This window comes from Crinia signifera, chromosome 3 (genome assembly GCF_055691185.1).
Source record: "Crinia signifera chromosome 3, ASM5569118v1, whole genome shotgun sequence".
In the NCBI taxonomy this organism is placed as follows: domain Eukaryota; kingdom Metazoa; phylum Chordata; class Amphibia; order Anura; family Myobatrachidae; genus Crinia; species Crinia signifera.
Window position 1 is genome coordinate 316,605,536 of NC_139219.1, and position 68,376 is coordinate 316,673,911.

General features: G+C 44.8%; 1 protein-coding gene across 1 annotated transcript; it reads right to left on the reverse strand.

Moving 5' to 3' along the window:
• Positions 1 to 454: 454 nt before the first annotated feature.
• Positions 455 to 22,407, reverse strand: LOC146064812 (cytochrome P450 2K4-like). Its single transcript, XM_083178704.1, has 9 exons — positions 22,225 to 22,407; positions 20,310 to 20,472; positions 14,948 to 15,097; positions 13,238 to 13,398; positions 10,864 to 11,040; positions 7,871 to 8,012; positions 6,780 to 6,964; positions 3,625 to 3,766; positions 455 to 664 (listed from the first exon to the last, which is right to left on the reverse strand). The coding sequence occupies exons 1-9, from the start codon at positions 22,405 to 22,407 to the stop codon at positions 486 to 488; spliced, it is 1,482 nt and encodes a 493-aa protein (XP_083034830.1). The 3' UTR covers positions 455 to 485.
• Between the last annotated feature and the right edge of the window lie 45,969 nt (positions 22,408 to 68,376).

The following is a 68,376-nucleotide window of genomic DNA, read 5'->3' on the forward strand; positions in this document are numbered from 1 at the left end:
CTACTTATCATTGTGGCCTCACCCGATTCTTCCAAATGCAAATTGATTCAATCCAAGATGCATCATCCTGTCTCCCAAGAAGTGGGCAGCATCAATAGATTGGCCAGTAATATAATTTAGGTTAATTACTGTGTATTTTATTTATGATACCAGTGGCATAACTGTCTTGTACATCCATCTCATGTACCACCCGGCCTGGGCAGAAAAGGATGGACACCTGAAATCTTCAACTTCTCAGTCTTAAATATAGGACTTGATTTACATTAAATTCATTATTCATTCTTTACAGTATAACTATATTAATACCATTCACAGTACTTGGGGACACTGGGACTAATCAACGCCTTACTCCCTTGATTAGGTAGAGCTTGGAAAGGGCTCCCAATCCCCACTTACTGGTCAGTAACATATTACTTTCTGCTCTCCCCATAGACCTAGCTAGGAAGTAATTAAATGGTTCTCTTATTACATGTTGCATCTCCACTTTATGTACGAGGCACAGCACACGTCATATAGGTCATAGGACTAGCTGTGAAACCAGGTAAAGGGGTCAAGTCCAGGGTGGCCCCAGGAGGAGCCTGAAAAGTGAAGTTCTGCAGCAGCTTTGTGAAGAACATGAAGAGTTCCATTTTGGCCAAGTTCTCACCGGCACAACTTCTCTTACCTAGAACAGAGAAACAGGTTATTTTATATAACTATAGATCCACACTCTGAAATGCTATCCATTGTTGAGCATATCTTAGAAGATGCATCTTATCTCGGTGAGGATTCTTTGGACATCATATTTTTTCCGCCACAGTCTTAACAGCCAGTCCAGCCATCTGGAGGGCATATGGAACCAAGAACCTTTGTCATCTCTGCCATTTAGGGATAAGCTACTCTTCAGCGCCGAATGAAACAAATGTATTGCTTTGGACATTTATAGTGGATGCTTTAACAGGTTGTGTAAAGTCACTTCTGGGAGCCATTTCCCTTTGCATCAAGGGAGTTCTGGTTACTATTCAAACCTCTTCCTCACAGGAAAACCAGATGGTTCCTTCTGATCCATCCACAACCTGAAGTCTCTGAATATTTAGCTCCAGATCCCAAAATTCGTAATAGAGTCTCTGAAGCCCATAATTCATATTCTCTAAATGGGGGATTTCCTATTACCCCTGGTTGTCACCACCCTTACCTGAGAGGGAAAGTAGCAGTTCCTACATTCTGTAAACCATTTAGACCATCAACAGAATAAGGCCTTGCCTTTTGGTTTGTCAACAGAGCATTCACCAAAGTGATATCAGTGATGGCGGACTACCTATGGCTCCAACGAGTCCAGATAATAATTTATCTGCTGTACCTTCTGCTTGCAACACAAACAGAAGACACGCTACAAAGACATCTATTTATCAACTGGTGTAAATCCAGCCTCAGACCTTTTTGGCAGGTAGTAATCCTGGTGGCCTTCTTGGACACTTTGGTTTCTTCCCTGGAACAAGATTGTCTCCCTGCAGGCATTGGTGTGTCCCCCTGGCTTCAGAGTGTGTTAGTGCAACTTTGCATGATGTTATTAGGAAAGATGGTGTCAAACCTTCCACATGGTGGAGTTTGCCCAGTTTCATTCCTGGATTTCCCAGGTAGATATTCTGTTTAAGTGCAATGATCTTCTACTCAGATCATGTCTTAGCTAATGTTGCTGTCCCTGGAGGCTAACCAATTCCTTCTTTGGTGGCTTTACACATCTCACCTGGACAAGAAATAGATAAAGAAAAATGTCTAGAGTGCTAGGGCAAGTGGTTGTGTAATATATCAGCAGCCTCAATGAAAGAGGTATGCCAACCTCTAAAGCTACAACCAAAAAATACACAAATCGTGTGGTGTTCAGTAGGAAACAATTTTATATAAAATTTACAATTTATTGTACACTAAAAATCATATGCACAAAATACAAATCTATACAAAAAAACACCTCCCGGGGTACGCAATCAATTTTATATTTATATTGATAATAACATGCTCAGTATTGCGTTACCTATTTTTTTTTTTTATTGACTATTTCTCCTTTAGTATTTGGGTACTTGTGGAGTATCACGGCTCCCACGACCTTCATCGTATCCTAATTGTATGCTAAAAATCGCATCGCATGCGATCAAATCGCATGTGATGCGATGCGATCGCACCCGATTTTGCACTGAAATGCATCAGAATGCATTGAAATGTGTATTAAACTTGTGAAATGCCCCCAAATGCCATTTTTCATAGTGCACCACCCCCACTATCAACGTCAACCCGAAGTGTGGCGAGCGCAGCGAGCCCGCGAGGGGCGGCGGTACGCGTCCTACGACCTTTTCATACCCCCACTATCCACGTCGGCGTGGAGTTGAGAATAGAATAGTGTGGCGAGCGCAGCGAGCCACCGAGCCCAAGGCGTGGCGAGGGGACGCGGATACCTTCACAGCTATACGCGTCCCCTCGTGGGCTTCACAGGTATCCGCGTCCCCTCGTGGGGCTCGCTGCACTCGTCACGCTTCGGGCTCGGTTACTCGCTGCGCTCGCCACACTATTCTATTCTCATCTCCACGCCGACGTGGATAGTGGGGGTATGAAAAGGTCGTAGGACGCATACCGCCGCCCCTCGCGGGCTCGCTGCGCTCGCCACGCTTCGGGTTGACGTTGATAGTGGGGGTGGTGCACTATGAAAAATGACATTTGGGGGCATTTCACTATTTTAATACACATTTCAACGCATTCTGATGCATTTCAGTGCAAAATCGGGTGCCATCGCATCGGATGCCATCGTATGGCATCCGATCCGATCGCATACGATTTTTGAGTAAAAATGCTCAAAAATCGGTAAAAATCGTATCGCATCGTATGCCATCGTATGCCACTACATATGGCATACGATGCCATACGATGGGAGCCGTGATACTCCACAAGTACCAGTATTTGCACCACCGCAGTCAGCATTACCCTGCCAGCCATACAAGCCACCTTAACACATCTATGCATAATCGTTGATTATGAATCTCTTAGTATTGACTTTGTCATACCAACGTGTACCTGAAAGGTATAAAGGTTTTTGTCTGCTAAATGCACCCTCGTACTTTTGGACTTATGATCCAAATACTAAAGGAGAATTAGTCAATAAAAGTAAAAAAAAAAAAAAAGGTAACGCAATACTGAGCATGCTATTAGCAATATAAAAAAGTTTTTTATATATGTTTTTAACTCTTGATTGGATGCCACCTGGGAGGTTTTGTTGGTATAGATTTGTATTTTGTGCATACTGTATGATATGGTGTACAATAAATTGTGAATTTTATATCAAATTGTTTCTTATTGAGCGCCACACGAGTCATGTATCCTCACCTGGAAAATCTTATTTGGTTCTCCAATGGGTTCTACAGATGCCAGCATCATGATCTGAGGGACAGTCATGAAGATGTTTACATTTCAGGGCCCCTGGACAGAAAGCAAATATTGTCATCACATACATTTGGAACTTTAAACAGTTTACAGGGCTCCACAGGTGGAGCTAAATACTTCACTTGTGATTCTGTGAGGAGACCTGGAAAACAAGCACAGTTGGTGGGCCGAGGTTGAGAACCACTCGTATATGCTATGATATCAGATGGAACTCACCGGCTGAGAATGGCATGAACGCTTCATTCTTCATAAAATTGCCGCTGGCGTCCAGAAAATGTTCTGGGTAAAACTCTTCTGGTTTCTCAAAATAATTCTTGTCATACAGCACCGATGACAGCAGGGGGATGACCTGTGTCTCCTGCAGAGAATGAAAGATTTACTACTGGAAAGTGACATTATGTACTGTATGTAGATTTTGTACTGTGGGCCTGATTCAGATCTGTTCGCTAGACTGCGTATACTTGCCGCCTAGCAAACAGGTCAGCGCCGCCCGGCCGAACGCCTTGCTAGCATGCGAGGGGATGGGTACAAGAACCGCCAAGGAGCGCCCAGCACTTTTCCAAGACATGTCGGATACTGTGCATCTCAATCACAACAGCGCAGTAGCAAAACATAGCTCTACTCCATGAAATGAAGTGAAACCCTCTACACCCACCCTCTGCAGAGCCCCAAACTCCGCCTTCTACCCCTCCCACAGGGAACCTACACACTGTCTTGATTCTCCGTAGCAGAGGCATGAGGGTATTGTCCTGCTACGGAAAGCAACAATTTTATACACCCCTGATGAAGCAGGAAGATACACCCATGAAACGCTTCACTTGACTCACAGACACTCAAACATCAACACCAAAAAGATCAGCTTTGAGAATTAGGGATCATGGGATCATTTGTGACATTATCATCAACTGTCCACCACACATACCATTATCATTATCATCAACTGTCCACCCGTGTTTGTGGGCGCCGATTGACATATTCATTCTTTGGGTTTTACTTTGAAATATTGGTGTTAAATTGAATGTTGAATTTATTCTGTAATTTTTTCAATAACATATTCCATCAAATATTTTTCGCAATTCCAGGGATTTGTACAAATAAACATGTCAGCATTTCCAATGTCACCATACACATTAGAGTGGTGGTGACAATCTATCTAACTTTGTTAAGTAAAAGCGAATATCGCATACTACTGAAATATGTGCTGAGTGTATGATATAATCAAAACATCACTCAAAAATCTTTTTGTGTATTTGTTTGGTGATATATATATATATATATATATGTTATATATGTTGGTCCAACGCGAGAAAAGTTTCCTTTTGGACATTGGGTCCTTCCTTCTAAAACTTAAAGGACTTCATCCCATCCATGAAAACAGCTGGCTGATTGGACTTCATGTAGTAAGTCTATATACATCAATCCCCCATGCTTTTGGCCTTCAAGCGACTAGACGTTTTCTCATACATAAAAGTACTTTTTCTCTCAACCAGATCAATGTCATCATAGACCTGCTAGAATTGGTACTTACCAACAATTTCTGGCTATTTAGAGACAGATTTAATCACTGCTAAAAGCAAAGTGCTACAAGCTGACCAAGCCTCTCTTTTAAAGAAAAGAGAACCATTGCAACAAAAACACTCTAAATTACCATGGGTTAACAGATAAAATGCTGCATCTCCCATTATTAACACCATTACCAAAAAGCATTGGCCGGTTATCACCTCAGACCCGCAACTACCATTCTCCTTCACGTCATTAATGCCGTGCTATTCATGTGGCAGAAATTTAGAAGATTGGCTGGTCAAGACAGGCCTCTCCAAAATCAGACACAAACAACCTGCTGCATCTTTTTTGAACTCGGCCCCACTGGGAGGCACCCGTTGTGGATGCGTTACCTGCCAATTCATGTTGGCAGGCAAATCTTTCCCACATTCCCACACAGGGAAAAACATCTTGATCAAACACCATGTTAACTGTGACACCACTTTCGGGGTGTACCAAATCTTATGCCCATGCGGGTAATCCTACATCGGGAAAACCGAATGCAAATTTAAGGAGCGGATGGCAGCCCACCGTTCTGCCACCAAACTGGTTTTGCAGTGTAAGTGATTGCCGCTTTAAAAAAACTGGAGATTTCTTCCCAAATCTCTCACTTTCTGATTCGTTCATCCTATTAAATTTCACCCATTCTCTCTCTACTGTAGCCCTTATATAGATTTATTTGAAATACAAAATATATATATATATATATATATATATATATATATATATATATATATATATATATATATAAAACATATAACATTATTGAGCTATGGCCACTCCGACCACATCTTAATTAGCCCCTAAATTTTTTCACATTCACCAAAGCAAATCATCCACTAGTTGCATCTTCTAAAGGGCTACTGTATACCATTTTACCTGGCTTACATGGCTATTAGTATTTAAACCCTAATCCTAACCCTAACCCATCCCTCCTCAGAGCTTAAGGTGGTCTTGGATAGGTGATGCAAGTCATTTCTCCTACAAACAACCCCCCCCCCCCAATTAGGTCGAGCCTGTGCGATTACTAAGATTTCAAATTTGTGCCATACCTCCCATACTTTTTAAACAGACAATGCTATCGCAAGGAATGGGTGTAGTCGCACTGTAGTACCCCAAATTCAAATTATGCCACACAATAGCACAATCAAATTCACATTACACTGCATTTATTCCCCCTGATTCATATTACACCACATAGTACTGCCCCTTATTCACGTTATGACACACAATATAAATGTATGCCGCAAAGTAGTGTTGCTTACACATAATGTCCACCCACAGTAGCATTGCTTATACATACTATATAATGCTTACAGCAGTAGGACCCCTTCCACATAATCTTTACATAAGTGTACCCATATCTATCTATGTCCCTCCAGCAGCTTCATGTCTTCTCTCTTGGTGGCATGACATCACATATACCGTTCCAGAAAAGGAAGCTGCTGGGACAAGATTTTTTTGTTGGAAATGAGTTCCACCCCATTCCCCCCAACTATAACCCCAGTGCTTGCCATGATGATCCATTCGTATTCCGACAGTTGGAATGCCGCTATTGTCATTCAGACTGTCGGAATCCTGAGCAATGGGCTATTAACTACTGTACATCCCCCTTTTAACCATTGGGGGTCACTGGTCATGTTCCTTTACATTAGATAACACAATTTGCATTTGCTTGTGTCACCTGTGAATCAGACTCCAAGTTCTCTTGAAGATGGGATGTTGCAAAGGGCAACCCCTCAGATTCTATTATCTTCTAGAATGTGCTTTATAAATAAGAAGTACATTCTGATTGGTTGCTATGGGACACAATAAGATTTGCTTCTTACCTTTGGGATAAAATACCCTCTGAATGTGACGTCCTGAGTAGTAGCATGGGGGATGTTATTCGGAACTATATTGCCAAACCTCTGAATCTCGTGCACTACGGCGTCAGTATAGGGCATGTCCTTACGGTGTATCGCGTGAGGCTCCGCCGACCCGATAACTTTCTCAATCTCATTTTGGACTTTTTCTGTTTACAAAATAAAAGTTAAAAACACTCAGAACAAAAACAAAGGTCATATTGCAGTTTGCTGATTATTATTGGATATTCAAAATGTCAATCGCAGTGGTAGGCCCATGTGTGGGGGTGTGGTCAGTCTCCGGAGTGGGTGTGGTCAGCCACCACAAGGGTTTCCTAACCATTAGAGAGGGCATAGGCTGGGCCTCTTGATGTATATACTCTAATTTGGGGTGCCAGTATATGGTACACAGTATATGCGTGTGTTCAGAACCCAATGAAAAGGTTACCACCGCCCCGATGAACACACGTCCCCCGCCGGCCGATCCAATGCACAGGGCTGCAAATGGATGTGTACGTGTACACATCAGTTCGCACTGGGGCCGCACAGAGGAGAAATCATTGGCTGGTTACTTACCATAAAAGGATTTCTCCTCCTCTGTCTAGCACTTGCAGGCGCTTCGTGACCCAGGAATCACCATGCGGCTACTCGTACAGATGTGAGTTTGGGGCAGTGTTTCTATGGGCATGCCCACCATTTTTGTGGGCACGCCCATGAAATGCCGGGGTCCAACCCGGAATGCCCTCTGTCTGTCAGTCCTCTGTGGGCTGCGAATTTGGAGCCCTCCGAACGGGTCTGAATCGAGCCTACAGTCTGGAACCTGGTAACTAGAGCAGGAGGTGGGCCCCACTGGGAATTTCCCAAGTTGCCCTGTGACAAGAGGTAATTTTGCCCATAGAAGAGGATAGACAGCATCTGATTGGTTGTTACAGGCAACATTAGCTCTTTTTCTGTTTTGGAACCTTAAGCAAACTTTGAAAATTTACCCCCATATGTCAAGAAAAAGTCTCTAGGCTACACCGTATGATGCGCCTCAGTCACCCAGAAGGTCTTGTTTAAGGAATTTGATCTCTTACTTTGTATTTCGGGGTATTTCATCATCAGCAGAAGACCCCATTTCAGAGTGGTGGAGGTGGTTTCCATACCAGCAACAAAGAGGTCGGCCACAAGCGTTGTTAGATTCTCATTGGTGAAATATAATTCCGGACTTGGTTTCTCCTATGATATATAAGGTGCCTTTGTAAAAAAATGTAACATGCAAAATAATGGTACAGTGTGAAAAATGACATTTGGGGTGCATTTAACATGTTTGCTACTCATTTTAATGCATTTGGATGCATTTGTGATCAAAATCGCATGCCATCGCATCCCATCGCATCGCATGGCATGCGATGCGATGGCATGCGATTTTTATCAAAAATTCATAAAAAACCCAGAAAAATCGCATCGCATCGCATGCCATCGCATCGCATCGCATGCCATCGCATACATATTCCACAGCGCTGTACAGAAAATATTTGAACATTCACATCAGTCCCTGCCCCAGTGGAGCTTACAATCTATATTCCCTTCCACATGTACACACGCACACACAGACATTCTAGGGTTAATTTTGTTGGGAGCCAATTAGCCTACCAGTATATTTTTGGATTGTGGGAGGAAACCGGAGTACCCTGAGGAAACCCACGCAAATATGGGGAGAATACACAAACTCCGCACAGTTAGGGCCATGGTGGGAATGGAACCCATGACCTCAGTGCTGTGAGGCAGTAATGCTAACCACTACACCGTCCGTGGTTCCCCTAGTAATCATATAATATACTATTACTATTGTCATAATTTGAGACATTTGACAAGAGGAGGGAGTTTCCACTCAACCAGAAACTATCTAACACTCCTATGAGGTAGCCCCCTTCCATTTCGCTTGTCCTTGTGCTATATCTCTCCTCTTTCTCATCTCCCCATCAGTGGGGAATACACACAGACAGCATGGCATGAAAGTGGTTGCACAGGAAATTGGGACACACAGCAGTAGTATCTGTGCCTGACTCTATGCGACTATTGCGTTCACATCCACCCTCCAAGACCATTTGCACAATTCCTGATGAAGGCGTGTGAACACGCCAAAACGCGTTCCGCCACTGCATTCCTGCTCCAGCACATCATTGGAGAATATTTCCATCTCACACCTCTTCAATTCAAAACCGTTGGAATTCCATATCAGACGACATCCGGACCAGTTTTCATACCACCATCTTGGATCCCAAAACAACTGCAGCCACCAAGTCGGGTATTTGCCATACCATAATGACTGCATCATTTCACCATCTCACCATTGTGCGATATCTGGGAATCCACCACTGGGTAATCTCCGGGACTTTGAAAATCCTTTTCTAAACAAGGACTTCCACATCATATGATAATTATATACCGTAACCTACCAGTGCTGATTCGGATACAAAAAATCAATTCTCCATAACACTGAATGTTAGCTGGAAAACCTTACTCATCAATATATTTGTTATTGATTTTTTATATTATTTTTATTATGATTCCATGAGAATTCTCATATAAAATGTATTTATGATAATTTTATTTTTCATAAAGTATATTAAGATATTGTAATAAATTCTTTTCAGTAAAAACCCCAGCGCTGTATCATATATATTTCTTCTTGTTAATTGTGTTTGAAGCCATTTAACGTACCAGTATATTTTTGGATTGTGGGAGGAAACCGGAGTTCCCGGAGGAAACCCACGTAAGTACTGGGAGAATATACAAACTCCGCACAGTTAGAGCAGTGGTGGGAATCGAATCCATGACCTTAGTGCTGTGAGGCAGTAATGATGACCATTACTCTGTCCATGCTGCCAATGGTTACAAATAAACGCTTCCGTGCTGGACATTCAAATCCTGACACCTGTCTCGTATTCGTTGATAACCAGGGCAGCATGAAATGGATCTAAACCAAATTCTTTAAGCCTAACATTAATCATTCCTTCATTAAGATTCGTAGTGATTTTCAAACTTGTTATGTACAGTAAATACAGAGAAATCGGGGAGCAAGACAAAATACAAAAAATAACCTTTTCAATATGAATTTTAGAAAACATGGCATGCAGAGCGAAATACAGCACATAGGCCCTTATTCTGATCGGTGCGGCCGGATCCGAATATGCGGCCAGGACCGTGCGTGCGAAACCCCGCCTTCCATACGGATCGCCAACTCCGTCCGTACGCGGTAAGAAGCTGTCCGAACGGACCGCACGTGTATTTTTCATGGAATACGCCTCCTCCATCTCAGGGAACCTCCCCCATCATTCGATGGTCGCAGACCATCGAATGCAGGACCGAGTGGTCCACCAGCTCCCGCAACCTCAGACCACACGGGCATTTCTCCGTGCAAAAGCAGGGATCTGGGCGGGCAGCTGACATCCGGCGATGTCATATGTCCGCCCCCTACACGTGCGTCACGGCCGCATTAAAATACGTACGCCCAGCGTTTGCATGGGAACGCCCATGAAACGCGGGGCGTACGCATATGGTAATGAGCCCAAATAGCCCTTCACGCCCCTCTCCACCCCCTGGTCGGAGTGTTCACATTTCATGCGGGATTTGGCCGTACACCCCGCTCGCACATGCGCAGAGACGCCTCTGCACATGCGCAGACACAAAACATCGGCGGCACAAACGCACGCGGATATTACCGCACCAACCAGAATAAGGGCCATAGTGAATTCCCATTATTGTTACATAAGGTGATACACCACAAAGAAAAATATTTGAAGCTAACTGAATTAAAAGTAATATTTTGCACAAAACAAAGAGTTCTTTTTGTTGTTAATTTACCTCCATGTAGTTAATTTGAAACGGTAAGAAGCAGTGGTACAATAACTCCAGAGGAGGGGGTGCAGCACACTCCAAAACTCAAATAGGGAATCCACACCTACTACAAGTGACTCCCAGCTGGCAGTGTTTGGCAGTATTTGGGGTGGTGGCTCCCCTTCTTACATTTTGGACTCCGATGCAGCCCCACCCCTGGATCCGCCACTGGTAAGAAGTAAGTTACCTCCTGCTGTTTCACCAGGAACTTGTCAATGAGATTTCTCTGGTCATTAACATCCAATTGTTTCTTCTGGTTGGCGAAGGTCTCCCTGATGAAAACGTGCAACTCATTCAAGTTGCTAGTAACTGTTTTGATAAACCCGGGAAACCAGCGCATCACGGATGGAAAGGCGTTGTACAGCTATACAGAGAGAGAGAGGACATAGTTACTGTACATAAACATAGTTATAATTATATATTTATTTATTGTGTAAACAGATGGCTGACCAACCTACACAATCCCCCGTTGGAAAGGGGATAACGAAGACACGCAAAGCAATTGTAGGATGGCACCTTGCGTGTGAAAGACAACATTGTTTGGATCATCTCAACAACTATTTCACCTGAAAAAAGATTCTTTAGTAAACATTTATATTTTTACGCACTTCCGATTTATGTTCCTTTGAAGAAATATTTAAGGCTCTAAGGGTCTAATTACAAAACCTTAACACAAGGCCCCACCCTACAATTATTTAAAATTTATGTATATATATATATACATATGTTGCTGATTGTGTTCCTAGCTAGAGCTATTCCAGGCGCTGATACTATCCAGGGCATTTTACCCTATTTGTATTTGGGAGACGTGATATCACGTCCATTTTTTAAGACAGGTGTGACTTGTTTCATCTATTCTTGGCTATCATTATTTTCAACTGCTATTTGGAAATTTAAACTCCATCTTGAGGCATTGGCCACTCAACGTGTCCTACAGGACACTTTAACCTTCAATCTTTGGATCTCAGAAAAGGGTGTTATTTGCACCTCACTTCTGAATCATTGCTTTATTTGTGTAAAAAAAAAACCCTGATGAAGTCTTTCTAAAGACGAAATGCCTAGGGTTCTTTATATCATCATGAAACAAAGGAATGGATGCAAACCATGGAGTTTTAAGTGAAGTCGTTTAATAAAATATATACTGTTTTACAAACAATTGTACATATTGTGTTTATCTGTTTTTAAACATTGGTAAAAAATCCGATCAGGTGGTGGAGTACATCAGCGCTCTCTATAATCCCTTTTTTCTACATGAATTTTGTCCCCCACTAACAGGGGAATCTATAGACCAGCTGCTTTAAACTTGTGGGGCACACTTGGGGTCACTGTTTGTTTATGTATATATGTATATATAAGTATATACAGTATGCATACACTCATATAAGCCATGGATTGTCATTTGTGCCCTCTACTCGCCCTGATTTATTCCGCTCTAAAATAGAGAACTTCTAGCTGTCAACTGAAGCTAAAATAATACTTTACAGAAGGTGGATATTCAGATGTCGGACTCTGTAATTATACCTAATCATCTACGTAACATTCTTGTTGTATCCTGTTTAAAGAACCAGACCATTTCTTCCCAAATCTACCTAAGGATGAATTGAATGCATTGAATTGTTGGAAAAAGCGCACTGATATTGTTATTAGTATGGCGGACAAGGGAGGCACGGTTGTTATATAGGATGTTATAGTATATGAATCTGAGATAGAGAAACAGTTTTCTGATATTAATGTATATACGTGTTTAACTAGTGATCCTACTACCACTTATAGACGTGAACTCGACCACTACCTTGCTGACTGTTTAAGTTCTGCCGCTAATTCTATGCCATGCCATTTTTTTTACATTTATTTTAACTTTTACAATTTTTATAAGACAGAACTATGAACAGATCTCAATGGTCTGTGCATGGTTCTGTCAAATTCGCGGGTTTTTTTTGCAACGTTTCCCAAAATCGCATATCATTAAATTTGCGAGTAGTATACTTTATAATGGGAAAACATCTGGATGCGAATTGAAGTGTTACTAAAAATCGCCAGTTCAGAATGTGTGAATTTGCGGCAAAAAGTGTGATCCCCCCCCCCCGGAAATCGCATCCTATAAAATGTGCGGTTTTCAGAAAACGTGTAAAAAAAAAAATCGATTCCTGTTAAATGTCACCCAATGTGTCTATTCCATATTTACAGCAGGCTGTGCTTCCACTTGTGCACATAATTTGGTTTGCATAAAATAAAAACGTCGTCAGTTTCTCCCGTACACAAGCACTGCTCCTGCACCCAGACTTTACATTCTGATTGGCCACTCTCGGCAGCGGACAAATGACTGTGGTCATGAAGCCTCATTTCAGCAGGAGAGACGTTACTGTATAGCAAAGCCGTTCACACAGTCAGCTTAGTCCAGCACATCCCCTCAGCCCCACACCCTGTATGCACACTGCACATCCCCCATTTTTTACACTCAACAGACAACCCCCCCCCCTCCCCCAGGTGGTTAATTTATCCATTTGCGTAAAATTAACGTGGTTGACAGAAATATATTAAATAAAACCTAAACTGCTTACCATGGCCAGCGGGCTCCCACCTAATTTGAAATTATGATTGACAACCTTCATAAGCCTCAGAAGTTTTGGATCTTCATAATCAAATCGATGGCTGAGTAACATGGACACGATTATATTCACAACAGCAGCATTTAAAATCTTGGTATTGTCAAATGGTTTCCCTGGAATTGCAAAGAAATTCAAAGGAATTGAAAGAGAAAAATACATATACAAAGCATCCGGAAAGAATTCGCAGCGCTTCAGTTGGTCCACATTTTGTTATGTTACAGCCTTATTTCAAAATGGAATAAATTCATTTTTTTCCACCTTTAAAATTCTACACACAGTGGCCCTGATTCTGGTTGACAAGGTAAGCTGCAAAGATCGCAGCTTACCGAGTCCCAGAGTGCCCGCCCTGACGAAAAAAATGCCCTGCGCCACCTTATCCTCTCGCATGGTTTATGAAAACACATCCCCCTCGCATGTACCCGCAGCAGGAGAAACATTCACTCGCAAATATAAATCAGTGGAGACTGGCCTACAGATGGAGCACCACTCAGCCAGCACCGGGGCTCAACAGAATGCCCCCATTGGTGATCGCTGGCGAAGAGGCGCTCCATCTGACTGGGATGCGCGAGCGTCTCACAGGCACGCCCATCCCAGTTTTCGGGCGGCGGGGGACGGGAACCATGCCTGTCTACACTTCAGGGAGACGGGAAGAGTTAGGGGGGTGCAGGGAGGCGGTGGGGAGTGGCAGACAGCGATGGGGAGGTGGCAGGGACCGACGGTGTCCCCTTCTGGTCCGACCACCAGACAGACCCCCGCTGAATGAGAAGGGCTCCATCTGTATATTTTGTGGGCACCGGGATGAAGGCAGGGAGGGTGGCTGACATCATGTGATGTCCCACCTGCATTTGCATAGGAATGCCCAGCATTTGTATGGGGACACCCATGAAATGCTAGGCTTTCCCATTTCCCATCACTGCCATCGCCCCTTTCCCTGTGCAAGCACCATGCCAACTGTGCAGGTTGGCGAAGGCGCCTGCACAGAAGCCCTGCACATGCGCATTTGAAAATATGCGCATGCGCAGTAATTCACCATCGGTCCCTGGATACCAAAAGAATTAGAATAAGGGCCAATACCCCATAATTACAACGTGAAAAAAGTGTTTTCGAGATTTTTGCATCTTTATTAAAAAATAAAAACAGTGGGCGCACCCATAGAAACACTTGGCGGGCCCCAGCGAACCCACACGTAACCCTGCCTGTTGGAGGCAGGCGCATTACGTCAGTGCCCGACCCAGAATTCACGTAGATTCAAGCAGCCGCGGAGTGACTCCTGGGTCACACGGCAACTGCGAGAACTGGGCAAAGTAGGAGAAATCATTTCTCCTCTGTGCAGCCACAGGCGTTTGCATTTCTGCACAGGGATGTCTTCGGCAGAGTGTGTGTGTGTGTGTGTGTGTGTGTGTGTGGGGGGGGGGTGCTAACCTGCTCGCAAGAAAGTCTGAATTGAGTTCTAGATTCAATGGTTTGGTGCCTCAATTTGCTGATGATTTGCAGGGGTTTCAAAATTCTAACAAAACTGCCGCCGTTGTAAATTCTAATCATTTTAAAACCAATATAAACCAATCAGTACGTATCAATAACAATTTTCTCTACTACAGCAATGCTTACGGTGCATTCAAGAATAAAACAAGATCAAACGGTGTAATGAAGGCCGTCACTGACCTTTGTAGGAGTTGATCAGTTTCACTAAATATTCACTTTCTTCGGTAATTCTGTTTTCAATGGTATTCTTGCCCATCCCAAAATCCCGTAGCGTTGACAGAGCGAATCGTCTCATCACTCTCCAGTTTTCATCATTTGAAAAAATAACTCCTGGGTTAAGGGGACAAACACTTTTAAACATTTTTGATTCCAAAGGTTGGAATTCTGTTGAACAAATGGTAATTTTGCTCATGATATTGTGCTTAACTAATACTGTATAGGTAAATAGCAGATCCCCTATGTAATACAATGATGGCAGGGTGGATTGGAAAAGTGGAAAAATTCCTGGTGGGACAATGTATTTCCGAAGCATTGTTTCCACCCACTGTAATTCATTACACTACACTGTCCCCGTAGATTCTGTTATTCCATCTCTGCAGTACAGTAGGTCTGCCATCCAGTGATGCTGGACCTGTCCTTTGGTGCTGCCCACGTCAAGCCACTGCTACAGAATTTTCCAAGGCCACTTTCAGTTCCGAATCCACCCCTGCATAATGGTATAACCTCTATCCTTTGTATAAGGGAAACTCCGTAGCACACAAACACACAGAAGAACATTCCTGTGAAGTACTGATTGGGCCCGGATTTTAGTGTAAAGCCCTGTACTCTCTAGATCAGTGTTCTCCAACCACTGTGGCGTGGCACACTAGTGTGCCTTGAGCTGTTCTCAAGTGTGCCCCCAGATCTATAGATGCCCAAACCAGCTTACAGCCACAACCAACTCAACTGGTCTCTTCTTTTCATGTAAATGGCCAATGTATTTTATTTTTGTTACCCGTGGGGACCAGTGTGATTGTTTTTTTTTTTTTCAACCTTAGATTTTTATTGATTTTCAATGGTTATGAGTGAAAAAGGGTAAGGGTTCAGAAAAAAGAAAAGGGGGGGGGGAGGGATACAATGGTGGGGTTACAGGGAGGGTACATATCCGATTCAGAGAAAATTTAAGACATCTAGTACAGTCATAAGCAAAATCGAGTCTCTACCATATACCATTGGGGAAGCCATCTATCCTGGGAGAGCGCAGAAATACTGTAGTCCTTGACAATTCCCATTGGGCCTAAGTCTCGCCTAGAGAAAGTTTATAACTTGCCCAAGGGGCCCACTTCTTCATGGTGGGTGAAGTGGATAGTAGGTTAAAGGGACAGTCTAATGTTTCAAATTGGTAATTGGAGTGGACTGTATTCGTGGATTCAGACCAGTGGGGAACTGCGGTGGTACGCCAGTTGCGTGCTAGAAGTCGTTTGGTAGTTGAGAGAATTTGACTGAGTACGTATACATCCGAAGGAGAAGTGGACTGTGGGAATAGATGAAGTAGAGCTACTTTTGGGTGTGGGTGGATTGCACATTGCCAAATAGTAGTTAAGAGATGAAATATATGTTTCCATAAATCGTTTAATTGGGGGCATGACCAAAAGATATGATAAATCGTCCCCACTCCCCGGCACTCCCTCCAACATGCTCTCATTGAATTTCGCCATATTCTATGGAGTTGTGCTGGTGTCATGTAAAGTCTATGAATAAGTTTGAACTGTTGTTCAATATGTGAGATGCATTTAGAGCTGCCCAGATTTGCTTGGAATACCAAGCTCCATTCATCGTCTGACACTGAACATCCCATGTCCAACTCCCATTTACCCAATGCAGGGAATTTAGTTTGTCGGTTTGGGGTCACAAGTGCTGTATACCATCTAGAAATGGCGCCTTTTTTGTGTGACCTATTGAGCAGGGCCACCACCGATTTAGGCATCAGTCGCAGAGTAGGTAGTGGGGGGGGGGGGGGGGTAGTAGTAGTGTAACCAATGTCTCAAATGGAGGTACTTGTAGAAGTCTCTCCATTGAATTGAGAACTTTCTGAATTTGGGAGAATGAAATTAGTTCTCCAGCGTGAATAATGTCTCCCAGAGTGTGGATGTTTGTCCAAGAGGTAAAGGACAGGTTAGGTATCAAGTATGTTAAGCTATTTAGCGAGAGGTCCAGGGAGGGTAGGGACAGTGTATTTATTCTACAGACAAATAAGTGCCAAGCTTTACAGATCAAGCATACAGTGGGGGTGGGGGAGGGGGGTAGACCCAGTAAGTCCAAGAGTGGGAAATCGGAAAGGAGCCCTCGCTCAAGTGCTACCCAGGGTCTCTGGTCAGTCTCAGAGTCCCAGGCTCCCAGGGAGGACAAGAGAGATGCTATTTGATATGCTTGGAGATCGGGGAAGGCTAGGCCCCAAGGAATTTAGGAAGGGACATTGTCACGCGAGCTAACCTCGGTCTTTCCCCTTCCATACGTAGGTTATAAATAATTAAATTTAGCAATGAGGGTGTCTGGCAGGGTGACAGGGATTGTCCTAAATAGATATAATATCTTGGGAAGTAGTACCATTTTGATAGCAACAATTTGCCCCAACCATGATACATGTTGCATCATCCACTCTTGAGTTAGATGTGAAAATGTTGCTAAAAGCTGGGGATAGTTGAAGGAAATAATATCTCGAATCTTCGTGGGGATGTGTATACCTAGGTACTAGAGGCTTGCCATGAGTAAGTGTATTTGGCCTTTAATTTGTTCAATAGGGGTAAAGGGAAATTGATAGGTAGGGCCTTAATTTTTGAACAGTTAAGTTTGTAGTAGGATATGCTCGAGTATTCTTGCAGCAGTTCATGGAGTTGTGGAAGAAAAGATGCAGGGTTTGTGAGGGCTAACAATATATTGTTTGCAAAAAGGCACACCTTGCATGAGGTGCCAAGAGAACTGGGCCTGTCACTGAGAGGGTACATCTAATGGTCGCAGCCAGGGGTACAATTGCTAAAGAAAATACTAATGGGGACAGTGGATACCCCTGTCGCGTGCCATTCGTAATCTCAAATGGGGCACATAGCAGTCCTCTAAGCAGCACTTGAGCTGATGGGTTAGAGTATAAAGCTGTAATAGATGAGAGGGCTCTGCCTGCAATACCAAATTTGAGCAACACAGCTCGCAGATAGCCCCAATGAAGTCTGTCAAACGACTTCTCTGCGTCCAACGAAAGCAAAAGGAGAGGTTTGGAGGAGGCAGAGAAGGCGTCGAGCACATCGATCACCCTCCTCGTATTGTCCGGGGCTTGTCGTCCACTCACAAATCCCACCTGATCCTCATGAACCAGGGATGGGAGAAGCGGTGATAGTCTATTAGATATAAGTTTGGCATAGATTTTTACATCTGAATTTAGCAAGGTAATCGGGCGGTAATTAGCCAAAATCGAGGGTTTTTTCCCCGGTTTGGGAAATTTAATTATTCTTGCTTCTAGCATGTCTGCCGGAAATACTCCCCTAATGGAGGCCTCTTCAAATACCAATTGTAATGGCTTAACGAGAAGTTCTCGGAAATGTTTAAAGAAACGATTGGAATACCCATCTGGGCCCGGCACCTTATCTGGGGGGAGTTCAAGTATGACCCCAACTATCTCGTCTATAGACCAGGGTTCTTCCAAATTGTGGAGAGTGACTGTGTCTAGAGAGGGCAAGGATAGTTTATATAACAAGGATGCTATTCGTGAGGGGGTCGGTTGGGGGGGTTGGGGGGTCCTCTTGTAGATTATATAAGGGAAAAGAAAGCACAAGAGATTGTGCAAAAAGTGGTTGCACTGGCTGAATGCACACAGAAAATATGTACTTGTATTAAAGCTTTATTTTTATTAAAAATAAAAAAAAGTCAGTAAAATTTAACTATTAATAAATGTGTTTATTAAAATACCCCTTTGTTGTGTTTCCTTTATTTATATATAAACATTGGGGAATAAGTCGTTCTAGGTGAAATAAGGGGTTAAAATCACATATAACATTTTCTAGACATGGTGCTCATACAAAGAATGAGAAGAAGTGAGAATAGTAATTAAATAGTATTAGAGCCCGTCCCTTGCTGCACTGTATTGGATTGTATTTTTCAAAGGAGATTCTCTGGGTCTGTTTACATATATATTGTTGCCGTTAATTGGCTTTCAGCCCAGTCTCATCTCCTTTGATATGTTTTAAGCCTTGTACACATGCATCGATTTTTCCAGATTGTTGATTCGATTTTGCGTATAGAAGCAAAATCAAATCGAATCCTAAACGAAATCGAATGGTTTTTGTGTCACTTTCGTTCTGAATTCGATTCGATGCGCGCTCCCGTTTTCACAAAATCGAACAAAAAAATCTACTGAGCAGCCAAGGAAATATCGAATTCGATCTAGTAAATCGAATGTGTACAATGTACCATGAATGTATATCAAATTCGATATCGAATTCGATATCTAATGCAAAAGTACAGATCTAATGCCAAATCGAATGGGAAGATCTCATGCCAGATCTAATAGAAAATCAAATCTAACATTGAATCAAAAGCAAATCGATGTGTGTGTACGGGCCTTTAAAGAGATTTATACTGGTCAAGCTGTGTACACACGCTTATATTTTTCCCTGTTTTCGATTTGATTTTGCTTATAGAAGCAAAATCGAATCCACATCGGATGGTTTTTAGGACACTTTTGATCTGCATTCGATTCGATGCGCACTCCCATTTTCTCAAAATCGAATAGAAAACTCTACTGTGCAGCCAAGGAAATCTCGAATTCGATCCAGTAAATCAAATGAGTACATTGTGCCTACATTGTAAAATCGAAATTGAATCAAATGCAAAAGTACAGATCTAATGCCAAATCGAATGGGATGATCTTATGCCAGATCTAATAGAAAATCAAATCTAGCATCAAATCTAAAGCAAATCTAAGAGTGTACAGGGCTTCAGAGTGATTTATATTTATACAGGAGATCCTCTATCTGCACCAATCATAGGAGTCCCAAATCTATCTACAGTTTTTTTTATACTATATTTATTTTGATATATATAACAATTTTTTTTTTCATAGTTTGCCACTCTGTATATAGATGGTCAGTAATTTAATATATAATGATACAGAGATCCTCTGCCTGGACCGGCAGTTGGAGTTCTGTTCTAATCTCCTTAGGGACTTGCCGTGTTGGCTGTTCCTGCATATGCCTGTATTTTGCAGGCTGCAGTATGTGTGGCTCCGTACAGTTTTAATTTATTTAATTTTTACTGTTGCGTTTTTCAAAAATATATCTCAATATTTATTCACATACATCAGGTTCTTAATTTCATGTTATTTAGGTTGCCACTTCGCATGCCGATGGTCAATTTGTTAGTGTGTACCAGTACAGAGATCACCTGCCTGGACCGGCAGTTGGAGCTCTACTGTGGTCTCCTGGTTGGGGACTTGCAGTGGTGACTATTCCTATTTAAGCCCGTATTTTGTAGGCTGCAGTATGTATGACTAAATATTGCTGAATTGATTTACCATATCCTTTAATTACATCTTTGAAAAGTGGCCCTTTTGATCTTCCAGAGAACTCCTCTGCGTGGTTTACCAGGGCGTCTTTCACTGTCTCATACCCGGTCAGGACGACAACTTTCTCCTCTCCTAGCTGTACGCTGTACACTGAGCCGTACTTCTCCGATAGCTGCAAAGCAACACACAGTGACATACAGTAAGTAGTTGATGTAAGTTCTTATTAAGCACAGTCACTGCACTGTGGGTCCGGTTCTGAGGCAATTGTAGCCACAACAACCCTGCATCTTTTGCTGCTGGTCCCTTAGTTCTGATTAGCGTATTACCGGCTCTGTGTTCAAAATGCCACTGTTGCTGTCTCAGCCTGGCTGCCACCCAGTTCTCCTGCTGCAAGCACCGGGATGCCGGAACCAGGAATCTTCACCCCCCCTCCCTGATGACAGGCCTGTTTTAATGCCTCAGACCTAGTTACATACAGTACAGTAGTTGCAAGTATGCACTTACTGAACTTAAGCTCCTCAAGACTTCATATTGAAGGTGCTGGTCTTTAATATTGTATTTTGAATTGTGTTTATCCAAAAGATCTGAACTGATCACCTTACACAGTAAATCCTTTTGCATAGATACAGGTGATGAGACACAAAAATAGTCTCTATTTTACCAGCGAATGAAGTCTCTATTTTACCTGGTGAATAAAATCACGTAAGTTAGACGGTCTGCCCAGTTATACAGAAATAAAAACTCCTCACCCTTATATACAAGGTCTTCTCTATCTCCACTGCTCCCTACATCTCCAACCTCATCTGACTATACACTCCCTCCCACCTTCCCCGGTCGACCAATAACCATTGGCCGACCATGGTCACTGCATACCAAGATTTGGCCTGTGCTGCCCTCCTTCACTGGAATGCATTCCCTCGCTCCATTAGGTTCTCTGTGGCCTTTTATAGATCCAAACTGGCACTCAAAACCCATCAGGTTGACATGGGTTTTTCAATTTTTTTGTCCGGAAAACCAATATAGTTGACATGAACACCGTATCGGTGTACCACTGTGCTCATCATGCTTCGGGCATGGTGTCTCACTACACTTGGCACGCTATTATATTCTCCCTCCATGCCCTAGTGGATGGTAGGGCATGAAATACCGCCTGTCGGCACGTGTCGGCTCAGGAAAAAAACATGACAAGCCCATGTCGAAAACCTAGCAATGTTGTGGATGGCAAATACGGGAAATATGGGCACAGACGAGTATCACGGCCATGCTTGAGGTGTATTGCTTATAGTTGAGCTGCTCCCCTTTGAGTTCTACTTGACAGCAACTCAACATGAACGACCCACCCAGTTCCAGAACCTGATTTATAAAGATGAACGATAGAAGGTCCAAGGTCTTAATAAACTAAATAGACCGTAAAGATGAACGATAGAAGGTCCAAGGTCTTAATAAACTAAATAGACCGTAAAGACCACATACTAGTACAAAGCATACTTGGAGTGAACATTTGGCTAGTACTGTACCTGCATTAAGGTTCGGAATCATGCTCACTCCAAAAGATCCATAATTGTATGAGAGAGAGAGAGAGAGAGACTAGCTGCATACAACGGGGTGCAAACAGGCGGCTGACATAACCGGAGTAACATAGTCAGCCGCCCACACAGTTCTCGGACCGGACGCCGCAAGTCTAAGTCAGCCCAGACTGACTTAGATTTGGGAGCAGGGGAAAATAATTTGATGTTCGGTGACCATCGAATGATTTTGCTCAGTACGCCACTGCGGGGGAGGGGCATTCGCATGCTTGGCAGGCGGCGTTAGAGAGGTGCTCAGTGAGCCAACAAAAATGTGATAATTTGTTTACCTATCTAGATACAGACCATCATTTCCTACCTTCATGCTAATAAGTTTATTATAGTAAGTGTAATATTACCTGGTTAAATGTTTCGTAAGGTTTCCGCATATTAAAAATGTGCAGGTTTCCGATGATTGGTAAAGGTTTCGGTCCAGGAGGAAAATTGGGACAAACGTTTCTTTTGCGTCCATAAAAAATAATTGCCACAAAAAGGCACAGAATAACTGATAGAAGTATTGTGACCGGGTCCGTGATATTCATGGTGCTTGAAAACCTTTGTTTTTTTTTCTATAAAAAAACAAATACAAAAAATGTATAAAAAGCAATATACGGTATATACTGTATATAAATAATTTATAAAACAATTAATTAACACCCAGTTGTGTGCAGAGATATATGGAGGACTTTGCACTCAATGTATTATCTCAAATGTGTCAGGTTGTCTTTAAATAAATATAAGATTATGGTCAATTATTAACTGTTATCTGTGTTTGCAATATACAGTATTTAATATGTAAGTTCTCACAAGCACGCCCCTCATTTCCAGTGTTTCTTCCATACACCTGGGTCCACTACTGTCTCTCAGCCAATTTGTATGTGTGACATTCAAAAATGTGCCTGTACTATGTCCACGTGTATTAAGTGGTCTGTAGTAGACCCACATTTGATATTTTGGGGTTGTTAAAGTAGTACTGTCAATTATGTTTCATTATTACAATCACATTTGCTGCTGCAGTTTGTATATTTATGTTCACTCAGTTTTGTATTTTACCTCTGTACGGCACTGTGGAAATTTGTGGCAGTTTATAAATAGAAACTGATAATAATTAATTGATTAATCAGTCATACTTTGTTTTAAATTAGGAGTTTTCTCCTTATTTTAGGCTTTTTTGGATTTTTCTATCTTTTCTACATATGTAAAGGCTGATCAAGACCAAAGTAATTCATATGGGAATTAGGTAATCCTAATACGAAAGGAAATATACCCTCCTGAAACATAGGACCACCCCATGAGGAGCACCCAACATGAAATTAGTATCTCTTATATATTTAGCCAGATCTGTCAATCACCACCTGTGTGTATAACGCTGGGCAGTGTGTATAACGCTGGGCGGAGTTAAACAAGCAATTGTCCAGCGTTATACACACAAAAATTACCCCCGCCCAGCGTTATACACGCCGTTATACACCGTCCCCCGCCCACATCACTAACAACCCAGCCAGCAGCTCTGGTCCGCCCCCACCCCATTACCACCCCCCCGCCATCCGCACCACCGCCTGTCCACAGCAGCCTGACATCACAAACATTGAGGCTACGCTCCATAGCCTGCCCCTGCTGCCTGCTCATACTCCATGGAAGCAGAGGCGAATGGACACTGGCCACATCCATGCCGTACAATCACGCACTGCCCACTACAGCAGCAGCTAGCCTGCGCACCACAGGCCGCCCCTGCTGACACTCACCAGTAGTGCACGCAGGGGGGGTTTCTGAGTACCCAGAAACCCCCCAGGAGTCTAAGGACCCTAGGCTGAAAGCTGAGGGCCCCCTCTTTCCATGGGTATAAGAAATTTAAAAATCGGCCCTTGGGAACCGGAGATATCTGACTTCAAAGCAGTGGTCCCCATCCAAGCCTGTTAATTGCTCTTCCCAGTCAGATATTTCAGGTTCTGTCTGACTTAGAGTTTTTTTGAAGGTATATTCCCAAAGCTGGGACTCTCTCCCTTTGATGGACACTAGTAGCTTGTCCCTACTGTTCCCAAAATCAGAGATATCAGCCTTCCAGCAGCTGGTTACTGCTCCAGCTCCACACACCTGGTATGTAGTGTTATATACTCGTTGGCAGATTGCTCTGCCTCCTGCCTCCTGAACTCTGATCCCCTAGTTTCCAGTACCATTTGGTAGGTGGGATTCTCTAGTTTTTAATTCCATTAAAATCTAAGAAATCTATTTCTGGGAACTGGAGATATCTGCAGTCAAGCAAGCTGTCCTCCCACCAGAAAATTATGAATAATAAGACCAATCCACCATACACCCCATCTCTGCATATTAAACATCCTCTACCACCCTGGAAGTTATGTATCAGGGCCCCTTCATTCAGCCCAATGCCCCCTTCTCCCACCCCATCTCTCACCATCTGTGCAGTAAAGAGGTAATTAGTGGAAATTACTGATCCAGGCCCTACATGCTGAGCAGTTGATATAATACCCCCTACCACCCGGGGCAAAGCTTCCCCCACCTCTACCGCTGGAGGATCGGTAAGTGCCCCAATACATTGCTATGCCCAGGGGTCTACACTGCTGTTGATGCCCCTGTATGTATATATATATATATATATATATATAAACAAAACACAAAATTCCCAGATTTGCGCTAATTTCACAATTCTCTAGTCGGTCGCCAATAACACTTAACCCCCTACTAGAGAGGCTATATCAACCAATATCACCACAATAGTGTTAAACAGCGCCCAATATCTTTTTTGTCTTTCCTTAGTTTAAATCATCCATAAATCAACAAATTTTTGCAAATATATAAAACATTTATTAAAAATACATTTTATCATATAAAACAAATAGCAGTAAATTCTTGTCAGAGGATTTTCTTTTTTTATACAATGGATGAAATTAATAGCCCGACGCGTTTCGTCTCAATAGGAGACTTCATCAGGGGTGCTTTACAAATATCTTAATGAGAATTTTCTCTTTATTTCAAAGATTTATAGTTCTCTATGTCGATTACTTGTAGTACCAAATGTGTGGATTTTTCCCACTTTTATAAAGAGTATTTTAGCAAGATTTTAAGATGCTTTTTCTTTTTTAGGCAGCGGCCTATAGGAGTACCAAACAGTTCAGGGCTCAAAGATTAAAGATTTTTACCAAAACGGTTCAAGACTCAAAGGTTTAAGATCTCCAAAATTGAGGACCTAATATTGGCCGGATGACCATATAATCAGTAGAACCATTCTATTTTAGATCTGAACAAAAATTCCAGCTTTATTCTCCAATGAGCATACAATAGAATGACCTCTTTGGGATTAAACTTCAATTTTTCAAAAGTGGTAATTTTTCAAAAGTGGTAATAATCCCTGGTTATCACCAGTAGTAGTGTGCTCCTCTGTGTCCAATGTGCAAGTCTGTATGTATCAGGGCCCCTTCATTCAGCCCAATGCCCCCTTCTCCCACCCCATCTCTCACCATCTGTGCAGTAAAGAGGTAATTAGTGGAAATTACTGATCCAGGCCCTACATGCTGAGCAGTTGATATAATACCCCCTACCACCCGGGGCAAAGCTTCCCCCACCTCTACCGCTGGAGGATCGGTAAGTGCCCCAATACATTGCTATGCCCAGGGGTCTACACTGCTGTTGATGCCCCTGTATGTATATATATATATATATATATATGTATATATATATATATATTTTTATCTATAATACTTTAACTGACCCGGCATATACTGGGTCACCTAAGTGTCCATCTCCGTGCTTTGCTCCGCCCCTCTGGAAACCCCCTTCTGAAAATCCTGCGTTTACCACTGCTCACCCTCATACCTCCAAACTTTTGGAGCTGTAGGATGGACGCTCGCGTGGCTGAGGGGGAGTGGCCTTTGCCAATTATGGTGCAGCCTGTGTAAAACATGGCACCGCCGGCCAACATCTGAAAGGGGCGTGTCCTATGAAAATGCAGCCACGGGGGAGGGCCACGGGGAGGGCTGTGGCTTATACACATAAGGCTATTTCAATGATGCTGCCATGGGGTGGGTGTAGAGCTGTGAGTGGATGGGACAGCTCAGTGACCTGCGAGGTGAGCAGACAGGGTGCTCGGAGCTGGCCGGAGGAGCCCCCCCCCCCACATGAGCCACTATCTCACAATCTCCCCCCTCACATACACACACCCACCCCGGCAGCATCACCATTCGCAACCCCCCCCCCCTACTTCTGATCTCAGACTCACACCCAGCCCTCAGTCTCCCACCTGGCAGCATCACCCCACCCTGCTCGATCTCCCGCCAGTGACCCCGGCCCTCCAGTCTCTTGGCCGGCAGCATCCCCATCCCCCCAGTGCAGCTCCAATCCTGTAATCCTTGGGTTTATGCGTGAGTTATATTTTTGCCCACTGGTTGCACCAGATGACCTGGGATAAGTGTATCCCCTCTCCCCCATCTCTATTGGCATTGCCCCATCTGTGCAGCCTGGTGGGCAATAGGTGCCACCCTGGCAGCAAGAACTGGTCGGGGGAGGGGGGGGGTTGAGAGATGAGACTGTACAGTCAGTCAATTACTATTGCTGTCATAACAAAAAGGTGGTATGCCACATGTCCCCTGGGTTGAACATTATACAGATGCCATGTATTATAGCACCCCACCATTGTAGCCCCCCCCACACACACACACCTTTATGCTGGGATGTCTTTATACTTGGTTATGCTCCTTTTTTCAAATTTCCTTGGTTAATATATTATAGCTGTTCCTTTAGTCATTCATGCCCATTATACCACCCAATTCCAATCACCACAAATTTACATGCCAATAGCTCTGTGACATCAAAATGCTTTGATAGCTGGTATGTGTAGTTCTAAAGCTTTTCGGATAATCCAGCAGTTTTAGACAGCTAGCCCTACTATAATTTGATATAGTTTAAATAAAATTTAAAAAAAGGAAGTCTTGGTTTCTCCACAATTTAGCATCATGCCGAAATGCGTTGGGTCCTGCTTACTGTATATGTGCTGGCTGCTGCCTTCTGGATTGTTAAAATAAGTGCGATTATTACATGTTTATTGAGAGTGTAATAATTATATATATTGGATTACAGCGTACGCCTAACAGAATACTGTTTGTATGGTTGGCGTCCCATTAAAGTAGTACATGCATATGGAGATCTGTCTTTTACAACCATTGAGAGATCAGGTAACCTGTGTATCTGTCTGTAAGCTATTTATGTTATCTATCTGACATTTTGCAATACAAACCCACAAAGGGGTGTTGGGATGAGCCCCTTTGCTATCACTGCAAGGCTTCTTATTCTAGGAGAGGTACCAACAATTTTTGTGGCCCCAATTACCTTTAGGATATTAATCCCTTTTTACACCGGTGTCCTATTATAAGGGGGAGTACCTCTTGAATTGGGTTTCAGTGTTATAGTCTGGCTTATGGTGAAGTGGATGTAGCTTTGTGGGGATCCCTCAAGATGTTTGTCCTAGACTTTAGAAGTAACTAGGATAATACAGTCTGGGCTGGATTGAGCCTTGGAGGGGCCCGGGGCATTCAAGATAGGGGGGTGCACCCTGACATCTTGCCAGCACTGCCTCCACTTATCCTGCTCACCCCCACTTTTGGACAACTTGCATAGTGCGAGTACAACAGAGTGCTTTGGGAGGAAGGGAGGGGGGGGGGGCGGTGTCTATATTAGACTGTGTATATAACAGTTTAATAATGTCTCTGTACACATAGTTAACATAAAATATATAGTCTACATGCAACCAATTGCACACTGGGACAGGACTCAGGACTTCTCTGTGTGTGTGTCTTTCTCTCTCCAGTCCTGAATGCCCTGATCAGGTAACAAGTTAAACAAGATTTAGACATATCCGTTTATCCTGCTGTGTAAAGGTGGGGTGGGTAACGGGATCATTTGGTCACTTACAGCCATCCCCTCTACCTATCTCTCCTCTGGGAAGCTCTGTGCTATACTGCTTCCAGGTTCTTCCTTCTGCTGCTGCACAAGAGGGAGAGCTTGTGATGTCTGGCGAGGTGGGGGTAGCGTGACAAGGGGGGGGGGGCGGCTGAGGAACAGTGTCTCCTGCATCCCTCGTAATCTGCTTCTACATACAGTAATTCTCCTGGTGGACATTTCTGTGATTGTATCCATTTGATTGAATTGCATTACCGTGTCCTATACCGTGTCCTATACTGTTTTCCTTGCCGTCTCTGTGATTATTTTCTAAATGAGCCCGTGTATGTTGTTCTACAGGAGTAGACAGGATTACACTGTTTTAGAAGCAACTACTATAGTTTGCACGGGACTATATGAGGGCTATTTCTAAGCGATCTAACTAGATCACTTAGAAATTAAGCACTGATCGTTCTGTGTGTATTCCCCCCCCATGTGACGTGTGATCCCGCGTGCCATTGTCAATCCGTGCTTAAGCACTTCACTCAGCATAGGCTACCCTGTTATTTATTTACAGTTTCTTATATAGCGCAGCAGATTCCATTACAGCATCTTATATAGCGCAGCAGATTCCGTTACAGTTTCTTATATAGCGCAGCAGATTCCGTTACAGCGTCTTATATAGCGCAGCAGATTCCGTTACAGTGTCTTATATAGCGCAGCAGATTCCGTTACAGTGTCTTATATAGCGCAGCAGATTCCGTTACAGCGTCTTATATAGCGCAGCAGATTCCGTTACAGTGTCTTATATAGCGCAGCAGATTCCTTTACAGTTTCTTATATAGCGCAGCAGATTCCGTTACAGCGTCTTATATAGCGCAGCAGATTCCGTTACAGCGTCTTATATAGCGCAGCAGATTCCTTTACAGTTTCTTATATAGCGCAGCAGATTCCGTTACAGCATCTTATATAGCGCAGCAGATTCCTTTACAGTTTCTTATATAGCGCAGCAGATTCCGTTACAGCGTCTTATATAGCGCAGCAGATTCCGTTACAGTGTCTTATATAGCGCAGCAGATTCCGTTACAGTGTCTTATATAGCGCAGCAGATTCCTTTACAGTTTCTTATATAGCACAGCAGATTCCGTTACAGCATCTTATATAGCGCAGCAGATTCCTTTACAGTTTCTTATATAGCGCAGCAGATTCCGTTACAGCGTCTTATATAGCGCAGCAGATTCCGTTACAGCGTCTTATATAGCGCAGCAGATTCCGTTACAGTGTCTTATATAGTGCAGCAGATTCCGTTACAGTGTCTTATATAGAGCAGCAGATTCCATTACAGCGTCTTATATAGCACAGCAGATTCCGTTACAGTGTCTTATATAGCGCAGCAGATTCCTTTACAGTTTCTTATATAGCGCAGCAGATTCCGTTACAGTGTCTTATATAGCGCAGCAGATTCCGTTACAGTGTCTTATATAGCGCAGCAGATTCCGTTACAGCGTCTTATATAGCGCAGCAGATTCCGTTACAGCGTCTTATATAGCGCAGCAGATTCCGTTACAGCGTCTTATATAGAGCAGCAGATTCCATTATAGTGTCTTATATAGAGCAGCAGATTCCGTTACAGATTCTTATATAGCGCAGCAGATCCCGTTACACTTTACCATTGTAGACCGGGATAAAACAAACTGGGTAACAACAGACAGACTTGGAGGTTAGAGGGCCCTGCTGCAAGCTAACAATCTATAGGGATATAGGGGGAAACACAAGGACAGGCATCATTAATAGCATAGCAAGTATGCCTCTTAACAATTAACAACAAACTAAAACAGAATTTATAAAAAGTATCTATCTTATGGGGCATACACACAGGGAGATTTGAACAAGAGATTTGTGCTGAGCAATCTAGTATGGGAGATTTGTATTAAGCAAAAAAATAAAAACATAAAATTATGGGTATTACAGGAGTGAGGATGACGTAGATTGCTCAGATTGCTTCTTAAAACACGGGCGATTTGTAGTTTTTTGCCCCATTATATTGACTTTTTGTCCCCATGTTAAAAACTTCAAAATAAAAATCATTCCAATACGCTGCAGCAGTTGGGGCAGAAGAATATCTGATAAATTAAACAAATAAATGATGATCAATGGGCCTAATTCAGAACTGATCATCAAAGCTGCAGATATCTGCGGGTAGTTAGCCATCACCGAAACAGAAAAAAAACCCGCACCATACAAATCTGCAAGTGAACTGTGAATGGATCCAGTGGCGTAACTAGCAATTTTGCTCCCCCCTGCCAAAATAAATTCTGGCACCCCCCCCCCCATTATTTTTTTAAAATGCCAGCCCAGCAGCCACCGGGGATCAAGAGGAGTAGGCAACGCCGCCTGGGGAGTGGGGATCAGGGGAAGCTGGACACTGACATGTGTCACACATTCCCCGGCTAATAGCCAGCGGAGGTGAGCGTGATCTCTCTCCCCCTCTCCCCTACCGCGTCCTGTCAGGTCCTTACCCTGCTTTCCACCTGCCATGCTGTTCCTGGCCACAGTGATCAGACAACCTATCTGATCGCTGTGGCCAGGAGCGGCGAGGCAGGCGGAAAAACGGTAAATTCTCAGCGCTGTCCTGCACAATCCCCGTCGGCCGACTTGTACATAGCATTGTACCTTCGCCGCCTAGGATCCCGGAATACTCAGCAGCTCTGCGCGCAAGCTGGAAGGGCAGCCGGCATGGTGGAAGGGGGAGCGCTCTCTGGCGAGTCTGGCTGTCTGTGTGTGTGTGTGTGAGGACGCTCAGTGAACCTGTCACTGCATCCTCACACAGACAGCCAGGGAGAACTCCCCCTTCCACCATGCCGGCTGCCCTTCCAGCTTGCGCGCAGCGATGCGGTGAATTCCGGGATCCCAGGCAGCGAATGTACAATGCTCTGTACAAGGGAACACTCTGATCCTGCGCCCCGGTGGAGCCTGCTCCCCCCCGCCATCGCTGGGGCTGCGGACCCCAAGTTACGCCACTGAATGGATCGCTATTTGCTACTCTCCTGCAAATCCGTATGCAATTCACCAGCCATCGAATGATTTCCCAGTCGGCGCAAATGTAAGTCTGACCCTTTACACATCTCTGCGACATGAGACAGGTTGTTCGGTGGCCAGCGCTGACATCACAGACCCTTCCTGAAAACAGCTTGGCGCGCCTGCGTTTTTTTTTCCCCTGTCCCAAACGCCAGTTACCTGTCAGCCCAATTGCGTGGGGATTGCCATTAGATCCGTAAGATATTTCTGTTGCAATTGGGCTCATGCATGTGCAATACGAACCATGCGCCTAAGCACGCATTCAATAATTGAACGGATTGCGACTTTGCCTAACAGCGACCAGCTCTGAATAACCCCCATGTTTCCATATAAAACATTATATAATATAAACAAGGTCATAAAGGGGTGAAATCTGCAGCTACAGGTAAATCCGCTTATCTTGGCATAATACCTTAGTAGTTGCGTAAGAAATGTAAACATCTAGTGAAAACTCTAAATTCCTGTAAATTAATAACAAACGCTCACAGCTATGTGCTACTAATGCAAGGTGGGGGTTGTCTTCATTGTGCTGCTAAATCAACATCCAGGACCAAATGTAATAGGGTGAGAGTTTCAGAAAGTGAGAGATCTTGTGAGAGTTTTTCCCATTTTTTTAAAGCAGCAATAATTTACATGGCAAAATCAACCTGGTTTTGCAGTGTAAATGATTGGCACTTTAAAACAAATGGGAAAACTCTCCCAAAATCTTTCTGAAACTCTCGCCCTATTACATTTGGCCCCCAATGTTAGGGATGGCCATCGGTGCAGATGCCATTGATGGCAATTCTGCACCCAGCCATCGATAGTGGCAAACTATTTGATGGATAACCATTGATAGTTTTAGCTATCAATGGTCATCCATTATATTTGACTGAATGGCCCGTGGGCCAATCAGAACATGGGGGCGGAGCTATGCTCTGTGTCCCGACACCTTGAAAAAAAAAAAAAAAGGAAACATTGCTTCTCCTTTGCCATCGATGTAGGGAAACCATCTGGTACTTCCACATCAATGGCAAAAGTATTCGACAACGGCCACAAACCATCGATGATTTTAAATCATTGATGGTCGATGGCCATCGCTACCCAATGTATAACGTTAGACTGAGCAGGTGCATTCTGTAGCCCATGGCTGGAGCAAAGACATTTTAAAAGTTTGAAACACAAAATATAAAAACAGCTTGAAGCTTGTTTTATTACTACACTATGAATACCTCAATGCACTTATCTGTGGTCACTATGGCTATGGATGGATATGATGACTGTAATGCAGAACTTCCTAATCTTATACTACGTCTTACCTTGAGCACTCGCTGGGTCCTTGAAGTCTCAGAGACTCCGCTCTTCTGCGGTGTATGACAGCGTTACCTGTTACTCAGCTTGCTAATGGGTCAAAGGACATGTTACGTCATGTAATGCAAACAGATTTCTATACATTGCACTATACAGACACACGTGATTCATTTACTACTGTGGTCTATTATTACATATGTGTATATTGCTGTATATTGTTCAGACTATTGATTTAGGGGCAGAGGAGCTGATCCTGCACCAGACGTTATGGTTGTACACTACAGTATTTGTAATATATATATATATATATATATATATATATATATATATATATATATATATATATATATATATATATATATATATATATATATATAATAAAGATGATGCCCGGCACTCTGCACAACCAAACTCCAACTTCTGCGGTGTCCTGTCCTCTCGTATGGGAAACATAAGAAACAAAATGATGCTGGACGGCACTCGCATACACAACCAATGCAATCAATTAGGAAAGAAGAGTCTACACACAGAGGTGCAGTCGACGTTTCGGGTCTCTGACCCTTTATCAAGACAAAACAAACATAAAAGACACTGTTGTCCAGCATAATTTATATATATATATACCAACAATTTCGTTAAATATAACACAGGAAAGAGGCAATGTGCATTAGAGGCGCGGGCCAGACTTACATAGAGACTGGTAAGCAGGTGTCAGTGGTGGATTAAGAACTGAAAGTCACCCTGTAAATTTTTTTACAAGTGGCCTCACGTGGGCTGCACCAAATCAAATGTAGGCGCTACCAACACCAAAATTGGTATAATAAATACATCACCACCCCTGGGTTGAAAGCTGTTTGCAGTCTAGTGGCCCCCAGACCATTAAACTGCTGTGACAAACCACAAACACACATTTTATATAATACCCTAACTCCCCCACTGAGACTGAGCACAGACCCCAAAACCAACATCAAGCAAAAAAAAAAAAAAAAACCTCATAACCATACTGTGATTCCCCAAATATCACAACTATCCCCTTTCTTCCACCAATGGAGCCCGAAGACAACCCATAAGTTGTTGTGCAGCATAGATGGACGGAAGTATGGGGGGTGTAGACGGAAGGACAAAGAACAGTATGATGGACTGAATGAAAGATGGACTGGGGGACACAGAATAGACAATGGAAGGGGCATAGATGGATGGACAGAGCACCAATTGGTGGGACAGACGAACAAACAGATGGAGGAGGTGATGCTCGTCATTACTGGGTCTGTAGTTTCCAACAGCCGTCCTCTCCACCATGGAGCAGCACCTCAGAGCAGTAGCAGGTCCTCTTCCCAATCCCCATCATCACTTGCAGCAGAAGCCGTCTTCTTCCTCCTCCCACATCCTACATGGAGCAGCTTGGGAGGCATCAGAGTGCCCTCCCTCCTTCTCTTCACTCCTTCCCTCCCTCCTCCCACACAGAGCTGCTCCTCGTAGCAGCTGGTCCTCTCCTCCTTCCACACCCACCATGGAGCAGCTTCTGGCTGCAGTAGCAGTGGGTCCACTCCTCCACCAGTTACAGAGCGACTCCTGAGTCCCAACAGTAGCAGTTGCTCCTCTTCCCTCCTCCCTCCACCTTCCACTGCCTCCCCCACACAAAGCGGCTCCGGGTTCTTCCTCCCCTGCTGCTATGGAACAGCTACGTACAGCGGCAGCTGCTCCTCATCCCCCCTCCCTTCACCAGCAACTTCGTGGCAGTGGCTCTGCTTTCCTCACTTACCCTGGCGGCACTATTATATTTAAAGGAACATAAAAATAGCACACTTGTTATGGGTGCAGGGGATTGTTTGCAGGACTGTGGGGGCTCCCAATGACACTGGGCCCCTTAGCAATTGCATCCCCTGCACCCTCTCTAGTTACACCACTAGTCAAAATGGATATAGATGGACACATCTCATGGGTCAGTATTCAACCGACCCCCCTGCACTCACCGTTTCCACCTCATTGAGTTTTTCCAGCAAGGTGGAAATGGCGAGTGTGGCTGTCAAAATGTGGAGGGTCACCGCTATATGCAGCGTTCGGTGGAATCCTCGTCGGCGAGGATTCCCCCGGAACATAGAATATGGTGAGCGGCCAGTGAGGGTTAGATGGCGAGGATGGCTTGTTTTCGGCGATCCTCACCAAAAACAAGCCACCCTTGCCGCAGAAACCCCTTGCCAGCAGCATTATATTACTGCCCAGTATGAGGGGCACATTTACAATCATTCGTGTTCATTTGAGATTGTATTCTCAGCCGTTAAAGACATCTTGGTAATTTACGTATCACAAAACCTTGCAGAATTTGGTCAAATACGAATGAAAATCACAGAGGAATAGACCTGTACGAATCAATAGACCATTGGCCAAACTCGGAAGGACTTTCCATAGACATCACTACAACACGGGAATTTACCAGCATTCGTTTCTGCAAACTCTGCTGAGAATTAGCCTCAAAATGGCCTTTTGATATAGAACTGAATTTGGTTGGTGTGTTTTCAGAAGTGTGCGTGGATCAGTCAGATCTGTGCAGTGCTTCTATGTGTAAAGGTCCATACACACTGGGCGATTTTGCCCAGCATGTATGGACAGCAATGATAATTTTCGGTACTTGTGTATTATCAAGGCGCCCAATTTTATCTAAATCGCATACGATTGTTTGGCCGATTCAATCCGCGATGCGATTTTGCGGGCCAATTTTCGGCTGATATTTGTCAGATTTTCCGCAATTTCCTGCCGATTTGCATGCTATTCCATCCTTGCACACCCCCACTATCCAAGTCAGCATGAAGCATGGCGAGCGGATGCGGTACGCATCCTCCCGACCTGTTCATACCCCCACTATCCACGTCGGTGTGGAGTTGATTTTATAAAGCGTGGCGAGCGCATCGAGCCACCAAGCCCGAGGCGTGGCGAGCGCAGCGATCGGGGATGCGGAAAATGATCCCGAAGCGTGGCAAGCGCAGCGAGCCCTGCAAGGGGATGCGGATTACACATCAAGTAATCCATGTCCCCTCGTGGGGCTCGCTGCGCTTTGGGATTGTTTTCCGCCTCCCCTCACGGGGCTCGCCACGCTTCAGGCTCGTTGGCTCGCTGCGCACGCCACGATTTATAAAATCAACTCCACGCTGACGTGGATTGCCGGGGGAAAGCTGCTCAGTGCATACACACTGAGCCACTTTCCCCCTGACCGGCATCGACAGCAAGGTGGGGGGTGGGGGGGGGGGCGGACGGATTTGCATAGAGAAGAGCTATGCAATGCCTTTATCAAACCCACTCATCTGCTGGTATTACCAGCAGATGGGCGGCTTTCCCGGTGATGTTGCGGGAGCCATACACACTGGGCGGCTATGAGCAGAAAGCCGCTCAAACCTGCTGTTTTGAGCGACTTTGAGCTCAAAGTCACCCATTGTGAATGGGCCTTAAAGGTTAAAGAAACAATTAACAATGTAAAAAAACAATGTCGCTAAATGTACAGATGGAGCCGGGCTCATTCAGGCAGGGGCTAGCGGAATATTCGCCAGCTGCCGGAAGGGTATGCGCACGCACGAGACACATGCGCATCCCCTTCAACTGGAGTTCCCTCCGGGTCCCCACTCCCCGTCTCCCTGAAGCGTAGATTTGCAGGGTTCCCATCCCCCACCAGCGGGAAACTGGGACGTGCATGCGTGTGGGACGCTCGCGTGTCCCAGTCAGATGTAGCGTCTGCTTGCCAGTGGGGGTGGTCTGGCCAGACCCGGCGCTGAATGAGCGGCGATACATCTGTAATAGCCTCCGAGGCAAAACCATGTAAGTTATTGCCCATGTAAAAAAAACATCAGCATTCATCTGCCATCCCGCACAGTCACCATACTCAGATGTTATTATATTTAACCAATGGTGTTTTGTCCCCCTCCTAAGCATAACTAGCCCCTAAGTCTTTGATTTCATCACCCACTGTCCCGGGATGCTGGGCATAACACCTGGCTACAACCCTGGCCCTTGGTTCCATGGAGAGGGGTACCTCTTTATTGGGGGTCCAAATTCCCCAGGGACTCTGGCCAGGACTGAGTAGTTGGGTGTTAATGACACGGCACTGTAAAAGTGTCCCCTGGTGGTGGCATATTGGAAGGTAACCAGGACAAGAAAAAGCTTTAAATAGACCTATATTATTTTTGTCTTGTATCTACATTTTGTGGTTGTAACCCAACCCGGTGCGCTTTCTGTCACAGAACGTCAGCCTCCCACCCAGTCTTCTTTTTACCTGACTTCTTTTTGCGAATGCAGGATAAATCATTCAATGGTCAGCGTCTCAGGTGCTCGGTAAGCTGCGATGTTCGTAGTTCACCCCGCAAAACTGAATCAGGCCCCATCTCTGATACTTCACTATTCTTCCCTTTTTATATTTACTGGTATACTAACACTCCGATACCTCACTGTTATTCCCTTGTTATACTAACACTCCGCTACCTCACTGTTATTCCCTTGTTATACTAACACTCCGCTACCTCACTGTTATTCCCTTGTTATACTAACACTCTGATACCTCACTGTTATTCCCTTGTTATACTAACACTCCGCTACCTCACTGTTATTCCCTTATTATACTAACACTCTGATACCTCATGTTATTCCCTTGTTATACTAACCCCCCCATACCTCACTGTTGTTCCCTTATTATACTAACATTCCGCTACCTCACTGTTATTCCCTTGTTATACTAACACTCCACTACCTCACTGTTATTCCCTTGTTATACAAACACTCCGATACCTCACTGTTATTCCCTTGTTATACTAACACTCTGATACCTCACTATTATTCCCTTATTATACTATCACTCTGATACCTCACTTTTATTCCCTTATACTAACACTCTGATACCTCACTGTTATTCTCTTGTTATACTAACACTCCGATACCTGACTTAGGGCCTTATTCTGGTTGGTGCGGCCGGGCCGTACGCGTACGTTCCGGGTTTTTTTATGATCTGCGCATGCGTACATTCGCTAATGCGCAGGCGCGAACACTCCACAACGCTCACGGACGGGTCTCTACGTGCGAAAAAACCTGTACGCGAGTGTACGGTATTGGGGGCGGCATAGGGGCGTGTTGAGGGGAGCGGCCGAAATAATGAGGGAAAATGGGCGTAATTATGGGCGTACACGGGGGTGTGCACCAAAAATGAGCGGTGCTACTACCGCACGCTCGACTAAGGCACCGTTCATTTCGGACACAAAACAGGCGGCCGCCAACCGCCAGCTCAAACCACCCCTACAGATACCGCATGCCAGCGTGCGCCTGAGTTTGCTAATTAACGCTGATTCCTACTCAAACACATACACCTGAATGTAATAAGCAATGCTGCAGTCTATTAAGTCCAAACCATGATTTCACTACCTGCAAGCCACACACAGCACTCAAACACATTGGAAGCTTATCTTACTATACTTCTCGACATTTAAAGGTTTGTTTAATTTAAGGTAAGAATCTTTTGAAGACCTGCTTATATATGCTAAGGTAGCTATTTGCTAAACAGTTAGACACATTCACTACGTGCTTTCATAGACTTTACACAGTAGCACACTCAATCTACACAAGTCGACATGTGTCAACGTGTTCACTCTAATACAAACATAGGTTTTGTATTTAGGATACAATAACATAAACCACATCTAACACCTACAAAGGATGTTTCAGCAATGTTTGAAGCCCATGACCACTATTTTGCACACAATCTTTGTATAGTACCCAAAATACAGAACTCTACCACTATCTCATCTGCTATGAATTGGATTTGACTACACTCTGGATGTAAGATGCCACCAATAACATTATTGCACTCACATCTCTCTAACAAAGGATTCCTACATCTGCTTATGATACTGTCAAATCATATATATGTAAAAACTTATACATGTTAGTTCACAAGCAATTTTATCATGTTTGGCCCATTCACACATCTTTTTTTAGGGAGGACACATATGCATTCCTACACAAATTTACCTTTTCACCCTTGTTTGTCTGCCTCACCCACTCCATGAGGAAAGCATTGTTCTGGACCTGCTTTTACCTACTACTGTAGGAGCTACCTCACCTGCACACAAACTGCTTTAAGTTGCTCTGCACATGTGCTGACACAAACTAATTAGCAGGGAAAAGTTGGATAGGAACATGGGAATGGCCATGGAGAGGGTTACACATGGGAAACTTCGACCACACTTCAACAAATGTTCAAAAATACCCTGGTCAGTAAGTACACATAAATCTAGTATTTGTTTCACACAAGAAATTACACATACAACAATTTTGATTAAATTGGTAAAAGAAATTTATTTGCTGTTCAGCATCACAGCTTAAAGTGTGAACACTTTAATGTCAGAAATCAAATAAACAAATCAAATAGACACAAAAATAAAAAAACAGCCAGAACAAGAGGTTGCATATCTCCAAACATGTGTTACCCTGCAAATGCAATGGTGAAAGAAATGGGGACACCAGAATACATACTGCAACAACCAGGGTGAATACTAAGCAAGATACACACCACCAAAAATTTATCCTGCATTTGTAGAGGTCAAAATAAGAACTTTAATGCCCATGGCACGCAAATGGATAGATGGCCAACTCAGGAAGTGGATGTCCAGTGCAATTGAAACATTTGGGGTCCAACCACAGAGGAAGTGAACCAGGTCTCATTATTTGGGCCCTTTTTTCCCCCTTTTAGATGGGGCCTTGGGGACAGGGGCCTTTGGGTCAGCTGGCTTGCGGCGTCTTCCCCTAGTGGACACAGGAGGGTCAGCAGAGGTGGAAGGTTGGGGAGCAGCTTGGGGTGGGCCAGCAGATGGGGGATTGTCCCTTAGGGACCTGGCGGTGGTCAGCTGCTCCGCAAGAAGTTCATTCTGGCGGCTGAGGTGTTGGCCAATGCTTAGCATGCCAGCCGCCAGAGTGTCATTAATGCGGTTCAAGGCCTCACACTGCAGCCTGTTTGTGGCCTTCCACTCATCAAAAAATTCCCCAAACTGCTGCTGACGGAGCGCGGCATCCACCCCTTGCTGCTCGATCCTCTCCAGCATCACCATCACGCTCTCATCCCATGTCTCCTGTGGCTGGGGCTGGGGGTGTCTTCTTGGTGGAGGCTGGACCACTCGCTCCACCTGTGGCTCTGCAGAGGAAGATGCTGCCGGTACATCCTGGGTTTCTGCTTCTGCTAGGATAATAATTGAAAAAAATGTCACCATCACATACGCACAAAAAAATCTCTTTCAAAATACAATGCATTACTGTGACTTACCATCAAAAGGAGCATCAAAGACCTCCGCCGGGAGCTCACTGTCCATATTGGAGATCCCCCTGACCTCGCCCACATCAATCACGTCCAAGGTGTCCTGCTCCAGGGGGGTATACTCCAAATGATCGGGCATAGGACCTCTCCCGGTGGACATGCTGTGGTTGTACCGGTCAGTCATCTTCCTCTTCATTGCCGTTTTGAAGTCAGTCCACCTACAAGTTTAAAAATACAAATATCACCATGAGATATGTGCACCACTGTGCTACGTGTAGGGTTACCACCTAGTCCCTTTAATTCCGGACACATGTTACTTACACAGGTTCTGTGGCAGTTTAAAATTAGGTGAAGTGGAGTCTTGAAGTCAGCCAGCCACAGAACCTGTGTAATTAATATGTGTCCGGAATTAAAGGGACTAGGTGGTACCCCTAGCTACGTGACATTTCCTAGTGTGGGTGATCTTATGTTTTTTAGCCATATGTGTCCCACACACACATTCATGTCTCCATTAGGAGGCATTTCAGTGTCTCATCACATTCATTAGGCCACTAAATGCACATACATACATCACTATGCAGAAATGACATCATCCATGGCCAAATTATGCACCTCCACCTGTTGTGAAACTACACATTCCACCAAAGCTTGACAATGTGGTTATTATGGAGTAATTTAACTATGGGATGGCATACTGGGATGTGTAGTTTCTCACCAGCTACATGTGCACAGTTTGCTCATTCTTGTTTCAGTAGCATCATATGGAACATGTTACAACAACTCTTTCAAAAACACACTTTCTCTTGTCCCATCACATACTTCACATGAGCAGAACTGTGCCCATAACCTCACATCACACCAATGGTGCATGTTTCATATATCAATGTGGGTTATTAGACATGGTTGTGTTCACATGTGACATTGAAGTGTAGCACTATCTACAAACACACCTTTCTATTATTCTCAAAACATACATGTAACATATGTACACACATATGACATTATCAGGGGGACAAACACCAGGGCTATTTTTCAGCAGGCTCCAGCAGCAACTGAGGCCCTTATTCTAGGTCACTCTTTCTGACCACATATTTCTTAGATGGTCAAAACCATGTGCACTGCAGGTGAGGCAGGTGTAAAACCCCACCCAAATCTGATTATCTCTGCACAAGTAACACCTGCCTCACCTGCAGTGCACATGGTTTTGTCCATCTAACAAATATTTTGTCTGAGTTAACTAGAATAAGGGCCTCAGTTCCTGCTGGAGCCTGCTGAAAAATAGCCCTGACAAACACACTAACCTTTTCTTCACCGCTAGCCAATCTCTGACCACTGGTGACACCTGGTTCACTTCCTCTGTGATCTTGTCCCAAAGCTTTCTCCTTGCACTGGCACCCGGCTTCCTGGTTGCCAATTCTATCCATTCGCGTGCCCTGGGCACTAAGATTCTTAATTCGGCCTCTACAAATGCAGGGTTTCTCTTTCTGGTGGTGGCATCCTGCTCAGTCCTCACCCTCGATGTTGCAGCCTGTTTTCTGGTGGCCCCAGTTCTCTCACCATGCACCTGCTGGGTCACACCTGTTTGGAGAGATGCAACCTCTTGTTCTGGCTGGTTGCTTGGCCCTTGTGGAGCTGGTGGAGGTTGAACAGGGCCTGTTACTGAGGGGCCCGCTTGGCCTTGGGTCCTCCTTGTCCTCTCCTGCTCCCTCTGCCTCAACCTTTCCAGCAAGGATTCTGCTCTGGCTCTCTGGAGAGCGTCCTCAGCTGCGGAATCGTCTGAACTAGACATGTTTGCAGCAATTGTGGCCTGCATCTGACTGAATATTTATATGTTAATCTCCCGCCATGAACAAGGGGGCGTATATTTTTTCCCGCAATGGACTTGCTAATTTACGCCGATATTTCCCGCCGATAACTGCCGCTTAAATTACGCAGGTCTCCGCGCACCTGATCAATCACCTGTATATGCACATACACAGGTTGTGGAGCATTGTGTTCTGCATCGTGAAATGTGTGCACCTGTCATTCCAATGATGAGTGTTGTCAGCTGGTATCTGTTGGAGTTCGTGTATGCTTTGTGAGTCACATTTCAAAACATCACGTTATAATGCTTTCCTTACATATGTAATGAGTCTGAAATTGTCATACACCAACATGTTGCATTGTGCCCCTTTAAGCAGCGTATTTGTAAGTAGACGCTTGCGTGTATTATTTTCCGCACACTGTATATACAGTACGTCTCTCCATGGAAAACGGTGTATTGTGCCCCCCTTTAAGCAGCGTATTTGTAAGTAGACGCTTGCGTGTATTATTTTTCGCACACTGTATATACAGTTCCTCTCTATACATTGAATGCATGCTGTTGGTTTTGGTCTGTGTATATCGGAACGGTCCGCGTAAGTTTCTATTCGCATCCAGTTTGTTAATGTAAGAAGGATTAATAAAGTTAATACCAAACAAACAATTTCTTACACCAATCAGCAAGCACCAAAAGTGATATATGTACCTGCAATTAATAACTGCGCCATTGCCACCATGACTTCAACCAGGGCTAGGGCGTTTTCTACCCAGGAGCTATTGGCCTTGGTTGAGGTCATGGACCGCCGCCTGGGGCCCAGGGGCCCTTATGTGTCAAATCGTGACAAGCGGCGGGCATATAATGCTGCCCGCCGGCTAATTTTCGCCCGGACCGGCGTGGATAGGAACCTGGGACAACTTGAGCGGTGCTGGTCTGACCTGCGCCGGCGGCAGCCAGTGTTGCTATGCTCACTTCGCCGCCATATTGCCCGATGTAAGTTTTTATTTACTAGTATGCCTGCGTTTTTTTGCAAATGTTTTCTGTACTTTTTATAAATATGTTCCTGAGTATGTGGGTGTATAGGGGGTGTATAGGGGGTGTATAGGGGGTGTATAGGGGGTGTATAGGGGGTGTATATGGGGTGTATAGGGGGTGTATAGGGGGTGTATAGGGGGTGTATAGGGGGTGTATATGGGGTGTATATGGGGTGTATAGGGGGGGGGGTTTAAGTAGTTGCTCAGTTTTTGGGTGTAGCATATCAATTAGTTTGCATGATAAATGTCTGAAATATAACAGCAATGATAATTTGGAAGGTTATGAGCATGACTAATGTGAATTTTTCTTTCCCCCTTTTTTATGCAACCCAATCTTCGATTTCAATGTCATCAACATGAACATTTCAGCACGGGCAAGGGCACGCATGGAAGCCCGGGAGCAGGCAGCCCGGGACCAGGCAGCCCTGGAGGAGGAAGAGGAGGAGGAGGAAGAAGAGGAGGAGGAAGAGGAGGAGGAAGAGGAGGAAGAGGAGAAGGAGGAAGAGGAGGAGGAGGAAGAGGAGGAGGAAGAGGAGAAGGAGGAAGAGGAGGAGGAGGAAGAGGAGGCCGAGACAATGGCTGAAGCTGGGGCCCACACAATTTCCCCATCCCATTCCCCCACCCCCTCCCCAACCCCCACCCCCACCCCCTCCCCAACCCCCACCCCCTCCCCAACCCCCACCCCCACCCACACCCCTACCCCCACCCACACCCCTACCCCCACCCCCTCCCCAACCCCCTCCCCCACCCCCACCCCACCCCATTTCCTACCCCCCTACACCTCTCCACCACCCACCCCCAAACCTCTCCAATCCCCACTCACACCCACTACCTCTATCCAAATTCCCATCCCATCCCCCTTGCTCCTGATCCCCCCAACCACCGCACAGCCAACCAGCGGCGACCAGGATGGCTCAAGTAGCCGTAAGTAAATAATGTGTCTAATGTTTACCTACACATTTCTACACATAAACAATCACAACAACCACATATGTGTATCCAACATCAACATTAGTTGCAACATATCACTGCAGAACGACCATGAACAAGGGTCCCCTTGGTGGTTTTTTTGAGTGTGGCCATGCCTCACCCCTTGAATAATTGACATAACAGTACATCCAATGAGATATCCGACATTAGTGGTGTGGTAGTAATGTGGCTCCAGGTGTTGGGTAACTCCAGTTCCCAGCATGATGTGCAACATAAATGTAGAGATTGTTTGGTACATGTGAGTTATCCGGACGCCCGATTTGAAAATCGGGTCGGATCGGGCACATCGCATCGCATCGCATGCGACCATCGGATGCGATGCGATGCGATGCGATGCGATGACCCGATTTTTCCATAGGAATCAATGTTAAAATGGACTGAGTCCATTTTAACATGGAATTCAATGGGAAAAAGGGGTCCTTTTCATACCCCTACTATCCAAGTGGGCATGGAGTTGGATATAAACCTGTGGCGAGCGTAGCGAGCCACCGAGCCCGAAGCGTGGCGAGCGTAGCGAGCCCCGCGAGGGGACACGGAATACCGTCCCCTCGCGGGGCTCGCTTCGCTCGCCACGCTTCGGGCTCGGTGGCTCGCTACGCTCGCCACAGGTTTATATCCAACTCCATGCCCACTTGGATAGTAGGGGTATGAAAAGGACCCCTTTTTCCATAGGAATCATTTTAACATTGATTCCTATGGAAAAATCGGGTCATCGCATCCGATATCGCATGCGATGCGATGCGATGCGATGCGATATCGCATCGCATCGCATCTGATTGTATGCCTTAACTTAAGGCATACAATCAAAAAATCGGGCGTCCAGATAACTCACAAGTACCGATTGTTTTGTTAATAGTGTAAGAGGCCATGCGGATGCATGCTTTACAAACATAGCTGTAGGCCTATAATTTGTACAACAATGTCCTAAATTTAAAATAGTAAGGAGTGCTTAAGCCACAACAATGTCATAACTAGAGACAGGATTATATGCAATATAAAAAGCTTGAAATATGCATGCAAATATGCATAAAAATTCTTACAATATACATGAAAAGTATCAAAATATGCTACATTAAATAATAAAAAAAAGTAATTTTTAACTTATTTATTTAAAAATCAGCATCCTATTAGTTGCAAATAAACCTCAAAAATACTCCCACAGCACCTGCAGATGTTTAGTGCTGTCCACAGGATTTTTTTCCTTCCTGGCTGCTACAGCAGACTGCAGCGTCCTAGGCTCTTCTGTTATCAACTACACAGACCCTCATCTCCAGCGCAGATGGATCAAATGTCAGCATAGCATGTGAAAGGGGCGCAGTGGAAGGCTTTCTCCCTGCGCCGCATACTCACTGTGACCCGGAGTTTCCTCCGCGCCGCGTGATGTCAAAATCCTTCCGCCCACCTCCTCTGCTGCAGAAGTCTCTCTCTTGGTGCAAAGTTCCAGGCCAGGGGCAGACAAAGGTTCAGGAGGTTGTGGCATAACGCTCCCCGACTTACTTTTATTAAAATAGATTGGCAGTCTAGAGCAATGTCCCCCACACTGCGCACATATTGGCCCGGCCTGCACACTCTACCACTACCTGGCCAGCAGGAGGGCAAATCAGTGCTGTGCTTCGTGGGTGGAAAGGTGGTGGGTCCTAAAATATGCGCCATCACTAGATTTTAGGTAAAATATGCAATAACAAATGAGAATGGGCAAAATATGCGAATGCATATGCAAATATGCAAATGCATATAATCCTGTCTCTAGTCATAACCCTTAAATAGCACAGCCTAATTGTGAGGTTAGAGGACAGTCCCCCAAAACCAAACTACCAATTGGGTCTCAGCATACATACATTCAAGAAGGAGTAATTGAATTAATGTTATTTACTATGTACAGTATGTGTGTGTTAACATTATTTTTTAGTACTGTGTTTACAGCAGACCCATCTTCAATGTAGTTTCTAAATGTATGTGGCCTTCACACATAACTCTGAACTTTTTATTATGTACAAATACAACAAACATTTGTGTATGTTATATATTAATTTTTTGTTTTATCCCTTCATTACAGACACTGAACAGCAGCAGGAGGAGGTGGCAGCCCTAATGCGGGAGATTGTCCTCACCCTCCTGTACCTCCAGATCCTGTTTGGCCTTCTGGAGGCCCGCATTTAATTTTTTTTTATCCCCCCCCCCTTATTATTTTTGTTCTAAATAAAAGTTTATGTACAGTTCGAAATTGCCTGTGTTTTTAATCAGAAATATGTTAGAGGGCTTGTAAGGGTAGGTACATACAGATGTGTACTGTAAGTTATACTTGTAATTTGAGGTGAGGGGTAATGATTGATGTGTGAATGTGTGTGTTTTTGAGTCAAATAACACATAGTGAAAATGCATGAATGTTTAATGTTGTTAGATTAAAACATCACACATAACATCAGGGTAGGTATACATGTTACACATTGTGGACAAAGTAATTATGGACATAATTTAGTACATAACAGAAACACCAACATAACTTGATTTAAAAGTAACAGCAATATGGGGACACATAGATAGTGATTAAAATGCCACATTAGAACATAACAAATATACATGTAATGAGGGTTCAAATGTTGTTTTATTAGGTCTTTATTAAGGTAGACAATTGAGTTAATAGAAAACAATAATAGATTAACAAATAGATTAATTAATCAATTGTCAGAATTGTAGTTGAAAGGCAAGATGTGCAGGTCCATATATGTGAAGGGTATGGCAGCGTACACGGACGTACGCTCACTCTCACGAGCGGTGACAAGCTGTGTTTTCCATTGAAAACAATAGGGAGCCGTCCGTGCAAGCTGGCGTACGCTCAGATCTCCGCAAGAAGTCGGTGGGAAGACGGACGGAAGACGTCCGTAAACGGCGCCGTACGCTCAGTTGTACGCCTGTTGTCGGAGTGCAAGGGCTGGGCCGTCCGCGTACGTTGCCGTACGCTCATTTGTACGCCACTCCCCTTCTACGTTATTTCTGCCCGTACGCAAGCGGCTGATTTGTGGGCGGACTTAACCCTAACGGCCGCGTACGGCTAGCGTACGTTAATAGTGAACGTACGCACGTTTGGCCGCACCGATCAGAATAACCTCCTAATTCCCTTGTTATACTAACACACCGATACCTCACTGTTATTCCCTCGTTCTACTAACACTCTGATACCTCATGTTATTCCCTTGTTATACTAACACTCCGATACCTCACTGTTATTTCCTTATTATACTAACACTCCGCTACCTCACTGTTATTCCCTTGTTATACTAACACACCAATACCTCACTGTTATTCCCTTGTTATACTAACACTCCGCTACCTCACTGTTATTCCCTTGTTATACTAACACTCTGATACCTCACTCTTATTCCCTTATACTAACACTCCGATACCTCACTGTTATTCCCTTGTTATACTAACACTCTGCTACCTCACTGTTATTCCCTTGTTATACTAACACACCGATACCTCACTGTTATTCCCTCGTTCTACTAACACTCTGATACCTCATGTTATTCCCTTGTTATACTAACACTCCGATACCTCACTGTTATTCCCTTATTATACTAACACTCCGCTACCTCACTGTTATTCCCTTGTTATACTAACACACCAATACCTCACTGTTATTCCCTTGTTATACTAACACTCCGCTACCTCACTGTTATTCCCTTGTTATACTAACACTCCGCTACCTCACTGTTATTCCCTTGTTATACAAACACTCCGATGCCTCACTGTTATTCCCTTATTATACTAACACTCTGATACCTCACTCTTATTCCCTTATACTAACACTCCGATACCTCACTGTTATTCCCTTGTTATACTAACACTCTGCTACCTCACTGTTATTCCCTTGTTATACTAACACTCCTCTACCTCACTGTTATTCCCTTATTATACTAACACTCTGATACCTCACTGTTATGCCCTTGTTATACTAACATACCGATAACTCACTGTTATCCCTTGTTATACTAACACTCCGATACCGCACTCTTATTCCCTTATACTAACACTCCGATACCTCACTGTTATTCCCTTGTTATACTAACACTCCGCTACCTCACTGTTATTCCCTTATTATACTAACACTCCGCTACCTCACTGTTATTCCCTTATTATACTAACACTCTGATACCTCACTGTTATGCCCTTGTTATACTAACATACCGATAACTCACTGCTATCCCTTGTTATACTAACACTCCGATACCTCACTGTTATTCCCTTGTTATACTAACACTCCGATACCTCACTCTTATTCCCTTGTTATACTAACACTCTGATACCTCACTGTTATTCCCTTATTATACTAACACTCTGATACCTCACTGTTATGCCCTTGTTATACTAACATACCGATAACTCACTGTTATCCCTTGTTATACTAACACTCCGATACCTCACTGTTATTCCCTTGTTATACTAACACTCCGATACCTCACTCTTATTCCCTTATTATACTAACACTCTGATACCTCACTGTTATGCCCTTGTTATACTAACATACCGATAACTCACTGTTATCCCTTGTTATACTAACACTCCGATACCTCACTGTTATTCCCTTGTTATACTAACGCTCCAATACCTCACTCTTATTCCCTTATTATACTAACACTCTGATACCTCACTGTTATGCCCTTGTTATACTAACATACCGATAACTCACTGTTATCCCTTGTTATACTAACACTCCGATACCTCACTGTTATTCCCTTGTTATACTAACACTCCGATACCTCACTCTTATTCCTTTGTTATACTAACACTCTGATACCTCACTATTGTTCCCTTGTTATACTGAAAACTCATGTCAACCTTTTGTCTGTCAACCTTCCCATTGTTGACCTAATGCTTGTGTCGACCTTCCAAGCCATGTCAACCTAAGCCCTGTCGACCTTCAATGGTCGACCTAAATGCAGTTGACACTATGACCCATAACCCACTAAATGTGTAATCCAAGTTATAATACTACATAAAGGGTGTAGCTACATGTACAACATACCATGGCTGATAGCATAGTCTAGGGACAAATAAGCGAACACACCTACACAATCCAACAGCCTCTCTCACAGTAACAAAGGAAAGGCCTGACAATGATATTCAGCAGGTGTGTACCCAGCGTAACAGCTACATTAGGTACTGACAGCTGTTAAGCAATTCCATCAGTGTCAGTGATTTCCAGGGAGTTCCAAAATCTATTTAGTGTTTTCCTATTAATACTTCTTACTATACTATTAGGGAGATATCTTTTTCTCAGATAATAAAAAGTCTCAAACAAATGTTTTTATGGATCCGTTTTCAGTCTGAGTTGCAGGATTTCCACCCGTGTCTTTCTTTCCTTCTATCTCTCTCTCTCTTCAGCACTCCCCCTCACTTTTTCTTCTCCTCTCTCTCTCTTTCTTACTCTATATTTGTCAGTGGCGCACGCAGGGGGGGTTTCTGAGTATCAATGCTGCCCTCTGAATGGATGCCCCTTCACTGCCACGACGCTCAGTGCCGGGGTCGTCGTCATATCAAGGAATCGGAAGAGTCTACTCTGTGCAGAGAAGAGGAGGGTAGACCACTTCCCTTTCCTGCCCTTCCTGTCACTCCCATCCTCTTCTCTGCTCCTCTGGCCATGGGTGGAAACTCCAGCCGCAGCGCTGCCCAGCTAGGTGCTTACTTCTGACAGCACCGTCAGGACTACGCCACGGCCGCTGCACTGTGTTGGCTAGCTTCTTGTCTCATTGCGGCAGCATAGCCAGGCAGCGAGCGTTGGCCACTGCAGCTGCAGCACCAGTTCTCCCTGCTTCCTTCCTCGTCTTGTGCAGGAGGTGGTGCCGGCGTCCAGTCAGACAACGGACTGGCAAATGAAATGCCCGCTGTATGGGACACCAGAAGAGGAGCAGGAGCACTGTGCTCTGCTCCACTCCCCCTTTCCCCATTGTAGCAGCTGTTACTCTCCTCTTCTTTCTGCAGCAGCAGCAGTGAAGACAGGGCTGGCCACCATATTAAACTGTAAGTGTCACTTTTGGGGGCATTGCTTAAGGGACACTACTAATGGCATTATGTAGGGGCATAATGTATAGCATATTGTGTGGCATCAGGTGTAATGGGCATAATGATGGGCAGTATCATATGTAAGGGGCATTGCAGTGTGTGTTATCATGTGTAATGGGCATTACAGTGTGTGCCATAATATCTAATGGGCAATTTGGTGTACTGCATCATGTATAACGGGCACTATGGTGTGCGGCATCATGTGTAATGGGCATTTCTGTGTGCAACATAATGTGTCATGGACATTACGGTGTGTGGTATAATGTGTAATTGGCATTATGGTATATTTCACCACTATATATATATATATATATATATATAGCTGTCCAATAGACCCACAAACGTGGGAGTAAACAGCACTCAGGGAGACTTGATAAATGCACAAATTGTGTATTGATAAGTACAGGTGGATGGGGGACGTTTCGGGGTATGAGCCCCGTCCTCAGCCCCAAACCTACAGCAATCATATACAATACAAACAAACATTATATACTCACCTGGTCCTGGGATCACCGCAGACGCGTCCACAGCCCGCCTCCGTCCGCCGGAAGTGACGCGCAACGCACATCCTGGCAGCAGCACAAGGTACAGGTTGCCAAGCAACCTGATGCTTGCGCTCCACAGACCAGCAGCGCGTGCGTGTCACCTATCCGATCGTGACAGGCGCTAGCTGCGGCGTGTAGTGGGGTCCCCCAGGCCAGGTCAAATACAACAAGAAAAATAAAAAAGACACTACTCACCCCCCGGATCCTGCTCCCAATCATCTCTCAGCATGGGACCTCATGTGAGGACGACCATCCCGGATCCAATGTTCCCTGTGGCACCCACTAGTGCCACCTTGAGTCATGGTTACCAAGGGACCAGTCGACCAATCAGAGTGTCGACATGATGTTGATGTCAGGGCATCTTGCGCCGGATTAGGTGATGTGTCTGAAAAAAATAAAACATAATATCAGAATACAATAAAAAACACACAAAGATACAGGGTCAATAATATAGCCACAACAATAAGAAGTAAACATGAGGACCTCAACCTAAAGAGTTCCAATTTATCTTCTCGTTGAGACCATCAGGGTGGATGGTACCCAATCTGAAGATCCATTCCGACTCACGAATGAGTAATTTTTTAGACCTATCACCACCCCGTGGGGACTCTTTGATATGGTCGATCATGAGATACTTAAGATCGGAAATGGAGTGCCCACATCTCTTGAAATGGCGTGCCACCGGTTGGTCAACATCTCTGCCCTTGAGTGACAGATTAATTGCCGACCGGTGTGCAGCCATTCTTTCCCTGAAAGTACGGGAAGTTTGACCAACATAATAAAGCCCACAGGGACAGATGATAATGTAAACCACGTATGACATCCTACAGGTGAGTACCTGTCTGATGTCATACATTTTTGACCCATGGGGGTGCTTGAAATGTTTGCACACAATTAGATGCTTGCAGGTCTCACACGAAATGCAACTGTAACAACCAGGTGCCTTCGTGTAGGTGTTCGGGGGTTTAGGTATGCCAATGCCAGTGATGTCGGCCTTGACCAGGCGATCCCTCAGGTTGGGGCCCCTGCGGAATGCTGCCAATGGTCTCACTAACCTCAACCCAGGTAAATCAGGGTCGGTTTTTACAATAGGCCAGAGGGCATTGGTGGCATGTCTAATGACTGCACTGGAGGTGGAAAAAGAACTTGACCAGGGCAGGACCGATGTTTGATTTCTGACCTTAGGAGCAAGCAAATCGTTACGGGACATGAGCAGAACTTCTTGTTTCTGGGACAGTAATGTGTCCAGATTATAACCTCGAGCCAAGAATTTGGAAACGAGGACATCCAAGCGTGGTTCAACCTCAGACCGATCACTGATGATGCGGGCCACACGCATCATCTGAGAACGTGGAAGGCCACGCTTGAGGGCTAGTGGGTGATGACTGGCCCCCATTAGAAAAGTATTTCTGTCTACGTCCTTGAAGAAGACATCTGTTTTGATTTTGTTGTTTGAAATACATACAGCTACGTCCAGAAAATGTGTTGAGACGGCACTGTAAGTGGCCGTATACTTAATGGTGGAAGGGCCAAGGTTGATATCATGCAACAGATTGAGTAACGCCTCCTGTCCACCCGTCCACAGGATGAAAATGTCATCAATGTAGCGGGTGAACAGGAGTAGGTGGTCCCTGACGGAGGGAACATGGAGGAATCTAGCTTCTTCCTCGAAAAACATAGAAATGTTAGCATAAGAGGGGGCCACAGGAGAACCCATGGCACACCCTCTTAGCTGTAGGTAGTACCCACCGTCGAACAAAAAATAATTTCTTTCTAACGTAAGGGACAATAACTCGACAAACAACTTGTGGTCAAAAATCGCAGGATCAAGAAACTCGCTGATAAATTTTTGTACAGCCTCCAAACCACCAGAGTGTGGTATGGAGGTGTACAAACTGCATACATCTAAACATACCATAATGGTACCATCAGGGACCTCATCTATCTGCCCAAGTAATTGTAAAAAGGAGGTGGTGTCCTTTAAAAAAGAGGGTTTAAGATGCAGCAATGGTTGCAGCAAGTGATCCAACAGCTGAGATACATTCTGGTATAGGGAGTCCCGGGCCGATATAATGGGCCTACCAGGTGGTACCAGAGGGTCCTTGTGCACTTTAGGCAGGGAATAGAGCACAGGAACCACGGGGTATTCCCTATACAATGCTGACTTGAGTTTGGATGAGATTGTCCCATTGATGACGGCTTTAGACAGAATGTCTGACAGTTCCTGTTGGTATTTCAAGGTAGGATTAACTTGTAGTTTTTTGTAGACAAGAGCATCTGAAAGTTGGTTCTGTAATTCTTGGCGATAGGAGGCAATATCTTGGACGACTATCGCCCCGCCTTTGTCGGCGGGTCTGATAACGATATCGTCATACTTACTTAAAGCACTCAGCGCCTGTGTCTCGGGCCTGGTAAGATTGTGTTTCATCTTGGCTGGTGCTGACGAAAATTTTGCAACTGATTCGTCCAAGAGTCTGCCAAAAGTCCTGATCGATGAATTCGATGATATGGGGTCAAAACGAGATTTAGTGGTTTTGCGGATGAAACCATGGACTGGATCATCTGATGTCACTGTAGGGCAGGATTGGAAATGTTCCTTTAAACGCAATTTGCGAAGGAGTTGATGGTGATCCCGCTTCCAGGTGAAAGGATCATGGAGATTGGTGGGAACATAGGTGAGGCCTTTGTTCAAAACTTGGGTTTCTAAATCGGACAGCACTCTAGAAGATAAATTGATTACGACTGTTTCTGATTGACTAGACGAGTAGGGTTTCTCCGAATTTCTCTTGGTTTGGCCCCCCCGACGGGTGGGCGCTTTGTAATATTCGGGGGCTTGGAAGCGGAGGCCGTCCCGCCTAAAGGGACATTGCCAGAGGTGGTAGCATCATCCGAATCAGAAATGATGAAGTCGCTGTCATTGTTAGCTTCCCTAGCCTCACGGTATTGGCGACTTCGGCCACCACGTGACTGCCAGGGGCGACGTCTACGATCATTGCCTTCTTGGCGTTGATTAGTTCCAGAAAGCCAGGTATATACCCTATTTTCGGCATAGTCATTGTCAACAGTCGTACGTTTAGTGCGTTTAAACTTAATCAGTTCATTCTTATATGACGCACATTGGGCTTCCAATTTGTCGATCCAAGCAATGTTGGAAACATCGTTAAGAATAAGATGATGTTCCTTGGTGAGATCAGTGAGTTTATTACGGGTAGATTGTAAATCCCTTCCAGCCTCCTCGATGACAAGCACCATCAAATCGAGGGAGCAGTGGTTGAGAATGGCGACCCAGCGTCTCACAAAGTCAGGGTTGTGGCGGCCGATGGTGGGTGTATTCCGCACCCTGAACCCCCTTGGAATACGTCTGGCTCTGAAATACTCAGAAAGGGAAGTGCCGTGAAGAAGATAATCCGTCTCACGTTTGCGTAAACGATGTAACTGGTGAAAGACGTCTTCAATTGTTGAATCAGGCCCCTTAGGTGTTTCATCGGGGTTAAATAAAATACCCTCGATCTCTGCTGCTGTAAACGTAAGTGTGTCACATGGAGGGACAGAAAACACTTGACATCCTGGTGTCTCACCGCTGGATGTGGGGTTCTGTGGTTCCATGACACTGATAAACAGCACAAAAAACAAGTAAATGTCCACAGGTATAGCTGATACAAAAACTGAGCATAGAATGCAGGTTTGTAGTGGGAACTTCCACAGGATATTTGAATGAAAAACAGTCACAATAATAAAAAGAGTACAGCAGGTGCCTTGCAAACCGGTGTCAGGAATCCAAACGGGACCAAACACAGCATATAGCAATCCAATGCTGCCGGCACTCCTAGTGTCTTGTGTACAAATGCTCCAGGTGCCAGAGTGAAGATAAATAGCAGTCCAATAGACCCACAAACGTGGGAGTAAACAGCACTCAGGGAGACTTGATAAATGCACAAATTGTGTATTGATAAGTACAGGTGGATGGGGGACGTTTCGGGGTATGAGCCCCGTCCTCAGCCCCAAACCTACAGCAATCATATACAATACAAACAAACATTATATACTCACCTGGTCCTGGGATCACCGCAGACGCGTCCACAGCCCGCCTCCGTCCGCCGGAAGTGACGCGCAACGCACATCCTGGCAGCAGCACAAGGTACAGGTTGCCAAGCAACCTGATGCTTGCGCTCCACAGACCAGCAGCGCGTGCGTGTCACCTATCCGATCGTGACAGGCGCTAGCTGCGGCGTGTAGTGGGGTCCCCCAGGCCAGGTCAAATACAACAAGAAAAATAAAAAAGACACTACTCACCCCCCGGATCCTGCTCCCAATCATCTCTCAGCATGGGACCTCATGTGAGGACGACCATCCCGGATCCAATGTTCCCTGTGGCACCCACTAGCGCCACCTTGAGTCATGGTTACCAAGGGACCAGTCGACCAATCAGAGTGTCGACATGATGTTGATGTCAGGGCATCTTGAGCCGGATTAGGTGATGTGTCTGAAAAAAATAATAATAAATAAATAATAGGAACATTTCCAATCCTGCCCTACAGTGACATCAGATGATCCAGTCCATGGTTTCATCCGCAAAACCACTAAATCTCGTTTTGACCCCATATCATCGAATTCATCGATCAGGACTTTTGGCAGACTCTTGGACGAATCAGTTGCAAAATTTTCGTCAGCACCAGCCAAGATGAAACACAATCTTACCAGGCCCGAGACACAGGCGCTGAGTGCTTTAAGTAAGTATGACGATATCGTTATCAGACCCGCCGACAAAGGCGGGGCGATAGTCGTCCAAGATATTGCCTCCTATCGCCAAGAATTACAGAACCAACTTTCAGATGCTCTTGTCTACAAAAAACTACAAGTTAATCCTACCTTGAAATACCAACAGGAACTGTCAGACATTCTGTCTAAAGCCGTCATCAATGGGACAATCTCATCCAAACTCAAGTCAGCATTGTATAGGGAATACCCCGTGGTTCCTGTGCTCTATTCCCTGCCTAAAGTGCACAAGGACCCTCTGGTACCACCTGGTAGGCCCATTATATCGGCCCGGGACTCCCTATACCAGAATGTATCTCAGCTGTTGGATCACTTGCTGCAACCATTGCTGCATCTTAAACCCTCTTTTTTAAAGGACACCACCTCCTTTTTACAATTACTTGGGCAGATAGATGAGGTCCCTGATGGTACCATTATGGTATGTTTAGATGTATGCAGTTTGTACACCTCCATACCACACTCTGGTGGTTTGGAGGCTGTACAAAAATTTATCAGCGAGTTTCTTGATCCTGCGATTTTTGACCACAAGTTGTTTGTCGAGTTATTGTCCCTTACGTTAGAAAGAAATTATTTTTTGTTCGACGGTGGGTACTACCTACAGCTAAGAGGGTGTGCCATGGGTTCTCCTGTGGCCCCCTCTTATGCTAACATTTTTATGTTTTTCGAGGAAGAAGCTAGATTCCTCCATGTTCCCTCCGTCAGGGACCACCTACTCCTGTTCACCCGCTACATTGATGACATTTTCATCCTGTGGACGGGTGGACAGGAGGCGTTACTCAATCTGTTGCATGATATCAACCTTGGCCCTTCCACCATTAAGTATACGGCCACTTACAGTGCCGTCTCAACACATTTTCTGGACGTAGCTGTATGTATTTCAAACAACAAAATCAAAACAGATGTCTTCTTCAAGGACGTAGACAGAAATACTTTTCTAATGGGGGCCAGTCATCACCCACCAGCCCTCAAGCGTGGCCTTCCACGTTCTCAGATGATGCGTGTGGCCCGCATCATCAGTGATCGGTCTGAGGTTGAACCACGCTTGGATGTCCTCGTTTCCAAATTCTTGGCTCGAGGTTATAATCTGGACACATTACTGTCCCAGAAACAAGAAGTTCTGCTCATGTCCCGTAACGATTTGCTTGCTCCTAAGGTCAGAAATCAAACATCGGTCCTGCCCTGGTCAAGTTCTTTTTCCACCTCCAGTGCAGTCATTAGACATGCCACCAATGCCCTCTGGCCTATTGTAAAAACCGACCCTGATTTACCTGGGTTGAGGTTAGTGAGACCATTGGCAGCATTCCGCAGGGGCCCCAACCTGAGGGATCGCCTGGTCAAGGCCGACATCACTGGCATTGGCATACCTAAACCCCCGAACACCTACACGAAGGCACCTGGTTGTTACAGTTGCATTTCGTGTGATACCTGCAAGCATCTAATTGTGTGCAAACATTTCAAGCACCCCCATGGGTCAAAAATGTATGACATCAGACAGGTACTCACCTGTAGGATGTCATACGTGGTTTACATTATCATCTGTCCCTGTGGGCTTTATTATGTTGGTCAAACTTCCCGTACTTTCAGGGAAAGAATGGCTGCACACCGGTCGGCAATTAATCTGTCACTCAAGGGCAGAGATGTTGACCAACCGGTGGCACGCCATTTCAAGAGATGTGGGCACTCCATTTCCGATCTTAAGTATCTCATGATCGACCATATCAAAGAGTCCCCACGGGGTGGTGATAGGTCTAAAAAATTACTCATTCGTGAGTCGGAATGGATCTTCAGATTGGGTACCATCCACCCTGATGGTCTCAACGAGAAGATAAATTGGAACTCTTTAGGTTGAGGTCCTCATGTTTACTTCTTATTGTTGTGGCTATATTATTGACCCTGTATCTTTGTGTGTTTTTTATTGTATTCTGATATTATGTTTTATTTTTTTCAGACACATCACCTAATCCGGCTCAAGATGCCCTGACATCAACATCATGTCGACACTCTGATTGGTCGACTGGTCCCTTGGTAACCATGACTCAAGGTGGCGCTAGTGGGTGCCACAGGGAACATTGGATCCGGGATGGTCGTCCTCACATGAGGTCCCATGCTGAGAGATGATTGGGAGCAGGATCCGGGGGGTGAGTAGTGTCTTTTTTATTTTTCTTGTTGTATTTGACCTGGCCTGGGGGACCCCACTACACGCCGCAGCTAGCGCCTGTCACGATCGGATAGGTGACACGCACGCGCTGCTGGTCTGTGGAGCGCAAGCATCAGGTTGCTTGGCAACCTGTACCTTGTGCTGCTGCCAGGATGTGCGTTGCGCGTCACTTCCGGCGGACGGAGGCGGGCTGTGGACGCGTCTGCGGTGATCCCAGGACCAGGTGAGTATATAATGTTTGTTTGTATTGTATATGATTGCTGTAGGTTTGGGGCTGAGGACGGGGCTCATACCCCGAAACGTCCCCCATCCACCTGTACTTATCAATACACAATTTGTGCATTTATCAAGTCTCCCTGAGTGCTGTTTACTCCCACGTTTGTGGGTCTATTGGACTGCTATTTATCTTCACTCTGGCACCTGGAGCATTTGTACACAAGACACTAGGAGTGCCGGCAGCATTGGATTGCTATATATATATATATATATATATATATATATATATATATTACATATGTGTGTATAGATGCGGCCTGGCACTCCCAAATCCCGTATCTTAGTACACCGGTGCCCTCCGAACAGATAGGTATATATAGGCAGTAAATCAAACAGCGGCACTTCGGGGGGGAATTTTTCAAAGCAAGTGTATTGCGATGGTCACCAACAGGCAATTCCAACGTTTTGGGACACGTGGGTCCCTTTGTCAAGGTGCTAGTGTATCCTATTATGGATACATTAGCACCTTGACTAAGGGACCCACGTGTCCGGAAACATTGGAATTGCCTTTTGGTGACTGGTCTCAATTAGAGATGAGCGGGTCCGGATCCCCGAGATCCGACAGATCCGAATATCAGGTATCCGGGTCAGATCCGAGCCGGCTCAGGAGTTCCCGCCTGAATTCCGGACCAATAACGAGGCCGAACGTCATCATCGCGCTGTCGGATTCTCGCGGGAGCGGGATCTTATAAAATACGCACGCGCGCCCCGCCATCTTCACTCCAATCTTGGAGAGGGAAGAGGGTGGTTGGGAAGCTCTGTGTGCTCCGTGCTGTGCTCTGTGCCATGTGCTCCGTGCTGTGCTCCGCTCCGCGACCTGACCTGTGCCCTCACTGCCCTGTGTTGTAGACTTGAGAGTCAGTGACTGTTTATAGGCCTGAGCCCTGTAGTGTGATTTAACTAACTAGGTGCTGCAGTGCTCACACGCACGGGCTGCAGTGTCCACTGTCCAGGGGCTGTCCTGTGGCCCGTGCCCTGATGTGATTTATTTAGCCCTAAGCTCTGTGTTGTGATTTATTTAGCCCTGAACCCTGTGTTTTTTGTGATTTAACTAACTAACTCTGTAGTGCTGCAGTGCTCACACGCAGGGGCTGCAGTGCTGCTGAGTAGTACACTGTGTACAGGGGCTGCAGTAATACAAGGGGCTGTGTCCAGTGTGACGGCCTATATCTTATCCATTGTCCAGTGTCACGAGTCACTCACGACATATATCCTGTGTCCTGTGTGACGACATATCCTGTGTCCAGTGTGACGACATATATCCTGTGTCCAGTGTGACGACATATATCCAGTGTCCAGTGTGACGACAATATATCCTGTGTCCAGTGTCACAAGTCACAACATATATCCTGTGTCCAGTGTGACATGTAATGTGTGCCGGCATATATCCTGTGTCCAGCGTGACATATATCCAGTGTCCAGTGTGACGACATATATCCTGTGTCCAGTGTGACGACATATATCCTGTGTCCAGTGTGACGACATATATCCAGTGGCCAGTGTGACATAAACCCATTGTCCAGTGTACAGGAGCTGTGTCCAGGGGCAGTGTCCAGAGGCTGTGTCCAGTGTGACGGCTGTGTCCATTGTCCAGGGGCTGTGTCCAGTGTGACGGCTGTGTCCAGTGTACAGGAGCTGTGTCCAGAAGCTGTGTCCATTGTCCAGGGGCTGTGTCCAGGGTGACAGGCTGTGTCCAGTGTCCAGGGGCAGTGTCCAGGGGCTGTGTCCAGGGGCAGTGTCCAGTGTCCAAGGGGCTGTGTCCAGTGTGACAGGCTGTGTCCAGTGTAAAGTAAGAAAAAGAAATAAAAGTCATAAATAAAATAAAAACACATTTTTGGAGGATGATGGAGGAGGAAATAGTGGGAGTGCTGAAGCTGCTACCACCAGTCATGACAAGGCCGATACCTCTTGTATTTGCTGTTTGGAGCATTTCTCTTTTTTGGGGATAGTTTATTAAACTGCCACCCTGTCTGCCCCTGCAGTGCCGCTCTGCCAGGTTGGAAGTGTAAGGTCCACATGTATGTGATGCCGACTGCCGTCGCTTAGCTTAGTCATCCAGCTACCTCGGTATACCCTTTTGGCCCAACTACAGTAAATGAAAACAATTTTGTAAGCTGTGAAGTGATCAAAATTGACTAGAAATGAGTGGAAACTAATGTTATTGAGGTTAATAATACTTTAGACATTTTTAGCATTTTTTCATAAAAATCCAGATCCAAAACCAAAACCAAAACCCACAAGGGTGGTTTTGCAAAAACCAATCCAGATCCAAAACACGAAGGGAGATCCAGATCCAAAACAAAAACCAAAACCCGAAAAAGTGGCCGCCGCACATCTCTACTCTCAATACACTTGCTTTGAAAAATTTCCCCAGGAGTGCCGCTGTTTGATTTACTGCCTATATATATATATATATATATATATATATATATATATATATATATATATATATATATATATATATACATACAAAAGAAGAATCTGCGCAATGTTACACCATAAATGAGTGGATCCGTCTCTCCAAAATGTGGTGCTGCTCACTCTCAACAGGCTATGTCACGGCCTCAGTATTGCACATGTAACGAGAGAAAGGAGGAGCACACAAGTAAGCACAGTTGAACAGCGTTTACTGAGAAAAAGTGTAGGCTCACATACAATTAAATAAGCAGTAATCAGCATGTGTAGAATTCACCGTAAGCAAGCAAGCTCATAGCACGGACACCGGAGGACATCCAGGGAACCGGCAGAATGGTAACAGCAGCGGCGGCGGCGTTCTGAACACGGGGACTGCAAGCAGACGGGAACCACTGTAGCGGAGATCCGATACGTCAGGTGACCACGCCCCAACGCGTTTCGTCACGGATGACTTCGTCAGGAGGCGTGTCAAAGATACGTATGGCAGGGTATTTTATAAGCCGGCTAAATGAGCTCAATCAATAAACAGCCTATGCCAATCAAGCATAATATATGCATACAATACAGAGAGAAAACATAAATTCAGTTTATTTAACAGATTCCAACTGGTAGCAAAAAGATGTAGAAGCCCCAGCTGGAGTTACAAACATATAATAATAAAAATACATAAATAAAATGTTTAATCCGATTTAATAACAATATATATTAAAAAATTGGATATAAGAAACAATCAATATATATATATACAAAATACAAAATAGATGAAAAATACATAAAAGCGCATTTAGATAATGCGATTTAAAAAATACATACATATATCATAAATAAAACACATAAATAAAACTCATATAGTTTAAAAACTATAGCTATAGGAAACCCCCCTCTAAAAATCCTGCATTTGCCCATGTTTCTCTTCTCACTCATCTACCTACTCCTTGTATCAGCACTTGATTTTAGATTTACACTCTTTTTTCTCTGCATTATGATTTAATTTTTTGTAGAGATGTGCGGGCTCGGATTTCCGAGATCCTAGCCTGCATGGACGTCAACAATCCGAGCCCGTATCCGAGCAGTGCTCGGAGCTTCCCGTCTGACTCGGATCCGGGTGAGCGAGCAAAACGTCATCGCCTGGCGCTGGATTTTGCGAGGCTTTAAATAGCGGCTCCCGCACCCGCCATCTTCACTCCAGTCTAGGAGCGGGTTGGGAGAGGGTGTGTTGGTGCTGCTGCTGGGGCTTGAACTGAAGTTGTCGCTGGGGCTGTCTGCTGGGCCTGTCTCCCTCAGTGCTGCTGTGTACTCTGTCCTCCTCTCTGCTTAGGGTGGGATCACCCTAGCAAGGAGGACAGTCAGCTGTGTAACACTAAACTGATAACTGATTCTGCTGTGTGTGTAACTGTGTACTTGTAGTACTACTGTCTCCTCTGTGCTGGGACCTACCTCTGGTGCTATGCTGTACATAATATTATATTATATATATAGTCCACTGGTGCTGCTAGTGCCTGCACTGAATAGAGGCTGCCAGTACCTACTCCACTGGTGCCACTGCCAATGTTACTGCCTAGTACCTACTAGGCTATTATATTTATTTAGTACCTACTCCACTGTAGGAGTATTATATTATATTTAATTAGTACCTACTCCACAGTACCTACTCCACTGGTGCCACTGCCAGTGTTACTGCCTAGTACCTACTAGGCTATTATATTTAATTAATAAATAATACCTGTCCTGCAGTGCTGTAATAAATTCCAGGCTGCTGGTGCCCTGCCAACCAGTACATCTACCTGTCTGGTGCCTAGTACTGCCATATCTACCGGCTGGTGCCTAGTACTGCCGTATCTACCTGTCTTGTGCCTAGTACTACTGTATCTACCTGTCTGGTGCCTAGTACTGCCGTACCTACCTGCCCGGTGCCTAGTACTGCCGTATATACCTGTCTGGTGCCTAGTACTGCTGTATCTACCTGTCTGGTGCCTAGTACTGCCGTATCTACCTGTCTGGTGCCTAGTACTGCTGTATCTACCTGTCTGGTGCCTAGTACTACCTGTCTGGTCTGGGGCCCACTGCCTAATACTGTCATATCTACCGTCTGGTGCCTAGTACTGCCATATCTACCTGTGTGGTGCCTAGTACTGCCGTATCTACCTGTCTGGTCTGGGGCCCACTGCCTAATACTGCCGTATCTACCTGTCTGGTCTGGGGCCCACTGCCTAATACTGCCATATCTACCTGTCTGGTCTGGGGTCCACTGCCTAATACTGCCGTATCTACCTGTCTGGTCTGGGGCCCACTGCCTAATACTGCCGTATCTACCGTCTGGTGCCTAGTACTGCCGTATCTGTAATGACTGCCTGCTGTTGCATACCTACTGACGTATTATAATTGCACTCCAGTGGTGCTGTCCTGTGGCATAACTCCACAAAAATAATGGAGATCCAAAATATGGAGGTTAAAAAAATAGGGAAAGATGAAGATCTACTTCCTCATAGTTCTGAAGCTGCTGCTACTAGTCATGACATAGACAATGAAATGCCAACAACATCGTCTGCCATGGCTGATGCCCAGTGTGAAAGCAGAGGGCATGTACAATCAGTGTTGCAAGTAAGGGGGTACGGAGTGGTACGGAGTACCTGTAAGAAATATGTTGCAGGTACGCAGTACCACTTACCCCTGATCCACTGTCATTTATATTTTCATTTTAAGTCTAAATATAATGCATCCGCAGCCCGCCCACCCAGCGTTATGATTGGTGCTGTATGCAGCTACGGCTACTGCTGATTTAGCCTGTCACACTGACAGGCATCAGCAGCGTCGACAGCATGAAGAGCAGGCTCCACTATTGTAAGCACAAGCTGCCTGGCTCTCCCCCAAGCAAGAGCCAACCCACCCCCAGTCATTCCCTGTTTCTCATTCCCTGTCTCCTGTGTCCACACCTCTATTGTCATTTAGTCACTCCTCTAGCTTTGTGTGACCACGCCCCCTGATGACACATGACCATGCCCATGTTTGGTGGAGGCTATCAGTACCACCAGGAAAAAAATTCTACTTGCACCACTGTGTACAATCGAAACCAAAGTTCCGTAGAAGGATTCGAAAAAGTAAATGTAAATCGTTGGAAGAGAAACGTAAACTTGCCAATATGCCATTTACGACATGGAGTGGCAAGGAACGGCTAAGGCCATGGCCTAAGTTTATGACTAGTGGTTCAGATTCACATGACGATCAAAGTCCTCCTCCTCTCCCCCCACCATATAGTAAATTTAAGAGAGTTAGGCTAACAGTCTGACACGACTAAAAAAAAAAACCTCAGAAAACAACTCTGCCTTCTAAAGACATATCCCGAATCCCCATGGATAAGGAGTCCAAGGGTGTCAGTGGTTGTGATGCCGGACCTTCCCATCACTGTACGTGAAGAGGTGGCTCCTTCCACCATTTGCAGTACGCCCTCAGCATATGCTGGAAGGATCACCCACAGTTTCGTTCCAGATTGCAATAATGAAGGTGATGTTGTACACCAGGAGGAGGATATTGATGTAGCTGGTGCAGAGGAGGAAGTTGACGCGGACGATGCAGAGGTGGTTTGCTTAAATGAGGTACCAGGGGGGAAAAAGTTGTTGTCCATCTGATGAAAAAGCCCATCGTCATGCTTGGGCAGAGGACCAATAAATCCACTTCTTCGGTCTGGAATTTTTTTTTCCGAATCCGGACAACGTATGTATTGCCATATGTAACTTATGTAAAGCTCCAATAAGCAGGGGTAAGGATCCTAGGGACATCTTCCATTATACGTCACCTGAGGAACCTTCATAAATCAGTGTTTAGTTCAGGAACTGCGGCTAGCAGTCCAGGGACACCTAAATGCCTTGGTCCTCCTTTTGGAGCCAAGCGCCTGAAAATCACACGACCAACTCCCTCCTCATCAAATTCCTCCTCAATACGGATCGGGGGGAGTCCTGCAGGCCATGTCACCTTCATGACTGACTCCATAGATTTCTCCGGAGGATCCTGCAGTGTTACGCCTACTACTGCCGCTGTTGCTGCTGCTGGAAGTCAGTCATCATCCCAGAGGGGAAGTCGTAAGACCACTACATCTTTTAGTAAGCAATTGGACGTCCAACAGTCATTTGCCATGAGGACGAAATACGTCAGCAGTCACCCTATGGCAAAGCGGATAACTGCGGCCTTGACAGCTATGTTGGTGTTAGACGTGTGTCCGGTGTCCGCCATCAGTGGAGTGGGATTTAGACGGCTGATGGAGGTATGTGTCCCCGGTACCAAATCCCATCTAGATTCCACTTCACTAGGCAGGCGATACCAGCGAAGTACAGGGACGTCAGAAAAAGTGTCCTCAGTGCCCTAAAAAATGTGGCTGTACCCACTGTCCACTTAAGTCCGGACATGTGGACAAGTGGATCAGGGCAAACTAAGGACTATATGACTGTGACAGCCCACTGGGTAGATGCATCGCCTTCCGCAGTAGCAGCATCTCCTGCACGCCAGCTCCTTCCAAGGCAGGCTACGCTGTGTATCACCGGTTTCAGGAAAAGGCACAATGCTGACAACCTCTTAGAGAAACTGAGGGAAATCATCTCCCAGTGGCTTATCCCCCTTAGACTCTCCTGGGGATTTGTGGTGTCGGACAACGCCAGTAACATTGTACGGGCATTAAACATAAGCAATTTCCAGCACGTGCTATTTTTTGCCAACACAATAAATGTATTTATTGTGTGGGCAAAAAAACAAATAATAACAGATAATTAAAAATTAATTATCAATTATTCAATGAATACCGGGAATTGCCTCCAGAGATTATAACGGGACCTGTGATTGTGGGGTCCAGCCGGGACGAATTGATAATCTGTGAGGATGAGGAAGTACACACTGAAGGGGACGAGGAATCAGAGGAGGAGGAGGATAACGAGTGACATCTTGTCGCTGTAGAGCCAGTTTATACAGGGAGATATTATGAATTTTTTTTTTTTGTGTGGGGGCCCAAACAAACCAATCTTTTCAGCCACAGTTTTGTAGGCCCTGTTGCTGAAATGTTTGGTTTGTTAAAGTGTGCATGTCCTATTTTTGCAACATAAGGGTGGGTGGGAAGGCCCAAGGACAATCTTGCATCACCATTTATTAATCCTACTGCTGAGAGTCATTTGTATGTGGGACTTGTATTTTCAACGCATACAACTGTTTGCGTTCTTGACAGTTATAACTTATAAGTGCACTTGTCTTTAAATGCATACAACTGTTTGCATTCGACTAATGAGAGTAATTGATTGCTGCACGAAACGCCCACTGCTCCTTGGCTGCACATGGTAAACCCGATTAAGCTAGATAGCGGTCTTATTGGATGTTTACCGGACATGTACGGTAAGGGAGGAAGCCCCCGGTTTCTGAAAAGGTATACATCTCCAACCCAGGGGTAAAAGTTTTCCTAGAGAGGTGGAGGAACTCTTCCATCTGCCATCTAGTAATTAATTCCCCCCCCCCCTCCCCTCCACCCATTAGGCAATGATGTAAGAGACGACTGGTAATAATAATCCCAAAGTTGTGCAATCAGATTAAATTAATTAATAATAGTAACACAATCAAGCCAGATAGGGGTCTTATTGGGTATTAAACTGATAACAACAGTTACACACTTCCAGAACAAGTCAGTGCTGCACGAAATCCCACTTCTACTCGGCTGCACATCGTAAACACGATCAAGCCATATATGGGTCTTATTGGGGCCTAGTTTTTCAAACTGCCATCCTGTCTTCCGCTGCAGTGCCACTCCTAGATCAGCCACGTGTTTTTGCCGCACACTTGTGTGGCTTAGCACAGTTATCCAGCTACCTCGGTGCAACCTTGTGAGGTGTTCAGAATAGACTGGAAATTAGTGGAAGGTAATGTTATTGAGGTTAATAATAGCGTGGGAGCAAAAAAAAAAAATTCTGCGATTTTAGCAGTTTTTATGCTTTAAAAAAAAAAAATCAGAACCCAAAACCCAAAACGTTTAGGGGGTATTTTGGAAAAAACCATTATAACCCAAAACCTGAAGGTAATGAGAACCCAAAACCCAAAACGTGAAAAGTGGCCGGTGTACATCCCTACTTTATACTGGCTTTGAACAGAGGGCCCCCACATGGGTCAAACAAAACTTTTCAATTGCAACTAAAAGTAGAGTTGTTCGAATTGTTTTCCTGAGAACCGAACTTTAGACTATTTCCAAGCTTATGATTGGGTTTTCCTGCCAGCTTCAGATCGAAATACATATCATCAGTACTATTTGTCTGTAAAATAGGTTCAGGGGGGTGGATCAACATATTAAAAATAGAGAGAGAGATGCATTTAGAAATGAATACACTCACAGGCGACTTTAAAATAAAACTTATAGTATCTTTTTAATTTTGGTCTATTTTGGCCCTTATTCTAGTTGATTCGGACTGATGCGTATTTCGGACAGGAACCGAGTGTTCTTAGCCCCGCCTACCGTACGGATCGCTCACACTGTCCAAAACAACAACAAAAAAAATCTGCGATTTTAGCAGTTTTTATGCTTTAAAAATAAAAAATCAGACACCCAAAACCCAAAACGTTTAGGGGGTGTTTTGGCAAAACCCATTAGAACCCAAAACCTGAAGGTAATCAGAACCCAAAATGCGAAAAGTGGCCGGTGCACATCCCTAATTTTTTGAGATGTCCTCACCATTTTTCCTTTACAAAGCAAGTTGCAAACAATATCTTGCATAGGGTGCCATGGGTTACTATTCTTGGGGATAGGAATTTTAATGGCATATGAAGGGGAAATAAGTAATATACTGTATAGAGGCCCATTTATTAACATTATTTTTACTAAAATAATGTGAAAAATTGTGTTTTCACACCCTTTTCACATTCATATTTTAGTGTCGTCTGAATGTACAAGGATGGATTGAAAAGCAATGCCTCCATGTCTTTAAGTTGTTTTTATTTTTGAACACATTTGAAAAACTTTTTTTGTACTCACTTTTATCCTCTATATAATGCACTTTTCACTTTTAAACGTAGTCCCCATTCCTTATCACGCATGTGTGTCAACACTAGATGAGCCGGGCAAACCTGTCGGAGAAGAAAACTGGTGGTTGTTGTAGATACCAGGACTGAACGGTAGATTTCACCTTGTCATCAGAAGTTTTGACACTTAGGTGGAAATTTACTAAGAAAATGAATACAAAATTTAGTATTCATATTCTTAATACGAATGACTACGACTGCATATGGCTGTTTCAGCCGTATGCAAAGTCGTGTTCCGGAGGGGAAATTACAAAGCAGTCAAATACGACTGCTTTGTAACCCTCCGATGGCATAAACATTCGTATTAGCGGCCGTATATATGGCCGCTAATATGAATTAGTACAGGCAGTCTGCACGGATCAGTCAGATCCGTGCAGGCTGCAGAGTGTAAAAAAAATAGAAAAAAAAACAAAACAGCGTGGGGTCCCCCCCACAGCCGTAACCAGCACCAGGCTGAAAGAGCCGGGGCTGGTAATAAAAAATCAGGAAACCCAGCAAATAGGGGTTCCCCGATTTTTTTAAATCAGCCCCAGGCTCCAGGTTCGGGGCTGGTTCCCAAAATACGGGGGACAAAATGACTAGGGGTCCCCCGTATTTTAAGAACCAGCCCCAGGCCAACCAGCCAGCAGGGTAATGCCACAGCCGGGCGACACTTATTATATAAGGTCCCGCGGGTAAAGCATTAACCCTATTGACCAATCAGCTTGGCAAGGGTCTTGGGGGAGTGGGGACCCCCCCAATAAAGGCCCCCCCCCCTCCAGGACTTACCTGACCAGGCTGAAGCCTGGTGCTGTCCTCGATGCCCCTGGGCTGTGGGCATCGAGCTGATTGCAGTGTGAAAAATAGAATAATAAACTATTATTTAATACTGTGGAACTATGAGTTCCAGCAAGCCTCCCCCGCATGCTGGGACTTGGACAACCACAAGGGCATTAAAGGGCACTTGTAGTTCCACAGTACAAGAAATAGTTAAATAAACACACTGACAACCCAGAAAAATAAAAGTTTAATACATACATTACACAAACACACTGATACTTATCTATCTTGAGTCCGTCGGTAGGTCCCTGGGTCCGGGGCTCCATGGTCCAGGGTCCGGGGCCTTGGTTCCTGGGTCCGGGGCTGCAGAGTCCGGGGTCCGGGGCCTTGGTTCCGGGGCTGGTCCGGGGCTGGTCCGGGGCTCCAGGATCCAAGTAATCCATATGGTGACCTGTGGAAGGAAATCCTACTCACCAGGTCCTCTGGCGAAGATCCCATCTTCTTCTCTCCGCCGTAGTCCAAGTCGCGCATCACAGGCCGGTACCCGCTAGGACTCGGACTGAGGAGAGACGCAGAGATGTTTCATCTTCCGCGCCTCTCCTCCGAATGATTCTATTGGCCGCCTAGTGGCCAATCAGGAGCTGGCTTTCTCTGCATTTTTTTGTACTATTATTATTATTTTTTTATATATATATACTGTATATATATATCCTTCCTTGCAAGAGATAGAGGTCCCTGAGAGAGACTGTAACAGGCCGAGCTCTTTTCAGAACATACTAATCTCTACCAGTGCAATTGGTTAGCCTCATAGGGCTTACAAGAGAAGGACAGGAGACATATCATATATTCTTTTTGGTGTAATAATTGTTCACCGACATCGCATCTCCTAGTCGTTTCAATAAGAAATTTAATATTCGGACTGTATACAATCCCCTGATGAAGTCTTAGGACGAAACGCGTTGGGATTCTGTTGTACGGCCAGACGGTCAATCAAACTTTGAAGATTTTAATAAATTGTTATCTTGGAGAAATGACGTATGGACTATCAATTGAGTAAAGGGCGCTGAACCACATTTGGGAAGTGTATGTTGTATGTACCTGTAAGTTACCCGGCCCTCGG

Excerpts from the sequence above, each read along its gene's own strand:
- LOC146064812 (XM_083178704.1), bottom strand. The coding sequence starts at position 22,407 with ATGAATATCACGGACCCGGTCACAATACTTCTATCAGTTATTCTGTGC. Across the intron at positions 3,767-6,779 it reads GAGGGTATTTTATCCCAAAG|GAGACACAGGTCATCCCCCT; the intron begins GTAAGAAGCAAA and ends CATTCTCTGCAG. Across the intron at positions 665-3,624 it reads GTTCATGCCATTCTCAGCCG|GTAAGAGAAGTTGTGCCGGT; the intron begins GTGAGTTCCATC and ends TCTCTGTTCTAG.